Genomic DNA, 72,089 nt, shown 5'->3' with positions numbered 1-72,089 from the left:
ATCTGCTGCAGATGTGCTGAAAAAGGCCCAGACAGCTGAGCTTTGGACAGTGGGCCGGGAAATAACAGCTGCAGAATGTGATCGGATAGGGTGGCTGCTCTCTACTCATCATCATCATCATCTCCATCTCCTCCATCTTCATAATTACCACTGGAGACAATTTGGCAATACGCTGTGGCTTGTGTCATCCTCAACCTCAGAACAAATATCTGAATAGTGTAATGGCTGGGCATCATCAAGGAGCAAGTGGCTGACGCTGTGTTCAAATAACTCAGCTGACTCCTCAATGGCTGATGTTGGGGCTATGGCGGGAATAGATGTGGACGAGGAGGCAGGTTTATCCACTCTGACAACTGCAGAAAAATGCACACTTGTCTCTGCTTGCGTGACAGAGGATGAGGAGGATGAAGAAGGTTTAGTAAGCCAGTCCACCACCTTCTCTGCATGCTGTGGCTGGATAGCATGGGCAAACTCACTAAACAGAGGAAATGATGCACTGCCTGAGGACTGACTACCTCGTCCACCATTGCCTGTGGACACATTTGTTGCTGGCCCCCTTACAGTGCCAAGGGAACATCTGCCTTTCCTTGTTGTCCTCCCAGACATTATTGGGAGGGAGGGGGCAGTGCTTATAAGCAAATGTAAAGAAGAAGATGAAATATGTACATAGATGTACTTTAATCAATGTAAAGAGGTGTTTGGTGCACTTTAATTTGAGTACTCACACTACACAGACACACTCCATGGATACACTATAATATACTACAATATAATGCGCAGAACATACAGTGACACACAGAACTATATGGTGTTAAACTGGCAGTAACGCACACAGAAGTAAATGGCGTTAAACTGGCAGTAACGCACACAGAACTATATGGTGTTAAACTGGCAGTAACGCACGCAAATCTATATGGCGTTAAACTGGCAGTAACGCACGCAAAACTGTATGGCGTTAAACTGGCAGTAATATACAAATGGCGTTAAACTGGCAGTAACGCATGCAAATCTATATGGCGTTAAACTGGCAGTAAGGCACGCAAAACTATATGGCGTTAAACTGGCAGTAACGCACACAGAAGTAAATGGCATTAAACTGGCAGTAACGCATGCAAAACTATATGGTGTTAAACTGGCAGTAACACACACAGAACTATATGGTGTTAAACTGGCAGTAACGCACGCAAATCTATATGGCGTTAAACTGACAGTAAGGCACACAAAACTATATGGCGTTAAACTAGCAGTAACGCACACAGAAGTAAATGGCGTTAAACTGGCAGTAACGCATGCAAAACTATATGGTGTTAAACTGGCAGTAACACACACAAAACTATATGGCATTAAACTGGCAGTAACGCACACAGAAGTAAATGGCGTTAAACTGACAGTAACGCACGCAAAACTATATGGCGTTAAACTGGCAGTACGCACAATGCCGTGTCAGTAATCTTTACATTTGTGTATAGCTAGAGTAGGGACAGTTCAGCTAGCGTCAGTGTAGTGATGGTTGAATGCCGTCTATTTGATTGAGTTACTGCTAGTTTAACAGCAGTAACGCAATCAAATAGACGGCATTCAACCATCACTACACTGACGCTAGCTGAACTGTCCCTACTCTAGCTATACACAAATGTAAAGATTACTGACATGGTCTCACTAAACTATACTGAAACTATCTGAGCTGTCCCTACTCTACACTTATGTATGAATGACACGGTCTCACTACACTACAGTGAAACTATCTGAGCTGTCCTTACTCTAGATGCACACTATGCAAAGCTGAATGATGATCCTCCTCACTACATTCACACTATTCCTAAACTGACACTAAACTAATATTCTACACTGACAATTGAAGCAAAATAGCACACTTACTAACTAATAGCACTGAACAGAGCCCTGTTCTATCTCTCTCCACGCCAAAATCACACTGAAAATGGCTGCTATTGAAAGAATATTTTTACACTGTGGGGCAGGAATGAGCCATGATTGGATAAAGTCATGATGACAGTGTCCAGTCGTAACTCTGACAGTGCTCTGTGCCCTGATTGGCTGAAGCTTTCACTACTTCAGCCAATTAGGGCTTGTAATGCATTGTTCAGCGCCACAATGCATTGTGGTCAGTTCGGAGGGCGATCAAATGGTCGAACGACCCATTTGTTCGGCTGTTTGCCGAACGACCGAACAATGAAAGTTCGGCCTGAACCGTTCGCCCATCCCTAGTAATGAACATGAATTTATCCGAAGTTACAAATTATCCGAAATAACAAATGCCGCAACCAAACCGTATGGAACATAACAAATTAATAATAATTAATAATAATAATAATAATAATAAAAACATTTGATCATTTATCATTTCGGATACATTTGTATTCATTACGTTCACTAACAACCAAATTTGAATGGAAATTCCAATACCTATAATTTAATAGTTAGTTATTATTAGTTAGTTACTATTTTGGATTTTCGAATTTTTGAATTTTCAGATTTTCGCTCTTATTTTTTTGATATTCATTCTTTCGCATTTTCTAATTTTCGGATTTCAAAATGTCGAATGTACGAATTTTCGAATTTCCAAATTTCCAAATTTCCAAATTTCCAAATTTTTGAATTTATTCTAAATAATGTATTTTGATCATAACGAATGACCTGAAAAATGAAAAAAATTAAAACAAACAAATGTTTTGGCAGTGCACATGTCTAGTCTTTTCAGGAAGATGTCTATAGTGAAGGGAGGTCTATACTGGGGGGTGTCTCTACTGAGGAAGTCTATACTTGGCGTGTCTGTTCTAATGAAATATGTATTGGGGATTTGTACTGAGGGAATCTGTACTGAAGGCCTCCAGTGAAGAATGTCTCAACTGAAGGGGTCTGTACTGGTTTTCTGTATTGAAGGGTTATGTATTGTATGGGATTGTGATGATGGGGTTTATACTAATGGGGGCCGTACTCGGGGGTTTGTACTGAGGATGTTGTACTAGGGGGAATCTGTATTGAGAAGGTCTATACTGGGGAGGTCTGTACTGAGGAGGTCTGTAGTATAGAATCTTCAATGAGGGAAGATATACTTGGAGGGTATTTACTGAGAGGGGGGTATGTACTGAGGGATGCCAAATCTGAATACCATTGAACTGAATGGGAGCCAAATGTTAAAAATCTGTTCTGGCTATTTTTCGGCTAATATGGTAGGTATTGTCAAACAAATGCCATGGTTGCTAAATACTGCTCTGAGGGACATGTACAAAAGCAAAAAAAAGAAAAAATTTTAGAGATATTTTTATACATGCATCTAGGCTATTTTAATGTATGCCTATATGTGTTTCTTAGGTGAATAAGAGATGCATTGAGACCATTTTGCTTTCTTTCAAAGAGTTGTTCAGATCCTTTGTAGCAGTTGTACTGTGACAGAATGGCACGGGCAGGCGAATCGCCGTCATGTTACGGCGGCCGCGACGATTGGATTCGATCCAGAACTGATCAATCCCCAGGCCCAGGCCAATGAAATCTGACCTGGACCTGGTGATGGCTCCTGGCGAATGAGATCCTTCCCCTGTCTGTGTAAGTGTAAACACGCAGGGGAAGTGATGTCATCTCCCCTAATGTTGGTCTTTTCCGTTCCAGACTGAGGAAAGAGAACATCTAATAGTAAGTGCACCAACACTACACTGACACCAGTTCACGTAGGTACACTTGCCACCCCCGATCACCCCCCCAGTTAACCCCTTCACCCCCTGTCACTGTGTCACCCAGTGAAGCATTCAGATTTTTTTTTATCGCTGTACTGGTGTCATTAGTGACAAAAAACAGCATTAGGGTAATTAGTATTAGGCCCAGATAGGTCTAGGGACCCCCCTAACCCCCCAATAAAGGTTTAACCCCTTGATCACCCCCTGTCACCAGTGATCACTGTATAAGTGTCATGGGTGATGCTGGTTAGCTAGATTTATTTTATAGCGTAAGGGTACATGTATATTACCCAATAAAGGTTTAACCCCCTGATTGGGTGAGATCGGTTAGGTTTTAGAGTCAGTCAGGGTCTGCGTTATCCCAGGCAGTGTCAGAGTAGTGCCAGTAGCTCTAACACCCACGCATGCACCATACACCTCCCTTAGTAGTATAGTGTCTGAACAGATCAATATCTGATCTGATCAGAACTATATTAGCGTCCCCAGCAGTTTAGGGTTCCCAAAAATGCAGTGTTAGCGGGATCAGCCCAGATACCTGCTAGCACCTGCGTTTAGCCACTCCGCCCAGCCCATCCAAGTGCAGTATCAATCGGTCACTTACAAAAACACAACACACATAACTGCAGCATTCACAGAGTCAGGCCTGATCCCTGAGAATGCTAACAGTTTTTTTGGTTGCGTTTGAATCAGTCGCTGACAGTCAGGTGCTTTTTTTCTTTGAGTCTCACTAGTGTACTAGTAAATTTAGAGAACAAAATGTCAAATCGAAGGTCCAATAGTGAGCATGACAGATAGTAAAGAGGAAGTCACTCATCTGTCAGATTCAGGCTCAGAATATGAACCTGTAGATAACAACAGCACCCTGACAGATAGCTCTGATGACGGAGTTGTGGTCCCTGCCAAGGTCAAGCGTACTAGACCCTGTTCTTCTGCTGTCGTTGAGGTGCAAGAACCACAGGTCCCTCGTATGGAGCAGTGAGCCAGTGCTAGCGCCGCTCATCCTTCTGGTGAACTGGCAAGCACCAACGGCCTAGTACATCCTGGTCATACATCCAGTACTGCAGTAACACGTGGTGATGTGACAAGTCTTCTTATTGCTGCCACCAAGAAGAAGACAAAGACAGGCCCGTCAAGCCCATAGTGCCATTCCTGCTGCATTCGCCAATCCTAATTGGGAGCCCACCACTTCTGCAACACCCATACTTCCCCCATTCACTGGCCAACCCAGAATTCAGGTGGAAACAGTTGATTTTACGTCACTTGATTTTTATTGGCTGTTTTTCACCGAAGAGCTCTATAGATCTATTGTGGACCAAAGCAATTTATATGCTGGGCAATTCATCACCGCTAATCCCCAGCTGACCCTTGCCAGAGATTGGAAACCAATTACGGTTTACGAATTTAAGACCTTCCTGGGCCTATCCCTCCTCATGGGCATAACTAAAAAGAGTGAGTTGCGGTCATATTGGTCCACTGACCCAATTCACCATATGCCCTTGTTCTCTGCCTCCATGACCAGGACACGATTTTAGCAGATCTTGCGGTTCATACACTTCAATGATAATGAACTCTGTGGTCCTAGGGTGACCCTGAATTTGATCTGCTCTATAAAATTCGGCCCCTCGTAAACCACTTCAACCAACGCTTTGCAGCCTTGTTTACTCCCCATCAAGTTGTCTGCGTTGATGAGTCCCTGATTAAGTTTTCTGGCCACTTGTCATTCAAACAGTATCTTCCCAGCAAGCGTGCCAGATATGTGGTCAAGATGTATAAGCTCTGTGACAGGGCCACAGGCTATACATATAGTTTTATGGTTTATGAGGGAAATGATAGTTACGTAGAGCCGGAGAACTGCCCAGACTACATAGGGAGCGCTGGTAAGATTGTGTGGGACTTGGTGTCACCCTTATTGGGAGAGGGGTACCACTTGTATGTGGACAATTATTACACAAGCGTGCCACTTTTTAGTTACTTGTTTTTTTTTTTGTTTCAATAATATTTATTGTTTGTGCTAAAACAGAAGTAAACAATGTGAACATTGCATGTCAAGCTATAGTTTAGTAAATACATATAAAGACAAGATGCGATTAACTATGGGTAAAACAAACAGAAACTTCCTTATGTATTATTCGTATGTCTTAAAGATAGGCATTGCCTGAGATACATGGTCCCTCAGAATGTGAGGTTGCTACTCCTCCAAGAACCCCTAGTGGGACCACTTTTGTTGCTTGGGGGAGATCCAATGTAGGTGTTACTGGTGAACCATGTATTCTCAAACATAAGAAAAAGAAATAACCGCGCTAAAATATATATGAATAAGATATGTGAAATATTCTTATATCGATGTCCCAAAAACCTCTGTGAGAAAATTCATGTATATATGTGAAACATTGCGATAATCAGAAAAATATATATAAGTCCATACATATAACTGTGAATCAAAAGGTGATGTCCATATGTGGTAGATGGAAATCTTTATATATGATAATTGACCAGAATCAGTCACAGAGAGAAGCCGATGAATGGACACAACCAGACTTGGTGGTAAAGATGAAAGAGACACCACACTCAGTGATCCGCCACCGCACAAATATTGCCCTTACCACAAGGCAAGCAAAAAGCAGCCTATGTTCTGTCCTGGTATGGGAAAATCCAGCTGGTGTGACTTGACTGCATACAGCGTGGCTAAGAGGATGTAGCAAGGACCCCACACTCTCGTCTCACAGGCATGTGAATGAAAAGAAACTGACCATAGTGTAATACTGGCAGGACAGTTTAATAAAAAAAGGTAGAAAACTTATATAAGTAGATTAAAAACAGCAAATAGCCGGCCGGCATAGCGAGCACCCGTCCACACCAGGATGGCGATGACGTCAGAGCGTCAACCTCCCGACGTACGTTTCACCACAAATGGCGTCATCAGAGAGGGAGGCGCAGTGATGCCAGGCAGTGTTTGACCCTGATGTAGGTGAATAGTTCTGTGGTTTGAAGCTTAAATTCACGTTGTAGTAGGGGGAAGGGTTTTGGCCAGGGGCCCTGAAGTAAGTCTTGAATGGATGTATTCCCCAGTTGTGTCCAACTGGATAAGGATAAGTCAGGTGAGAGGTGGTGAAGTGTTTCAATCAGTATAGGTATCGGGGTGTGGTGGGTGGGCTATGGATGGGATGGGCAAGAGTTTTCCATGCATGTGCTGCTGATTTCATGGAGGGGGTAGTGATGTCGGTACTCATCGACTTAGTGGGGTGCTCATCAGCTACCACTTCAGATTAAGGCGAAGTAGTGATGATCCTTCAAGTCTGCTCCACAGTTTACGTGGTTCAGAGTGGAATCAGTCAACCAATTGGACCAGTACAGATGCCAAATGGTAATCTTCAAAATCAATGGTCCCTGCTCCCCCTGCTAATTTATGTTTCCTAAGTGTCGTGTGTGTGCATCTAGGCTTGGTTCCTTTCCAAATGCATCTGTTGAGTAGTGTTTGCAGGTATTTGAAGAAGTATTTTGGTATGGGGATGGGTAGAGTTCTGAATAGGTAGAGAATTTGCGGGCGATAAATCATTTTAAATGTTGCTAGTCTGCCAGACCAGGAAAGTTTGTGTTGTGTTAAGGTTTGTGTGTCGGTTTGCAATTTGGTAAGAAGGGGTTTAAAGTTGCCTGAGAAAAGTTGTTTAGTCGATCTGGTGAGTTGGACCCCTAGATAGGATATGCTTTGGTCTGACCATGCAAATGGGTACTGAAGCTGTAGTAAGTTTTTAGTAGTGGCATCGCATTTAAGGTCTAGTATTTGTGATTTGTTTGTATTCAGTCGATGGTAAGATACTCTACTAAACCAATCTAAAGTTTTTTGGACTTCTGCGAGAGAGGAGGTTGGGTTTGTGAGAATCAGGATCACATCATCCGCAAAGAGACTGATTTTGTGTGAAGTTCTGTCTATTTGTAGACCAGAAATTTGAGGGTTTGAACGTATATTTTCCGCCAAGGGTTCCATCAGTAAGTTGAAGATGATTGGTGAGAGAGGACACCCTTGGCGGGTACCGTTTGTGATGTTGAATGATTGGGATAACATGTCTGCGGAGTAAACAGGAGCCGATGGTGTGGAGTAAAGTGCCATAATGGCCCTGTATATATGATCTTTGAAGCCAAATTTTTGGAGAACTTTTTGTAAATAGTTCCAGTGGACCCTGTCGAACGCCTTCTCTGCGTCTAGAGAGAGCAGCAGAGAAGGCGTTCCGCTGGAATCTGCATGGTGGATTACGTTTATCATTCGTCTTGTTGCGTCAGGAGCTTGTCTCCCTTTGGTAAATTCTGATTGGTCCAGATGGATGAGGTCTGGCATTATGTCTAGTAGGCATCTGGCAATGGTCTTGGCATAGATTTTTACATCCAAGTGTAGCAAGGATATGGGGTGAAAATTTTGGGGAGAGGTGGGGTTCTTGCCTTGTTTCTGGAGAGTTATAATTCTAGCATTTAAGGATTCACTAGGGAAACTAGAAAAGGAGGCAGCAGAGTTGAAAAGTTGGGTTAAGTGAGGTGTCAACTGAGTGGCTTAAGTCTTGTAGTATTCCCCGTTAGCCCAACGGGGCCTGGTGCTTTCCCCAAGGGTAGGGATTGTATTGTGGTGAGAATTTCTAGGTCAGTGAAAGTTTTGTTTAGTTATTGTAGTTGTGTTTCCGTCAGAGTCAGAAGTGTGATATGTTGTTAGAGGGTGTGGATATGTTCGTCTGTGGGATGAAATGTGGAAGGGTCATTGTGGATATTATATAAGTCGCTGTAGTAGTCACTAAATGTGTTCGCTATATCTTGTGGGTTAGTCAGGCATGCTTTGGTGTGTGGATGTATTAGGTGGTTTATTTTGGCTTTGGTCCTTTGTCCTTTAAGTCGTTGTGCCAATTTTCTCCCTGCTTTGTTGGAAGTGGAGTATGAGGTGGCCTTAATTTTACGTGTTCAAAGGAGTATAGGAGAAGTGATCTCAGTTCTTGCCTCAACGTTAATAATTGTGATGTGCGTGAAGGGGTCAAGTCAATTTTGTGTTGGGCTTCATAGCTAGCTATTTGTGAGGGGGTTTAGGTTTCTCCTGAGTTGCAGTGTATATTTTGAGAGGTCTGGAAAAATCTGGACTCCCTCATACAGCCGGGAAGCGGTGCCTTGGTCTTAGCTTCTGACATCATTCTCTCCTTGACGTGGAAGAAATGAACTCGCATGAGTACATCTCTTGGGACAGAAGCTGCTAGATGAGATGGTTTAGTTATTCTGTGAATCCTGTCAATGATGATGTCTCTGGGGGATGCATCAGGCAAAATAGTGTGCATGAGGTCCTTTGCATATTTAGGTAGATCTGTTGGAGGGACTGACTCAGGGACCCCCCGCAGCTTCTAAGTTGGCCAGCTTTGCCCGCACCCATTCTTGTTCATCTCTGACTTCATATGTGTCAATTAGATCATTTACCGTAGTAGTGCATTCAGTCATTCCTGCCTCAATTTTAGCGACCCTGCTATCCATACGATGTATGTCAGTGGAGATTTTATGGAATAAAGAGGACAGGTCGGTCATTAGTGATGACTGTAACGACATGAGCATGTCCTTAAGAGTAGCATATATTACTGGTTGCCCCATGGTTGGGAAAGATGCCATTGAGCTGTGCAGGGCCTGGTTGGAGCTGAGTGGATTGAAGGCCTGGGTCTCGAGTAGCGGTAATGGCGGCCATGGATGCGGAGCATCCATCCACATCCAGGCTTTGGCGGGGCTGCTCGTAAGGGGATCTGTCCCTGGATCAAGTGTGGGTGAAAGGGGGATGTGCTGAGAAGCCCATTTTTATCCTGGGATTCATCAGGAAGGTCCGTGTAGGCCTCTTACGGTGCTGCTAGGCCACCACCGCCATCTTGTGGAGTACTGACCTTGTCCTCTGGGGGAAACATGAAAGATGTCAGTTTCTGTGGTTTATAGTCTCCCATCCTCTTGCGGGACATTGCTGCTGGAACTGGGGAAGGCAGCAGAGTGGAGATAGCTAGATTGTGTGGCGTCGGACATGCCTGTGGCGATCCGCTGTTCTCTCTTACAGTGGAGCTACAGGGCTAAGCATCCATCTTCAGCACCGGCTAGACATGCCCCCTTTAGTCACTTGTTTGATCACCAAATTGGCGCATGTGGCACTGTGCAGTCTAGTCACCAGTGCTTACCCCAGCGGCTTGTAGATTCCCGTCTTAGGCTGGGGGAGAGAACCTGCTTGAGATGTAATAATTTGCTTGCTGTGAAGTGGAGGGATAATAAGAATGTTTTCGTTCTGTCCTCCCTTCATGCAGACACGGCAATCCAAATTCCTACGGCGACTGGTGTTGTGGAGAAACCCCTCTGTGTCCACGAATATAACCTTAATATGGGAGGGGTGGACCTCAAGGACCAGTTGTTGGTACCGTACCTAATTGCCTGTAAGGCCAGACGCTGGTACAAAAAAGTGTTTGTATACTTATTTCAATTGGCTCTGCTGAATGCTTTTGTGCTATACAAAGCTTCAGGATGAACTGAATCTTTCCTTATATACCAGGAAGAGATCATCACAGCCCTTCTGTTTCAGAGGGTGCTGTGGCCCAACTTCCCAATCCAAATGCAGTAAGTCGGCTGCATGAGAGGCATGTCCTCTCTGGTGCCCCTACCCAAAGAAACCCCCAAAGAAGATGTTGTGTCTGTAGAAAGCTCAGATATAGGCATGATAGCAGCTTTTATTGTCCCTCCTGTCCTGACCAATCTGGTCTTTGCATTGGTGACTGTTTCGAATGCTGCCACACACTAGTTGAGTATTAGCATAGGGTACAGCACTACACAGTCCTAGGCACACGTACACAGGGTCTCAAAAAATGTGATGGCCATCACATTTTGAGAGACTAATCTGCAACATTCAGTTTACAGTTTTTTTACAGTTTTTATAAAAGTGAAAAAGTGAAAAAAAAACACACACAAAAACACAAAAATAAAAAATAAAAAAGCCAAAAATAGTTGTGGTTTTATTTTTCTTCTCTCTCTCCCTATTGTTCTCTCTCTTATGTTCGCTCTCTACTGTCCACTTTACTGTTCGCTCACTAGTGTTCTATATCTATCGTTCTCTCTCTGTTTTATTTTTACTATGTTTTATTTGACTTGGTTAAATTGATGATAGGCAACTCCTATCCTCATATTGATTAGTGGTTCCAAATTAATAATAACTACTGCAGTAGGGAACAGACACAAAAGATATGCTCAACATCTTTCCAAATAACTGTTCTGCTTTATTATGACGCAATTGAAGGTTTTTATGCACATGATTAAGTAGGTATCACATTAATATTACAATTGTACGTTTATGGTAACAAGGGGCATTACATAGGCAGGCTAATTCTAATCAGGACTCGAAAGAATGTAAACATTTACTGAAAACATTATTAGTGCTGTGTGCACAGTGAGGGCAGTGTGCAATACATACAAAATACAATACAATTATATACAGAACTCACAAATTTCCATTACAGTCTCCCCTCTTTTGATCACTAACCATACCTGCTATAACCTTTAACCTGGAACCTCCACACGCTTAGGTGGAGGTAGTTCTGGTCAAAGAGGCAAAAAAAAACTCCATTGTGGAAAAAATAATAGCTGAGCAACTTTTTTCATTACCAAATGACTTGGTAAAACAAATTATTGATAAGACATATTTACAGAGTACTGTCTGTACACTCCTGTGGCCAGAATGGCCTTCTAGCTGAATTGTGGGCATGCTGACTTATCAGCATATGTAAACACAGACAATTTTACATAAAATGGAAAACATACAAAAGACAAATATGACTTCAACATGGCTAAACTACTTTTCAAATATATATATCCCTTACAATTAATCAATCAAAAAGTACCCTAGACTTTGATCACAAGAGGGAAACAAATCAAAAACAGAGATTTCTTTAATTTAGTCATTTTTGCAGTGTCTGGTGTGGATCCAGGTGACTTTTCCTTCAAGTTTTGCAAAAACTGTACATGAAATAGATGCTGTATTGAGTCTCCAAACATTTCCTTATATATAAATGTCTCTTAACAATCCACAAGTCACCTGGCTTTAGTTTTAGATCCTTCCAAACTTTTAGGATCTGGAATTGGGGAGAAAACACATAAATGAGTTTGTCAAAAAACCTTAAAAGATCAGCAACATTCTCTGCGAGATCTGAATGGAGGACTTCAGCTGCTGAGACAAAATATAAGCAAGTGAGTAACACACTCCCAAACCAAATCCCATAGGGAGAGAGTCCAACATCCCCCTTAGGGGTTTTATAAAATATAAGAAAACATTCAGGCAAAAGTTTTCTAGTTTCTTACTCTACTTTGTCCGCTACATTGTAGACAGTAGGGGGTGTAAAAATAAAACCTCAAAACTTCTAGTAAGGACTCTCCTATAAAAATGATTTCCTCTGTTACTCTCTGTACTTTCTGGCACTCTGTACTTACAAACTACTTCTGATAACACTTTTTACTGTGGCCTTTGCCGTAGCATTTGCCACTGGACATCCAGAAAACATGTCCATACAGACAAAATGCATACTTGTAAGATCCTGACTTGGGCATCTGGATATATCTTTTTGTAATCTCTGGAAGGGATGTTCAGCTTTTGGTAACACCTTTGGTAACAGGTAAAACAAGAAGTGGTATGTTATAAAAACAACTGTGGGGAACTCTGGCTCTATCCCATGCTCATTTACTAAGGCAGCCATCACTGCTTGTGACTGATGACACGGTCCATGTGTCAAACTGGAGGGAAAAGAGTGGTTGGCAGACATAAATGATCACCTTTTTCCAAAGTCCTGTTTCATAAGAAGTTGCCCTCTGTGGACCACTTGTTCTTCTCGTTCTGGGGTCCTTAAAGTTGAATTATTAATCCCAGCTATACTGGGCCAGAACTAGGGTGGAATCTGTGAGTTGCACAGATCCATCAAGTGTCCGGGGCTGTAAATGCAGCATCCTTAGTCACCTGGTCTGCTTCCATGTGTGAATGTTAATATGGCTACCTCAGCAGGAACCTGGAAGGCTGAAAACAGCCAATCAAATTAACTTGGCATGCTTGGTTGGTTTACTTGCCGAAGTAAAAACAAACTTCTGGCCCTTTAAATGGAACCAAAAGCTCTCTATATCTCGACTATCTATATAAATATACATTCTTTTTATAGCTCACAGGCTTTGCTAAAACAAAGATCCAATGACTTTGAATATAGAGTATCATTCTGGGTGATAAACTGCATACTCAAATCTACAAAAAATGTAATATCTGGGTCTTCAGGGAGTGTGTCCTGCATTGGGCTCACAGCAGCTGATTCCTACACCATCAATTTAACACATGTGTCTTCCTTTGTCTCCAGCCTCCTCCAATAGAGGCAATAAGGTGGCTGGATTCAAATGTACGCATCTTTCATTGTTAGATTTGTACATAAGCAAACTTATATTTTAAACCTTTCATTAGACAAACATTTAGTTAGCTGTATATTTGCTGCGCAGAATGTCGGACCATTAAAAATTAAATGTTTGACCAAAACAATATCTAACTTTGTCTAATAGCACCTTGCATAAAAGCTACAGCTCTGATATATCGGGGTGAACCCTTCATTTCTGGGTCCAGCTACATAAATATATTACAATGGCTTGTTTTTTATCAAGCTGTTTGTGTAAGAACTCCAGTTTCATGTTTCAAAAGACAACTTTTTCCTGGCAATATTATAATAAATGATAACAATACCCTGCGGTCATGGAGAGATGCCCACAAATCCAAAATATTCTTCTGCTTATACCACTGTTCTTACAAGGAAAAGGGGCACATCATTTCACAATCCACACATTCTGCTTTGGATTTCAAAAATAAAAATAAATAAAACAAAAGGGTCAACAATCTGTATGATGGACCAGAAAGCATCAAAAACTAAAAAACAACTGGCTGCAGGTGGCATCTATCCTAGCAGGGTCTGTGGACTTGAAGTGATGGATCTGTTATATTTAAATTTTATTTATTATAACTCTCACATCATGGACCGCACATCAAGTTATTACCAAGAACCTTAATATTTCATTTTTGTAGAAAAACTTATGTATCCCATCCATCTTGGCTTCGTTAAATATTATGGCAGCTGTATTCCAAATAACAACCTCATCTTAATCTATTTTTCTCTCAATAAGGGCTTATTGAATAAATGTAAAATTACAAAATTGTTATCTTAATCTAAACTAATCCCATTTTTACAAATTTCCCCAATAACCTGGATTTCATTTCCAACCAAAGGTTGTCTAAACCAGTTTCAATATATCTATATTATTAATAAAATTGTTAAACTCATATTAGAAATGAATACTCATTATTACTTAATTTTACTTAATTTCCCTTTTTTAAATGCAGTTTTCACTATCAAAGGATATTCAATTTGTGTAATACACGGTTAAATGTAACCTTCATTTTACCATGTTTGGAAAACAGATTCAGAATAATTGTGATCACATTGTTTACCATTAGATTCGTTAACCCGGCACATTTTGTTATAAATGTTTTGTCTAAAAAACTGGAATTGGCATGGTGTCCTTCCAGCTTATCACTGATCTCTCATCCCAGCCACATTCGTTCATGAGAGCACAAAGGAGGGGGTCACATCTGTGTACATGACACACACAAGCAATAGTACTAAAGGTCCCAGCATTCGCACACATACACCAATATATCTCTCTTAAATCGCTTACTTTTTCCCATTTGTACACTACACATGCATATCATTCTCTCACTTTCTTTTAACTCTTTAATATTTCCCTGCCTTAAATTCTGCATTCCTTATTTTGTTCAGATATCCTTTATATCTAGCTTCTATGATCAGATGGGGAGCCAGAGTGCTCATGCCATCTTCCCTCTCTGACAACATATACAGTATTCTGTTTTAATTCTCATTTCTCTGTTTCTGATTTTTACTAGTTGTAGTGCCTGACCCCAAATTCATCCCACAACTTAACATGAAAATGTCCCTTTCTGTCTAGTGTTAATGTCACCCTTGATCCTTCCTGCTCACATAGATAGCTGTTTCTCCAGCTGTTTACTCTGCATGATTCTTAGTCCCTGTGGACCTTGGTAACCCAGTTACCCATTGTGGATCCCTGTCCACTTTAACCATTAATCTAGGGGCTCAGTATAGGCGGAACCGTACCTTTGGTTCATATATAGCGCTCTTCTTGCGCTGGGCATTTTTGAGGGTCTCTTACCCTTCATTCCCTTACTTAATTCAATGCCCATAATGACTGGCCAGTCTTCTCTCTTCTCTACATGTGCCTATACCCTCTTGCCTCTAAACTACTTTATCTAGCAGATTTACTACATATACCTGTGAACACCACTATTCTTCCCTTTCTTATCTATAACACTCCGATGGACAATAGACAGGGACAACATAACATATAACCACCAATCAATACAGTTTGGTTAAGGGGAGTAAAATAGGTACCCTTTGTCTCTAAAATGCCTTACCGATCAAGGAAGTCTGATAACTCAAATGTAGGCAAAATACTTACCTCAGCCGGCTGATTATCAGAAATTCCCAGTTCGTCTCAAGCTCCTCGTTTCGGATACTCAGGGTCACCTGGAATCCCCTCCTGGCTGGCTCGCCATGCTGACTTGGTTAAATTGATGATAGGCAACTCCTATCCTCATATTGATTAGTGGTTCCAAATTAATAATAACTACTGCAGTAGGGAACAGACACAAAAGATACACTCAGCATCTTTCCAAGTAACTGTTCTGCTTTATTATGATGCAATTGAAGGTTTTTATGCACATGATTACGTAGGTATCACATTAATATTACAATTGTACGTTTATGGTAACAAGGGGCGTTACATAGGCAGGCTAATTCTAATCAGGACTCGAAAGAATGTAAACATTTACTGAGAACATTATTAGTGCTGTGTGCACAGTGAGGGCAGTGTGCAATACATACAAAATACAATACAATTATATACAGAACTTACAAATTTCCATTACATATTGTATTTGCTTTGCAGGTATGGTAAGTCCTACTGTTATATTGTAATGTTACTTTGTTTTATTATTAACCATCATTTGCTTAGCAGGTACGCCACTCAGCTGCAGCACTGGTTTATTTATCTTGACAGCAATGTCGTTTGATCCCACGATACGTAAATCAGCAACTCCAGCGCTGTAGGAGGTGATTTCACCACCACAGTTAAAAAAAAATGGTGCATGTATGCCCATCATTAGAAGTGGGTGGATGAAGGGTGGTATTCTAATGGTGGGCATAACCACCGATCAGCCTGTGGGCTGCATGAAAAAAGAACATTACAATGTATGCCCAACAAGGACCAGCTTCTTGCTGGACTTTGAGTGGTTATATCAAAATGATGCCTGCAGGTTTAGGTATCATCTTGGTATCTTTCTTTTCAGCCAGCAGTTGGCTTTCATGTAAAAGCAATCCTAGTGGCTAATTAGCCTCTTTACAAGCAGTGGGAGGGAATGTCCCCCCCTCCACCGTCTTCCATGATTTACTCCGGCTCCCCTGTCCCAACAGGGAACCCGAGAATGCAGCCTATGGTTCCGCTAGCTCACCATAGAGCTGATCAGAGACCAGAATAGCTTCAATCATCTCTATGGCCTAAGAAACCAGAAGCGCATTTCATGAGTTAGGTTTCGACGGACATAAACATCGCTTTGGGAAATTGGCAAAGCATTTTATCACACCGATCTTGGTGTGGTCAGATGCTTTGAGGGCAGATGAGAGATCTAGGGTCTAATAGACCCCATTTTTTTAAAAAAACGAGTACCTTTCACTACCTATTGCTGTCATAGGGGATATTTACATTCCCTGGGATAACAATAAAAATGATAAAAAAAAATGAAAGGAATAGTTTAAAAATATAATAAAAAAGCAAAATAAATAATAAAAAAACAAAAAAAGTGCCCCTGTCCCCCCGTGCTCACGCGCAAAGGTGAACACAAGTGTTGGTCTGGTGTCATATGTAAGCAGCAATTGCACCGTGCATTTGTGAGGCATCACTGTGAAGGTCAGATCGAGGGCAGTAATTTTAAGGCTTTTAAAGGCTTTTAAAAATGTATGTAGTTTGTCACCGCTGCATGTTTGTGCGCAATTTTAAAGCATGTTATGTTTGGTATCCATGTACTCGGTATAAGATCATCTTTTTTATGTCATCAAACATTTGGGCAATATAGTGTGTTTTAGTGCATTAAAATAAAAAGAAACTGCGTTTGAAAAATTGCTGCTCAAATACTGTTTAACCACTTCAATACCAGGTACTTAGACACCTTCCCGCCCAGGCCAATTTTCAGCTTTCAGCGCTGTCGCAATTTGAATGACAATTGCGCGGTCATGCTACACTGTACCCAAACAAATTTTTTATCATTTTGTTCCCACAAATAGAGCTTTCTTTTGGTGGTATTTGATCACCTCTGCGTTTTTTATTTTTTGCGCAGCAAATAAAAAAAGACCGAAAATTTAGAAAAAAACAAGTTTTTCTTTGTTTCTGTTAAAATTTTTTGTAAATAAGTATGTTTTCTTCTTCAATGATGGGCACTGATATGGCTGCACTGATGGGCACTGATACGGTGGCACTGATGGGCACCGATGAGGTGGCACCAATGAGGTGGCACTGATGAGGTGGCACTTATGGGCACTGATGATGGGCATTGATAGGCAGCACTGATGGGCACTGATAGGTGGCACTGGTATGCAGCACTGATGGGCACTCATAGGTGGCACTGATGAGCACTCATAGGCGGCACTGATGGGCACAGATGGCCACTGACAGGTGGCACTGATGACACTAATTGGTGGCACTGAATAAACTGATTGGTGGCATTGCTGGGCATAACGGAAACATAATGGTGCCAATCAGTGCCCATTTGTGGGCAATGATTGGCACAGATTGGGCACATTGGGCACATGTGGATGGCCATGGGGTACATACCTGGCCATCCACATGTTGCCCCTTCCCTGGTGGTCCTAGTGGCAATCCCTGGTGGTCCAGTGTGGTGATCTGAGGGGGGGCTGCGCTGATAAACAATCAGCGCAGACCCCCCTGTCAGGAGAGCCGCCGATCGGCTCTCCTCTACTCGCATCTGTCAGACGCGAGTGAGGAAAAGCCGATCAACGGCTCTTCCTATTGACATCGTGATCAGCTGTGATTGAACATGGCTGATCACGTGGTAAAGAGCCTCCGCCGGAGGCTCTTTACCAAGATCGGTGGAGCGGTGTGTCAGGCTAACACACCGCTCCACCGATCGCCGCGATGCGCACCCCGCGGGTGCGCGGTGGCATGTTATCCTGCTGGACGTCATATGACGCCCAGTCAGGATAACGCAACCACTTCCCGGACATCAATCCACTATAGGCCGGGCGGGAAGTGGTTAAAAAAAAATTGCAACACACACCATTTTAATCTGTTGGGCCTTTTTCATGTAAACAAAAAGTGCCAGAAAGGACTTTTTCTTCAAGTGGTTAGAAGAGTGGGTGATGTGTGACATAAGCTTCTAAATGTGTAAAAAATGCCAGGACAGTTCAAAACACCCCCAAATGACCCATTTTTGGAAAGTAGACACCCCAAGCTATTTACTGATAGGCATGTTGAGTGCATGGAATATTTTATATTTTGCAACAAGTTTTGGGAAAATTACACTTTTACTTTATTTTGTTTTTGCACAAAGTTGTCACTAAATGATATATTGTTTAAACATGGTATGGTTATATGTGGAATTACACCCCAAAATACATTCTGCTGCTTCTCCTGAGTATGGGGATACCTCATTTGTGAGACTTTTTGGGAGCCTAACCGTATACAGGACCCCGAAAACCAATCACCACCTTCAGGATTTCTAAGGGTGTAAATTTTTGATTTCACTCCTCACTACCTATTACAGTTTTGAAGGCCATAAAATGCCAAGATAGCACAAACCTGCCCAAATTGCCCCATTTTGAAAAGTAGACACCCAAAGGTATTTGCTAAGAGGCATGGTGAGTATTTTGGAGATCTCATTTATTTTTGCAAATGAAGAAAGAAAAGAAAATTATTTTTTCTTTTTTCAATTTTCAAAACTTTGTGACAAAAAGCGAGATCTGCAAAATACTCAACATGCCTCTCTGCATATAGCTTGGGGTGTCTACTTTCCGAAATGGGGTCATTTCTTTTTTTTAGTTTTTTTACTATCTGGGCATTTTATGGCCTCCGAAACTGTGGTCGGCAGCGAGGAGTGAAATAAAAAATGTACGCCCTTAGAAAGCCTGAAGGTGGTGATTGGTTTTCGGGGCCCTGTACGCGGTTAGACTGTCAAAAAGTCCCAAACGTTTTACACATGAGGTATCCCCATACTCAGGAGAAGCAGCAGAATGGATTTTGGGGTGTAAATCCACATATACCCATGGCATGTGTGCGCAATATATCATTCAGTGACAACTTTGTGTAATTTTTCAATCACTTGTGACAAAAAAATAAAATATTCAATGGGCTCAACATGCCTCTCAGCAATTTCCTTGGGGTGTTTACTTTCCAAAATGGGGTCATTTGGTGGGGTTTGTACTGCCCTGCCATTTTAGCACCTCAAGAAATGAGATAGGTAGTCATAAACTAAAAGCTGCGTAAATTCCAGAAAATGTACCCTAGTTTGTAGACGCTATAACTTTTGCACAAACCAATAATTATACGCTTATTGACTTTTTTTATACCAAAGACGTGTGGCTGAATACATTTTGGCCTAACTGTATGACTAAAATTGAGTTTATTAATTTTTTTTATAACCAAAATTAGAAAATATCATTTTTTTCAAAATTTTCGGTCTTTTTCCATTTATATCGCAAAAAATAAAATCGCAGAGGCAATCAAATACTATCAAAAGAAATCTCTATTTGTGGGAAAAAAAGGACGCAAATTTTGTTTGGGTACAGCATTGCATGACCGCGCAATTACCAGTCAAAGCAGCGCAGTGCCAAATTGTAAAAAGTGCTCCGGTCATTGAGCAGCCAAATCCTCCGGGGCTGAAGTGATACATTTGTAAATACCATGACGATTGTACATGAAATGCAGCTGTAGCTATCCTATTGTTAAAGGTGGCAACAAATGGCAGAGGTATGTACAGTACCTTAACCACTTAGGCTGGATTCGCACCTATGCATTTTTAGTGCTTTTTGCATTTTGCAGATTTGCACCACAGAGCAAGTTCCATAGGAAACCATGTTAAATCGACTGTAGTGCAAATCTGCAAAATGCAAAAAGCACCAAAAATTCATAGGTGTGAATCCAGCCTTAAGCCCCGGACCATTTGGCTGCCCAAAGACCAGAGCACTTTTTGTGATTCAGCACTGTGTCACTTTAACTGACAATTGCGCGGTCATGCAACGTGGCTCCCAAACAAAATTGACGTCCTTTTTTCCCCACAAATAGAGCTTTCCTTTGGTGGTATTTGATCACCTCTGCGGTTGTTATTTTTTGCAATTTTGAAAAAAATGCATTATTTTTTACTTTTTGCTATAATAAATATCCCCCAAAAATATATAAAAAACATTTTTTTCCTCAGTTTAGGCCGATACGTATTCTTCTACACATTTTTCGTAAAAAAAAACGCAATAAGCGTTTATTGATTGGTTTGTACAAAAGTTATAGCATCTACAAAATGGGGGATAGTTTTATGGCATTTTTATCAATAATTTTTACTAGTAATGGCGGCGATTGTGACTGCGACATTATGGCGGACAGATCAGACACTTTTAGCATGATTTTGGGACCATTCACATTTATACAGCGATCAGTGCAATTAAAAATGCATTGATTACTGTGTAAATGTGACTGGCAGTGAAGGGGTTAACCACTAGGTGGCGCTGTAGGGGTTAAGGGGGGCTATGTGTGACATGACACTGATCACCGCTCCCGAATACAGGGAGCAGTGATCAGTGTCACTAGGCAGAACAGAGAAATGCTTGTTTACATCAGCATTTCCCCGTTCTTCCTCTCTGTGAGATGATCGCGGGTATCCCCGTGGACATTCTCACCACTCACGGTAAAGGGCAATGTACAGGTACGTTAATCTGCCTGTACGTGCCCTTCTGTCAACGTGTATTGGCATGAGCCATTCGGCAAGCGGTTAAGCAGGCATGTCATTGTCAATAGGCCTTTGCATGTACTGTAACTGTTGCAGCAACTTGTCTGTTCAGTGGAACTCAAAAATCTAAAGCAACTGGGAGAAAGAAATGAAACAAAACAATATAGAGAATTTGTCAGGAAGGGTTTGCCATAAGACAAGATGATTCCTGCTGGAAAATTCCTGTTCCCCGAACTTCTGTTAGAAGAGCTGCGTTAGCACATGCTAACACGTGTGTGCATCTCCCATGACAGATGGGGATGCCCAATAGGCTATTTAATCTGGGTCAGTACCCAGGATCAGTGCTGTCTTCAGCATTCCCATGATTGTCCTGTTCCCTGTTTATCTGCATCTACTTCCAGTTATCTACCCGGCTTGTTCTGACTACTCCTGCTTTCCACCTGCATCGACCCCGGCTTGTACCTTGACCACTCTCCAGCCCCGCATCTGTACCTTATCTTATCGCACTGTGTATGACCCGGCTTGTCTGACTCTGTTTATGTTCCAGTCTACATATGGAGCTACCTAGTTGAAAACATCTGTCCACCTTCTGTTGGGACCTGCTCTTCTACTGACCATGTCTACAGTCAGGTCCATAAATATTGGGACATCGACACAATTCTAATCTTTTTGGCTCTATACACCACCACAATGGTTTTGAAAAGAAACAAAAAAGATATGCTTTAACTGCAGACTTTCAGCTTTAATTTGAGGGTATTTACATCCAAATCAGGTGAACGGTGTAGGAATTACAACAGTTTGTATATGTGTCTCCCACTTTTTAAGGGACCAAAAGTAATGGGACTATTGGCTGCTCAGCTGTTCCATGGCCAGGTGTGTGTTATTCCCTCATTATCCCATTTACAAGGAGCAGATAAAAGGTACAGAGTTCATTTCAAGTGTGCTATTTGCATTTGGAATCTGTTGCTGTCAACTCTCAATATGAGATCCGAAGAGCTATCACTATCAGTGAAGCAAGCCATCATTAGGCTGAAAAAACAAAACAAACCTATCAGAGAGATAGCAAAAACATTAGGTGTGGCCAAATCAACTGTTTGGAACATCCTTAAAAAGAAAGAACGAGCCGGTGAGCTCAGCAACACCAAAAGACCCGGAAGACCACGGAAAACAACTGTGGTGGATGACCGAAGAATTTTTTCCCTGGTGAAGAAAATACCCTTCACAACATTTGGCCAGATCAAGAACACTCTCCAGGAGGTAGGCGTATGTGTGTCAAAGGCAACAATCAAGAGAAGACTCCACCAGAGTGAATACAGAGGGTTTACCACAAGATGTAAACCATTGGTGAGCCTCAAAAACAGGAAGGCCAGATTAGAGTTTGACAAACAACATCTAAAAAAGCCTTCACAGTTCTGGAACAACATCCTATGGACAGATGAGACCAAAATCAACGTGTACCAGAGTGATGAGAAGAGAAGAGTATGGAGAAGAAAAGGAACTGCTCGTGATCCAAAGCATACCACCTCATCAGTGAAGCATGGTGGTGGTAGTGTCATGGTGTGGGCATGTATGGCTGCCAATGGAACTGGTTCTCTTGTATTTATTGATGATGTGACTGCTGACAAAAGCAGCAGGATGAATTCTGAAGTGTTTCGGGCAATATTATCTGCTCATATTCAGCAAAATGCTTCGGAACTTATTGGACGGCGCTTCACAGTGCAGATGGATAATGACCCGAAGCATACTGCAAAAGCAACCAAAGGGTTTTTTAAGGGAAAGAAGTGGAATGTTATGCAATGGCCAAGTCTATCACCTGACCTGAAACCGATTGAGCATGCATTTCACTTGCTGGAAGCCCAGAAGCTAGCACAACTACCGACACTTGTGCTACTCTGCCCTCCTGTCTACTCTATCAGGGGCCCCAAGTCAGGGCTGTAAGAGAGGCCTTCCTCTGCAAACCTGACTCTTCCTACCAGGTACTGTATATGACATAACTATAGGGGAAAAAAAATCTCATAAAACTTGATGAACAACATTATGCTGCTGATCTGAAATAGGGTAAAAGGCTTCTCAAGCTGGTCATCACAATTGGCTTACCTAAAGGTTTTAAAGCATGTACAGTAATTACAAGGGGTTGACTTAAATAGGCAATTAAGAAAGTGAAAACCTACACCTTGGGCAGAAGGCAGTGCTGTGAATTCAGAATGGGTTAAATTCCCAGGCTGGGGAGATATTGTCTGAAAGAGATGTTGTGTGATCCTGTTCTTCCATATATGAGGGTCAATCCTCACTTTTCATGAGGCAGAATGCTTCCTCAATTGTAGAGACTGTGTAGGTAGCTCCATTCTTAGTCATAATAAGTTTGATAGAATAACTAGTGATGAGCTGAATACACCTAAGTTCTATTTGGGCAGGATTCAGCAAACACGGTGCTGGTGCCAAATCTGAATCCCATTGAACTCAATAGGAGCCAAATGTTGAAAATCAGTTTTGGCTGTTTTCTAGGCTAATATATTAGGTATTTTCAAACAAATGCCACAGTTGCTAAATACTGCCTTGAGGGACATGTACAAAAGTAAAGAAAAACTCCCCGAAAGAACATGCCTGGGGATGTTTTTTCACATGACAGAAGTGAATTCTAGCTGGTACATTCTGACAGTCACCCAGGAATATGTGAGGGCTTAGCCAATCTGCGAGCTCTGTCCACAACCACCTCTTAGGAAAGGGTGGGAGGAAGGAAAGCAGACATAATTTACTTTATACTGTATAACATGATGCCAAGGGCACATTGTCAGATTACAATAATGAAATTGTATATTTCCATCCCTGGATTCCTATTGGCTTTATTGGGGTATTGCAGAAATCTTGAAGTCTGTGACATTGCCAGAAGACATGGAGGAAAATTCCCACACCACCTTAGCAGTGCAAGCACTTGTGGGTATATTTTATTACGTTTTGTAAAGGTTCTGTACCAGCATGTAGGTAGCTTTCTTGATATTTACCTTGTATACAATCTTGCAAAAATGTTTTCTACAAGTCATCCTCCCACCTTCATAAGAATGAGAGATCCTGTTGGTTCCCATCTCTGATAATTATATTGTAGAAGAATAAAAAGAAGTGATGTAGGGGGTCTGGTCTAGGAATAATTGTCTGAATGGGGTGTTGGCCTTTATTTCTTTATAGTTTTTCAAGTGGCACTCAAAGGTAGTAGCTGAGTTGGGAGGGTTGTAGAAAGTTTAGATCTGATGTAAAGGTAGTTTTCAGCTCCACCCTTTCCATAGAAGGATTATGATGATTAAAATTAACAAGCCTAACGATTCCCCTTTTAGGTAGATTCTAGAACTTTGGGCCATTGAGGCTGTGGTTAAAGTTTGAAGATCCCAACATAGAGATAATAGAATCTGGATAGAGAATAGTCTGGAAAAGGGTCATTGCTATTTTTTACTGTAGGGCTGATAAGTGGACGACTATTGACTATCTGAAAGAAAAAAGGAGTTACTTTAGCCAGGGTAAGAAAGGGAGTGGTGGGGGGAGTTGTAACGAGTACTTGTTCCAGTTGGATCTAGGGATTAATGTGTACACTAATCCACTAGTCTAAAGAAGTGGATGATTTGGTACTTGATCTGGGAATCCAATTCCACCTTTCGATTTTAGAAGGCTCGTTATGGATATGTTGAGTGGTTCTTATCTGCCAAATCATATACAGTATGCCACAAGAATTGAGGCAGTAGGTTTCACAAAATCATGAATAGCATTTAACCAATAGGCATATTAATTGCTGTAAGACATAAAATAATGGGTCAGGGATAGAGACTAGGAGTTCCTGTACTACTGGCCTACTTCTTTACACCGGAGAACCCACACAGTGTTCTGACAGCCCGGACATGCATCAGGGCAACAAACCCAAGTCTCAGCACTCCCAATCAGCTGCCTCTCGATCTAGGAAGGAGGCTATAAGAGGTTATTTTCACACTCAGCAGAGTCTATTGTGGTGGCAGGTAGCTCTAAGATGATGTCAGAGCAGGAGGTGATGGAGCCGCCCTCCCTCTTCCTCCCTCTCATGAACATATCACTTCTCTGAGAGAACAGGAGTCACAGAGGTGAAGAAGTGGGCTTTCATAATTTTAAAGGTGTGTTTAAAAAGTACTTTGTTGTGCTCCCCACTAAAAGACATATTGAGGGTATGTTTCTATATATGTAACAACAACATGCTCAGCATGTAGCAGAGTTCCCCATAGATTTACAAGGCTTTCATCAACGTCCTGATGCTGTTGAGCCTGCCCTTACATCTATTGCTTCTTCTATTGTGCAATTACAAGAAACTGTGACTATTTAACATCAGTTATTCAGGATCTGTGGACTCAAATGAATGACATAAACTGGCATAATAATGTCCAACTCATTCAGGCCCATGGCCTTTGCTGCCTCTTGACATGTTGCTTCCATAGTGGAGTTCATAACTAACTCCACTTATAACTCTGTTGTGAATTTAAATATGGAGTAATTATGGGCTTGTAGGCTCTGTTCTTGTTTATTTATTTATTGCTCTGAACTGTTTGTCTCATGTTTTATATATATTTAATAAAGCTTCTTTAAAAAAAAAATGTCCGGCTGCATGACATCCCTGAGGTGACCAGCCAGGTGAATCTTGAAACTGCAGTCCAGGCCATCCTCAATTGCTTTTTGGATGATCCAGACAGCCCTCAACTAAAGCAAGATTGGGTTCATAGAAACCTAGGGACACACTGGGCCTTGGTAACATTGCCCTAAGGGTACCCTTACTGAAGTGTTATGTGCTCTCTTGCCTTAAATACCCCGCAGGGGCATGCATTGCAGAACTCTTAAGTCCATGTGATGTCCTGTGCAGGATTAATTTTTACAAGAAAAAGGAGCATGTTTTATGTAAGGCATGGGAACATGGCTCAGTGGATTTTGATGGTGCCACTATTACTGTAGTGCATGATTTGTTTTTAAGAACACTAGCATGGCATAGAGCCCTACACCCTCTTACAAGATTGCCACAAGAGAAGGACATACCTTATAACTGGGGCTATCCCATTCATCTTGCAGTCTGCATAAATGTCAAGTGAAATATCATGGTATAAACAATCATAATGTGTACAAAAAAAAAAAAAAAAAAATCCTGATCACTTCCCCAGAGTAGTACAGTGTTACTATGGTATTGCTCTGGCCACTGTGTGTTAATAACAAAATCATAAATAACAAAAAAACAAATACAAAAAAAAACATTAACTTCTTTTTTTTTTTACATACTGTCACCAATCAGTGTCCCTGATCACTGTCATGCCCATCATATGATAATGCTGTACTGCACTGGTGACAGTATGTAAAAAAACAATTGTAAAATTTGTTTTTATTTCTTCACCTTACAAAATATTGTGACAAAAAATGACAACTTCAAAAAACTCACACTGCCTCTTACTATAATACCTTGGACTGCGTACTTTTCAAAAGGGGTCATTTGGGAGATATTTGTACTGTTCTGGTGTTTTCAGGTCTCAAGAAATGAGATAGGCTGTCAGTACATCAGGATTGATTCATTTTCAGAGATATACCATAGTATATGGACTCTATAACTTTACTACAGACTAAATGAAGAAAGATTATTTATGTGCAAAATGTTATAACAGAAACCAAGAAAAACACTTTTTTTAAATTCTTGGTCTTTTTTTAGTTTACAAAAAATTAAAAAAACAGCAGTGATTAAATACAACCAAAAGAAAGCTCTATTTGTGTGAAAAAATGATAAAAATGTTATATGGATACAGTGATGCATGACTGCGCAATTGTCATTCAAAGTGCGACAGTGCTGAAAGCTGAAAATTGGCCTGGGCAGAAAAGGGGGTAAAAGTGCCAGTATTAAAGTGGTTAATATTATAAAAGTGGACCCAACATAGTGCATCTCTTGGGAGTGCTTGAGATAGGTTTCTCAATCCTATTCCCTGCCCAGTTCTATAGTTGTGGTCACTGTGGGGTTGACCTAGAACACTATTAAAAAAAGCAGTGACCGATCTTGAATAGCCAGATACTTTCAACACAGTGGATGCGGTGGATGGCAGAAGGCATTCCATACTGATTGGTGATAACACACAGTTTGATTATTCCACTAAATGCCTGTCACAATTTATGCAAGTGTGGTTTTATGGAGGTGGTCATCTTGAATAAACTTTTAAAACGGTATCACACTATGTGGAGCCTTTTTTTACATGACTAAACCACCTTTGGAGATGAGCTGTTTGAGATAACCAGACCAAACGGGAGACACCTGGTGTGTTCAAGGCTTTTGAATTACAGTACATCTCTTTGGTGTGTAAACCCCTAGGGTAGTGTGCTTCACGTGGTGTGGACTCTGATGGATGGTATATGCCTATCAATCATTAAGTAGAATCCTTCACCTATCATTTGAACTGTCTCATTATCTATCAACATGCTACCGATTTCTCATATGTTTTTATATGTGAATGCTGGTCATATTTCATTTATTTGATTGGAGCGCTGCTTTAAGTATTGGAATTTTGTCTTTATGAACTAATGATTTCTTTTTTACTTACGTGTATATATACCACCATGGTTGAGCCACAACCCCCATCTTAAATTCTTCACTTTGGCTTAATTTTTTCCATGTTTGGTTTAGCTTTATAAATGTGAATAAATATTTGCATATAAATATGACTGATTTTATTCAGGGTGTACATTATTCCTTTTAAACAGACTTCTCTACAAATCAAGTCACACTGGATAACTGCTATGTATCATTGTTTAGCAAAAAAGCTTTTAGATTCTCAAATATTAGCTTAGTTTATCAGCGTTACGTCGGAAACAGCAAGAGCCAATATTATTTCAACTAACTGCACATTACTTTCACTGACTTAACAAACCTTAATAATTTTTCCCTAGAGAGGGAAACAGAAGAAAATGACTCTCATTATTCAGTTTCTGGATTAATTTAATATATATATTGTTAAATCGATGATTTGTGTTACCCAATGCACAACATTAAATGGCTGCCTGAATGTTAAATTACACTTTTTCTCTTTTTAATTGTATGTATTTTGTCTATTTCACACACAGTACACTTGAACTGAAAGTATTCCTTGGTTCCCCGTAAACCATGACGAAAAACTGCAACTATTATTTTCTCCATAATTGATCTACACTACTGTATGCCTTTCAAAGGCCCTTTATTATTTGTGTGCTCCTTTCCTAGCACTCTGAAAGTCCATCAGGTCCCTCTATTGCAATTCAGAATTAGCTTTTTCAAATCTAGCCATTCAGATGTTATATTAGCAAATAGCAATCATTATCTTAAATGACTTAAAAATTACTGCTGAAAATACAATGCATTATAAGCAAATATTTTATGCAGTTTTTCCACATAAAATATTTAAATCATTGTATATTGATCCAGAGATGCATGTACAATATATATACAATTTATATATACAGTATATAAATGTATGTGTGTATATATATATATATATATATATATATATATATATATATATATATATATACACCCCTCACATTTTTGTAAATATTTTATTATATCTTTTCATGTGACACTGAAGAAATTACACTTTGCTACAATGTAAAGTAGTGAGTGTACAGCTTGTATAACAGTGTAAAGTTGCTGTCCCCTCAGAATAACTCAACACACAGCCATTAATGTCTAAATTGGCAACAAAAGTGAATACACCCCTAAGTGAAAATGTCCAAATTGGGCCCAATTAGCCATTTTCCCTCCCCTTGTAATGTGACTCATTAGTGTTACAAGGTCTCATGTGTGAATGGGGAGCAGATGTGTTAAAATTGGTGTTATCGCCCTCACTCTCTCATACTGGTCACTGAAAGTTCAACATGGCACCTCATGGCAAAGAACTCTCTAAGGATCTGAAAAAAAGAATTGTTGCTCTACATAAAGATGGCCTAGGCTATAAGAAGTTTGCCAAGACCCTGAAACTGAGCTGCAGCACGGTGGACAAGATCATACAGTGGTTTAACAGGACAGGTTCTACTCAGAACAGGCCTCGCCATGGTTGACCAAAGCAGTTGAGTGCATGTGCTCAGCATCATATCCAGAGGTTGTCTTTGGGAAATAGATGTATGAGTGCTACCAGCATTACTGCAGAGGTTGAAGGGGTGCGGGGTCAGCCTGTCATTGCTCAGACCATACGCCGCACACTGCAACAAATTGGTCTGCATGGTTGTCATCCCAGAAAGAAGGATCTTTCTGAAGACAAGCAGACTAAAGACATGGATTACTGGAACCATTTCCTGTGGTCTGATGAGACCAAGATAAACTTATTTTGTTCAGATGGTGTCAAGTGTGTTGTGGCGGCAACCAGGTGAGGAGTACAAAGACAAGTGTGTCTTGCCAACAGTCAAGCCCAGTGGTGGGAGTGCCATGATCTGGGGCTGCAGGAGTGCTGCTGACACTGGGGAGCTACAGTTCATTGAGGGAACCATGAATGCCAACATGTACTGTGACATACTGAAGTAGAGCATAACCCCTCCCTCCCGAGACTGGGCCGCAGGGCAGTATTACAACATGATAACAAGCCCAAACACACCTCCAAGACAACCACTGCCTTGCTAAAGAAGCTGAGGGTAAAGGTGATGGACTGGCCAAGCATGTCTCCAGAACTAAACCCTATTGAGCATCTGTGGGGCATCCTCAAATGGAAGGTGGAGGAGCGCAAGGTCTCTAACATCCACCAGCTCCGTGATGTCATCATGGAGGAGTGGAAGAGGAATCCAGTGCAACCTGTGAAGCTCTGGTGAACTCCATACCCAAGAGGGTTAAGGCAGTGTTGGAAAATAATGGTGGCCACATAAAATATTGACACTTTGGGCCCAATTTGTACATTTTCACTTAAGGGGTGTATTCCTTTTTGTTGCCAGCAGTTTAGACATTAATGGCTGTATGTTGAGTTATTTTGAGGGGACAGCAAATTTACACTGTTATACAAGCTGTACACTCGCTACTTTACATTGTATCAAAGTATAATTTCTTCAGTGTTTTCACATGAAATGATATAATAAAATATTTACAAAAATGTGAGGGGTGTAATCACTTTTGTGAGATACTGTATATGTAGATTGCAGGCATCCAGTATTAGTAAAATATGCCAACCTTGACAGACAGTAGGGATGAGCCGAACACCCCCTAGTTCAGTTCACAGTAGAGCATGCGAACAGGCAAAACATTTGTGTGAATGTGCAAACACTGTTAAAGTCTATGGGATGCGAACATGAAAAATCAAAAGTGCTCATTTTAAAGGCTTAACGAAGTTATTTCCATAAAAAGTGTTTGGGGGCCCAGGTCCTGCCCCAGGCGACATGTATCAATGCAAAAAAAAGTTTTAAAAAAAGTTGCTTTTGGTGCAATGATTTTAATAATGCTTAAAGTGAAATAATAAAAATGAAATAAATATAAATATCATGCCTGGGGGGTGTCCTTAGTATGCCTGTAAAGTAGCGCATCTTTCCCATGTTTATAACAGTGCCATAGCAAAATGACATTTCTAAAGGAAAAAATGTCATTCAAAACTGCTCACGGCTGTAATGTATTGTCGGATCCTGGCAATATAGATAAAAATACCCAAAATACCACAAAAAAATGGCGTGGAAGTTCCCCCCAAAATCCATACCAGGCCCTTCAGGTCTGGTATGGATATTAAGGTGAACCCCACACCATTTAAAATAAAAATGGCGTGGGGGGCCCCCAGGCACTATATACTCTGAACAGCAGTATATATACTATACGACCTGCCCTATATACTCTGCGGAAAATTGGGCCTTAGGTGTTGGTGGTACCAGAACACTGTAACCCCTCACAGTTACACTTGTTGGGCGCAGGAACAGGCCCTGCTAGGAAATATTATATCAAAAAGGTTCTTGCACTACTTTGTTCCATCTTCGGTGCGACTTGTTCTCCATAGAAAGGAATTAAGTCACAATGCAGTTGCATGTACATGTCTGACACCGCAACTTTGTTGCAACTTCCACTGAAGTCTACAGAAGCACATGATATCTTTGTTCCATCTTCGGTGCGACTTGTTCTCCATAGAAAGGAATTAAGTCACAATGCAGTTGCATGTACATGTCTGACACCGCAACTTTGTTGCAACTTCCACTGAAGTCTACAGAAGCACATGATATCTGCTCCTCCCAAATAAATCACTTCCTATATTGATGTACGTGAGTGTGGAAGACAGCAGGAAGCATGCCTAGGGCTAGAAAGAACAAGCAACAAGTTCATGACAATGAAGAAATTATTCGGCTTGTCAGACAACGTCCAGAAATATATGACCTCCATGTTACAAAGATAATGTAAAGAAGGAGAGAGCATGGTTGGAAGTGGCTCGCATATATTATGATACCTGGGACTCTTTATCAGCTACAGAACGGTCTTCAAAAGTAAGTGGTTGATATATGCTGCTTAGCACTTTGCGGCTTGCACCTATTTAAATATTCAGCAACCAGTGGGTGTTAACAATGTGCACTGTGTTTTCTTGGTGGGGAGAATGGTTTGGCAGGAGGGAATCCCCTGTCAACACTATCTGTGTTGATGGTGGAATTTAGCTAGTTTCTTTCCTGCAACCTGGGTCTGCAGGAAAGTAAATCTGTGTGTGTGTGTGTGTGTGTGTGTGTGTGTGTGTGTGTGCCAGCAAATAATATTTGCCCATCGTCCAAACAATATTAAAGATGGCCCTGTCGACATCCTTCAGCACATGACAAATTATGCAGGTGTCATGGATAATATATCTAGTGGTTGTTTTCCCACAATCAACATCAATTATGCAGCCTAGCAAATGAATGACCTATGGGCAGTTAATAAAGAATGATTTTTTGAACTTGGTATTGTCTTTATATTTTGCAGTGCACTCATTACAAACTCGATGGAGTCTCTAGCAATGTCTCTAGGCCTTTGCGAAGATCTTCAAGGGAAGTGCCAGGGCTGGGAAACCCATGGATACAATCTTAGATGTAGTCAGTTAGATATCCACTAAAATGGCTGAAAACCAGTGTGAAGACACAGCATTTCTCACTGTAATTTTAGGCATATGTAAACAGGTACCCCCAGAGAAAAAATATACACTCAGGATGGCTTTGATGTCAAATGCTCAATCCTTTGTGGGTGAGGAATCAACAACATCCTCAGCATATATGCAACCCCCCAATATCCCCCTTATCAACAATACCCTCACTTTCAAAGTACACAGTATGCTCCACCAATAAACCGACCATACTGTGACCAGTATGGTAATATGCTGAATCCCTCAAGGCCAGGCCTGTTGCATCCAATTCCTGCCCCCACTACCTCTACCCTTGGCCCCCCCGACCACTCACCAACTTAGGCAGCCTACACCCAGTCAGGTTCCACCTTTTCTTGAAAGGAAATACTACCATTAGTGGATTTCCCTGTACCAACCAATAGTTCAGTTTCTGCGACCACTGAAACCAAAACATACCAGCAATTGTAAGTTTATATTATTTTTTCTGTTGTTTTGAGACTTGTTATTTTTTTTTGTTGTGGTTGCCAAAACAACAACCCAAAATTGTTTGAGTTCATGTAAATTATTTTTATTTTTTTGCCTTCTTGCAAAAAGATTTTGCTGTAAAAAAAGATAATGATTATATATTTTATTTTTTGTATGACTTTTATTTTGGTGTTGTTCAAATTGATATGTTTTTTTTTTTATTATTTGTTGTGGTTGTTTAAAATAAAAAAAAACAACAAATGGTGTAGTTCACCCAAGAAAAACCTTTATTTTTGGTGCATTCTTGCACAAAATTCTGGAAAATAAAAATTATTCTGGTTACATTATGCGTTTTATACTTACCCATTTTTATAATTTGTGTTAAAGAACTGTTTTTCTGCATTTGGATGCAATTAAACATAACAGACATCTAAATAATAATAAAATAAAAAATGCATGACATACATTATGCAATGGCATCCTGCTGTCATGGGACAGAACCAGCAGCAGACATAAAAAAAGACATGAATCCCTCATGCACAGTGGCACCATTGGTGGTGCCCCTACTGGCACTTCATTGTGCACCTTTCAGATTGTGCATGAGGGAATCTTCAATAAGATAACCATCAGGATTTTTTACAAAATTTTGAAGCACACATGCTGCTTTTACTGCAGATATTGCATTCTCTAGTTTTAAATTCATAGGTATATGTAGCAAACGCCACTTGTTCGCTAAAATTCCAAGTGAACATTCTACCACTCGTCTTGCCCTTGTTAACCAGTAATTGAAGATTCACTTCTCTTCACTCAGACACCTATTGGAATAAGGCCTTAATAGATGCTCACTGAGAGCAAAGGCTTCATCCCCAACATATACAAATGGCATTGGCGGCCCATTTGTTCCTGGCAATGGACAGTCCTCTGGCAGGTCCAGGCCATTTTCCCTCAACATTCTTCTAAAAGATGATCTTTGGAAAATACTGGAGTCTGAGCTGCTGCCATATGATCCTATGTCTATATAGCTAAAACAATAATTGGCATCAGCCACTGTAGTTAAAGTATTTTGTTCCACTGCACTACCCTCATATGTTTTCCGTCAATTGCCCCAACACAATTCGGGAAATTGCATCGGTCCCAGAAAAGTTCCGCTATATTGCACCGATCTTCGCGAGTGGGCTTCTTCAGGACCAAATCCTTAAGGACATTCCAGATGTCTCTGCAGGTAGCGTGGACAATATTGCTGACAGTAGTTTTGCCAATCAAAAATTCAAAATGCAAACTGCAATGCAAAGGAATGTCCAGTTGCCAGGTACCTAAAATGGAACAGTAAATACAATTTATTAGAATGATACATATTAACAATAAGCTACTTCTATATTAGATCAAAAAATGAGCTTGCAAGGAGGTGCCTGGGGAAGTGAAGGAAGAAGAGGAACAGGAGAAAGACACTGGTGATGTAGAGGGAAAATTAGTATTGGAAAAACAATCTCACCTACAATAACATGCTAGTTTTTATTATTTCACTTCATGTAAAGAGGATGAAAGAATGATGTGGATATCCCAATGCCACATATGAGGTAAGAAGAAGAAAAAGTAGGTATGAAAAGTTACCTCAATGTTATAATGAGTCTTTCAACAGCTGGAATACTCCTTCGGAAACTGGTGTTTTGTCACTCTAGATGGCTAGAGAGCAAAGCCAACAATTCATCAAAACTGTAAATAGAAAATGTATGGCTATTATCTACATTGACCATGTAAAAATAAATCATTTAAAAATCTAGTTCCATTTTTTTTAACAATTTGATCAGGTTATAGTTAAAACTTCTAGCTATCCAAAGCTAAAAATTAGAAAAAGAGTCATACTGACCAGGCATATACACGTTTTCATAAATATATCTTGGAAAATTTGCAAGTTGACATCAAAAAATTTTCTCACCTTCTAATTGACATCCGTGTGTAGTTGAAGAATTTGTCTTCATGAGCACAGAGGTCGTTGTAAAGGACCCCAAACTGGAAACTCCCTTCCCTTTGGGCAATGATGGGATGGATCCAAAATCTATGCCTTCTCCTCCTCAGGTTATCCTCTTCTTCTTCATCTATTAATGCTGCTACAGCAGCCATAATGACTGCTGACCCAACATATTGCATAGCCAGCATGTTTGCTAACAAACATACAACACGTGACAATGAAAGACGAAGGGGAAATAACTAAGCAGGATAAGGAATTACATCACTATGACTAAATCGCAGAACATCAGTCGCACAAAGTCATTTTTAAAGTCACATCAAATCGCATAGCAAAGTCGCAGTGTAAATCGCATGACTTTGGGGATGCAATAGTGGAAACATACCCTTACTGTACTAATGAAACTGGCAGGGAAGGGGTCAACACCAGGGGTGAACAAAGGGTTAAGTGTGTCCCTAGGGGGTGCTTTCTAACTGTGGGGATGTGTTTTGACTAAAGGAAAACAGAGAATTGTGTTTATGCTTAGCAGAAACACAAGATCTCAATGTTCCCATCTGGTAGAACGGCCACCTGCCTTGTTTACATAGGCAGACCACCATTCTCCTCCCCTCAGAATGATCGGCGGGTCCCGGTGTACATCCACTAGATCTGCTGATTGACTCCTGCTGTGTCCAGTCACAACAGGAGAGGGGCTACTGTGGCACTCGCGTGCGACCCCGAGCTGAAGAAAAGAATCATATACAGGTATGTGATTTTGCACTTAAGGGCCACCCTGCCGCATTATATGTATTTGGGGCAGTCCTTAAGTGGTTAAGGTATACAGAATACTGAGGCAGTACATTACATGTAAACCATTTGTGATTGTAAACCATTTGTGATTGTAGTTCCATGGAAAAACCTCAACTGTTTTTATACTTTGTTTTAGCCTAATGGTTAAACTAATGGTTCGCCAAGAGAGCCAATACTGACCACGGTGGGCCTCCCTCGGACAAGAACATCCTATTTGTGCACCTTAGGGATGTGGTGAAAAAAGGGGGTGACTGGGTAAGGAGGGACTAACTTTCTAGCTTCCTTATCATTAAGGACTCCCAAGACAACAGTTTCCCTCAAGATGTTTTCTAGAATGTTTTTGTATTCTGGAGTCAGATTGGATTGAAGACATCTATACGTGTCTGAATCCAACAGTTGCCAGAGTGCCTCTTTTTAATAGTCACTGGTATTTAAGATGACAATGGCCACTCCCTTATCTGCCTCTTTAATTATGATGTAGGAATTCTCTTTCACAGACTTCAGAGTTTCTCTTTTTTACATGTTCAAATTGGAATTGTTGCAATTGGAAGATGTACATATCAACTTCCTTGGACAGAGTGATGAGGTCAGAGGTCCTTTTTCAAAAATTCTTTCAAAATCAGATTTGTGTTGAGAAGATGTGAATGTATTGATGGATCCAGGGATGGTAGCCTAGCAGGAAATCTGTTTTAAGTTAAATGCGAATATTCATGGTGTTTGTAATAAAATATCTGTTAGATAAGTACAGCTTAATGGTATAATCATAATTGGCAGGATAAACTATACAATCCTGCATGAGTGTTAGGGTGAATCAAATTCAATGTAAAAAAATTATAAGTGTCACTGATAGAACTGCCTTGACCTACATGGGCAATATTTTAAACATGTATGCTAGTGAAAACCTTTTAATAAATACATTGGTTTCTAAAAGGGTGCCTTGGGTGAGTAACAATCTACTGGATCCAAGAAAACCTCTCAAAAATATGTATACCCCAATCGAAATGTCCAATACAAGTGGGCAACCAACTATGAGAAAGTTCCCTCAAAAAAACTCTGCAAATATTTACAAAAAATGAAGAGTGACATGAACTAATAATATGAGAAATATTAAATCCCTTCCTGTCTGCTTTATTCAGGGAAAACTGTGACTTGTAAAAATAATACTTATAATACTGCTCACACACATTAGAGTAATATAAGTGAAGGTGCTTACTGCTTAGAGATGAGCTAAATCAAGAACTGAAATTGAAGTGCTAGACTAACATGCAACTGAAGTAGTAAACGTGTCATCTAGATTTCCCCAGTGAAACCATGTGTGATCATAAAACACTTCAGATGATAACTCATTATGAACACTGTTGGTACAGTATATGTTTTAGTCACTGTGTTTGAACTACTATATACAATATTGACAGATAGATATTTTATATAAACAATATACAAACAGTTTAAATTGTTCATCACAATGCTAATTGACATAAGCCCAATGAGTAGTCTAATGCCTCGTACACACAATCGGAATTTCCGACGGGAAATGTTCGATGTGAGCTTGTTGTCGGAAAGTCAAACTCCTGAAGAATCTTTGTTTTTGTTTGCTTTTTTTTCGCAAGATCTCCAGAATAATCTTTTTTTTTTATAGTGATCTCCATAATATTTTTTGTCATTTTGTGTGTCAAGTTACCACAACATCATTATTATCTTGTATTTATTAACCTCAAAGAGGTTGGTTGGTGTTGGTGTCCCAACAGACATCAATTATTTGACAGGAAAAATTGGTAGCCTGAGGAGTCCATTTAATAGGGAGCACAATCTGGTCCAGGACTCTGAGAGATTGGAAGCAGCAGCAGATGACATGTATGTGCCGAGGCTGTGGTCTTACAACAGCCTGCGTCTTTTGCCAGATCAAACCAAACCCAGGACATCACTCTCAAGACTTCTTTGCACGCTTCCTTCCAGGCTGTGGCTGTGGTGTTGGAGGTGTTGCTGGAGGTGGTGGAGGAGTCATATGGTCCAAATCACAGATGTGGCTTTTATTGGTGAGTTCACCCCTCACCCCCTTATTTAGGGCCTGAAATATGACCTCCTCACAGATGAGGCATTGGCCCTCCTCCATTATTTGCATGTCACTAGCCATCATACAAGCAAAGAACTCCTGGACACTAGGGGTGGTCGTGAGTACTGCAGTAGCCTGCCAAATAAAATTAGTTGCTGACTCCTCCAGGTTCTTCGCCTTCCTGGTACTTTTTGCTGGAAGGTGGAGGGGAGGAACCTGGGATTCGGTCAGGCTGTTGGGCACGGGCACACCTCCTGGCTGCCACTTTATACGGCCACCTCCTGGCTGCCACTTTCCACGGCCACCTCCTGGCTGCCACTTTCCACGGCCTCCACTTGGCTGAGACTTTCCTGTGTATGAAAATGGGACATAGTTTTAGTTTTTTGGTCATCAATCACACACAATTTTAAGCTCATGACTGTTGCAAATTGACTGTTAACAAATAGAAAAGACTATCATTCTGACCTCAGCATTTTTCATTCTTGTCCCAATCATTTTTGGCTACTATTGTCTATTGATATGTAAACCACTTTGTTAAATCAGTAATAAGTGATCAATAATCACATCTAGTTAACATCATTAATTTTTTGACAGGAAATATGTTGAACAATGCTATACCTGGCTCAAGCTGGGCTCCTCCACATCTTGTTTCTGGGTGGAAGGCCCAGGTTGGACATCGGAAGCCTCATCTGATGTGGAAGGAAATGTGGAAGGAAGTGTAGATAGCGATGGCCTGGGTTCACTCTGGTCTGACAAAAAACGCAGTCTGTCATAGTACCGGAGCCTAGGGACATAAACATCATCTGTTGCTGCTCCTGATCTCATGGAATCTCTGACCTTTTTGCGCTCCCTATTATACATGCTCCTCAGGCCACCAATTTTGCACTTCAAATAGGTGATGTCTGCTGTGGGAATCACCGGCTTCACCAATTCCACCAGTTGAAGAAATTATTGAATACATTTGCCTTCTCTTTGTCCTCAGTCACCCACTGCAGATTATTTTGTAAAGGGCCTACATGCTCAGACCTGGCCTTTTTACCATTAATATATTTGAAGAATATTTGGGGGTTTGTCCTATTATCTTTTGCAATCTGTCGATCATTTTAAATTTTTTTATCTTTCATTTCCTTTTTAGATATTCTGTTATATTCTTTGTAATATTTAAATGATGATAGTGTTCTTTCATTTTTGTATTTTTTCAAAGCTCTTTTCTTATTATTTTCAGCTTTTTTAAATTTGGCCGTGAGCCACATAGGTTTTATTTTTAGCCCATGGTTATATACTTTGCAATGAGTTTTCTTTTTGAAAAATTCACATTTATGTTCTGTTTTCACTGATGCCAATATTCCCTCCCAGTCTAAGTTTTGGAGAGCAGCCCTTGTAAAATTTGCTCTGTTAAAGTTAAATATTTTCATATTTCCTGTACGTGTTTGTTGCTTACAGCTAATATTAAATCAAATCATGTTATGGTCACTGCTTCTCAGATGTCCTTTTATATGAATACTGGTAAAAAGCTCTGTATGGTTTGAGATTACCAGGTCCAGCAGAGTGTCATTCCTAGTTGCATCCTCAATAAACTGGGCCATAAAATTGTCTTGCAATAGGCTTAAAAATTGTTGCCCTTTAACTATTCCAGCAGTGCCATTACTCCAGTAAATTCCTGGGTAGTTAAAATCCCCCATTATAATCATGGTCCCAGCCCTTGCAGCCCTTTCTATCTGTACGAGGAGCTGAGACTCCACCTCCCCATTTACACCACTCCACCTCCCCATTATAACAAATTCCAATGATAACCTTTGTAGTATGCACACCCATGTACAGTTCCACCCATAATGCTTCTGACTCATCACACTCTCCATCAACTAGGTACTCTTTCACAATTGATATGTATTACTTTAGATAAGGTATATGCGAATATCTGATCCAGTAAGAAGGACCCTAGGTCATTTTTACATTCTTTATATAAACTGTTGAAGACCGCACACTTTAAATATATTTTTTTGTGTTTTTGTAGTAGAGTATTCAGCTACTTTTTGTGCAGCAGTCTTAATTTTGGCAGCTAAGTGTGAGTTCCAGCTATTTAGAATGAATACTAGGACAATGTTTCTGTCATATTACCCACTTCCCCCCGGTAGGGCATAATATTATGTCATTAGGTTGAAGTGGTGATATCTTAATGAGGCCTGCAGCTACAGTCTATTGCAATGACATCACTTCCATTCATTTGTGCGGGAGCCCTCGGTTCGGGCACGGTGCTCTGAAGGTCTGGCACGGTATGCCAGGCCCTTTAGGGGGCATGCTCCGGTGATGTCATTGGCTGCATCAAGTGTGAATATCGCCTAAACGGTGCTCATTTAGGAGATATTCATTTTACCTACAAGTAAGCTTTGTATTATAGCCTTACCTGTAGGTAAAAATTACAAAGCAGACTTTACTACCACTTTAATGGAATTCTGAAAAATAGAGTAGCTAAGTTGATTTCAGAAACTAGAAAACTATGACCCTGAATGTCTCCTAAAATTTTGTATGTATAATGTATGACCAGAAGACTAATGTAACCACTTAAGAACCAGAAGGATTTGCCCCCTTAATGACCAGGCCATTTTTTGCGATACGGCCCTAGAGCTCTTAAAGTGGCCGACGTACAATGATGGCGATTAACCCAGGAGAGCCAACCTGCTGCAGTACAACTGGTTTTAAAGTGGTTAATGGTACTAGCACTGGTTTCATAGTCTTGCAGTGCTAGAATGCAGTTGGTATAGTCAGTTCACTCCTTTCAACCTTTAAATTCATGAAGAAGGTGCAAAGCCTATCAAATGGGCTGGGTTTCTTGACAATAAGAGAACAATTCAACTTGAAATGAACTGGAATGCAGAAGAACTAGAAAAACTGATTTTGGGGAGGGCAGGAGGCGGAGCCTAGCAGAGCAGACATGCATTGTTAGAGCTCCACACCGCTGAGGAGAGAAGAGAAGGACAAAGCGGAGCCTGCAGGCTCAAAAGGTATCCATTTGAACCTTTTTGCCCCAGGGAACAAACTGTGAAAGTTTGGGCAGGAAATATGGTACTGGGAGGAAACCGTGGCAGAAATAAAAATCACCTCACAAAGAGCTCACAGGCACTCACTGCAGCTGAAGCAGCTCCAGTCACCTCACAATATACAGCATCGGGGCGCTCTCACAGACAGAAAATGTCACAGCAAGACTCTCCATTTGAGTCAGATACAGAACAAATCCTCTCACAAACTTCTCCACAAGCCTCCTCAGTAGGGATGAGCTTCGAGTTCGAGTCGAACTCATGTTGGACTCGAACATCGGCTGTTCGCAAGTTCACCGAACAGCGAACAATTTGGGGTGTTCGCGGCAAATTCGAATGCCGCGGAACACCCTTTAAAAGTCTATGGGAGAAATCAAAAGTGCTAATTTTAAAGGCTAATATGCAAGTTATTGTCATAAAAAGTGTTTGGGGACCTGGGTCCTGCCCCAGGGGACATGGATCAATGCAAAAAAAAGTTTTAAAAACGGCCGTTTTTTCAGGAGCAGTGATTTTAATAATGCTTAAAGTCAATCAATAAAAGTGTAATATCCCTTTAAATTTCGTACCTGGGGGGTGTCTATAGTGTGCCTGTAAAGGGGCGCATGTTTCCTGTGTTTAGAACAGTCTGACAGCAAAATGACATTTTGAAGGAAAAAACTCATTTAAAACTACCCGCGGCTATTGCATTGCCGACAATACACATAGAAGTTCATTGATAAAAACGGCATGGGAATTCCCCAAAGGGGAACCCCGAACCAAAGTTAAAAAAAAAAAATGACGTGGGGGTCCCCCTAAATTCCATACCAGGCCCTTCAGGTCTGGTATGGATATTAAGGGGAACCCCGGCCAAAATTTAAAAAAAAAAATGACATGGGGTTCCCCCTAAATTCCATACCAGACCCTTCAGGTCTGGTATGGATTTTAAGGGGAACCCCGCGCCAAAAAAAAAAAAAAAAAACGGCATGGGGTCCCCCCAAAAATCCATACCAGACCCTTATCCGAGCACGCAACCTGGCAGGCCGCAGGAAAAGAGGGGGGGACGAGAGTGCGGCCCCCCCTCCCTCCTGAACCGTACCAGGCCACATGCCCTCAACATTGGGAGGCTGCTTTGGGGTAGCCCCCCAAAACACCTTGTCCCCATGTTGATGAGGACAAGGGCCTCATCCCCACAACCCTGGCCGGTGGTTGTGGGGGTCTGCGGGCGGGGGGCTTATCGGAATCTGGAAGCCCCCTTTAACAAGGTGACCCCCAGATCCCGGCCCCCCCCCTGTGTGAAATGGTAAGGGGGTACATAAGTACCCCTACCATTTCACGAAAAAAGTGTCAAAAATGTTAAAAATGACAAGAGACAGTTTTTGACAATTCCTTTATTTAAATGCTTCTTCTATCTTCCTTCATCTTCTGGTTCTTCTGGTTCTTCTGGCTCTTCTGGCTCTTCTGGCTCTTCTGGTTCTTCCTCCGGCGTTCTCGTCCAGCATCTCCTCCGCGGCGTCTTCTATCTTCTTCTCCTCGGGCCGCTCCGCACCCATGGCATGGGGGGGAGGCTCCCGCTCTTCTCTTCTTCTCTTCTTCTCTTCTTCTTTTCTTCTCTTCTTCTCTTCTTCATTTTCTTCTCCGGGCCGCTCCGCAATCCATGCTGGCATGGAGGGAGCCTCCCGCTGTGTGACGGCGCTCCTCGTCTGACAGTTCTTAAATAACGGGGGGGGGCGGGGCCACCCGGTGACCCCGCCCCCCTCTGACGCACGGTGACTTGACGGGACTTCCCTGTGACGTCACGGGGAATGCCACAGGGAAGTCCCGTCAAGTCACCGTGCGTCAGAGGGGGCGGGGTCACCGGGTGGCCCCACCCCCCGTTATTTAAGAACTGTCAGACGAGGAGCGCCGTCACACAGCGGGAGCCTCCCTCCATGCCAGCATGGATTGCGGAGCGGCCCGGAGAAGAAAATGAAGAAGAGAAGAAGAGAAGAAAAGAAGAAGAGAAGAAGAGAAGAAGAGAAGAAGAGAAGAAGAGAAGAGCGGGAGCCTCCCCCCCATGCCATGGGTGCGGAGCGGCCCGAGGAGAAGAAGACAGAAGACGCCGCGGAGGAGATGCTGGACGAGAACGCCGGAGGAAGAACCAGAAGAACCAGAAGAGCCAGAAGAACCAGAAGAATCAGAAGATGAAGGAAGATAGAAGAAAGAAGAAGCATTTAAATAAAGGAATTGTCAAAAACTGTCTCTTGTCATTTTTAACATTTTTGACACTTTTTTCGTGAAATGGTAGGGGTACTTATGTACCCCCTTACCATTTCACACAGGGGGGGGCCGGGATCTGGGGGTCACCTTGTTAAAGGGGGCTTCCAGATTCCGATAAGCCCCCCGCCCGCAGACCCCCACAACCACCGGCCAGGGTTGTGGGGATGAGGCCCTTGTCCTCATCAACATGGGGACAAGGTGTTTTGGGGGGCTACCCCAAAGCACCCTCCCAATGTTGAGGGCATGTGGCCTGGTACGGTTCAGGAGGGAGGGGGGGCTGCACTCTCACCCCCCCCTCTTTTCCTGCGGCCTGCCAGGTTGCGTGCTCGGATAAGGGTCTGGTATGGATTTTTGGGGGGACCCCACGCCGGTTTTTTTTTTTTTTTTGGCGCGGGGTTCCCCTTAAAATCCATACCAGACCTGAAGGGTCTGGTATGGAATTTAGGGGGAACCCCACGTCATTTTTTTTTTAAATTTTGGCCGGGGTTCCCCTTAATATCCATACCAGACCTGAAGGGCCTGGTATGGAATTTAGGAGGACTCCCACGTCATTTTTTTTTTTTAATTTTGGTTCGGGGTTCCCCTTTGGGGAATTCCCATGCCGTTTTTATCAATGAACTTCTATGTGTATTGTCGGCAATGCAATAGCCGCGGGTAGTTTTAAATGAGTTTTTTCCTTCAAAATGTCATTTTGCTGTCAGACTGTTCTAAACACAGGAAACATGCGCCCCTTTACAGGCATACTATAGACACCCCCCAGGTACGAAATTTAAAGGGATATTACACTTTTATTGTTTGACTTTAAGCATTATTAAAATCACTGCTCCTGAAAAAACGGCCGTTTTTAAAACTTTTTTTTGCATTGATCCATGTCCCCTGGGGCAGGACCCAGGTCCCCAAACACTTTTTATGACAATAACTTGCATATAAGCCTTTAAAATTAGCACTTTTGATTATTCATGTTCGTGTCCCATAGACTTTAACGGTGTTCGCATGTTCGAACGAACTTTTTTCCTGTTCGCATGTTCTGGTGCGAACCGAACAGGGGGGTGTTCGGCTCATCCCTACTCCTCAGTATCCCCAGTAATATTATTACAATTTGAAAAGATGCTTCATAAGGCTTTAAAACAAACCTCAGACCAAATAACAAAAAGCCTAACCAAAGAAATAAGAGAGCTGGGAAACCGCACCGCAGCCTTAGAAATAAAAATGGATGAAATTGAAATTACAACCCAAGAAAATATAACAGAATTGGAACAATTAAAAAAAGAGAATTTAATACTTCAAACTAAGCTCGAAGATTACGAAAATAGAGCCAGACGTTCAAACTTGCGCATAAGGGGAATACCTGAAACTGTGACAGACCTGCAATCTACTATTACTGCTCTATTACAAGAACTAAAGCCAGATATCCCTATTGAACGTTTAGAACTGGACAGAGTACACAGAGCCCTCACAGCCAAAAAGAAAGATGGACCCCCACGTGATATAATCACAAAATTTCATTATTACAGAACGAAAGAACAAATACTAATTGCTGCAAGAGAAAAAAAGGAACTTAATTTTCAAGGACACAATTATCAAATTTTTGCTGACCTATCCCAACTTACTATTACTAAAAGACGATCCATGAAACCTCAACTAATGAAACTGCAACGCCACAACATTATGTATCAATGGGGCTTCCCCTTTTCAGTCAGATTTAACTACCAAGGTACAATTTACAGAAGCAGATCAGCAGATGAACTACAACAAACCCTTTTAAAATTAAATCTGACAGAACCCACAAGCAGCAACACTCCCACACGCAGAAGAATAGCGTCATCTTCACCTTCAGGCAGCACCCAGAAAATTTCAGAACAAAATGGGAATCATCATTCTCACAAAAGAGGCCGTTATGCCACATCATCCATGGACCAAGAAGATTCAATGGACTGACATCCCAATTCCTGATATCTCTTCATTTATTATACTAAGAGATGGTTCTCTATAAAAAACCTATATTTATAACTGAATGTAACTGCATTCTGATAGTCACACACTGTGTGGGATCATGTTACATTGCAGTTATATTTCTTATTACTTCTGATTCATATAGCCTTAGAATATATAAGTGAAATAAGGAAATTCTTGTTCAGTTATATATTATCAGGTAATAACAATAGATTTATTACTTTTTAGGACAAATATGTTCAATAATCCAGAAGTAATGGAAGCTTTTTCTTTCTTTTCTTAAAACAAATATATTATTACCTAACTAGTTCCTAGAATTATGTTTTTGTTTATTCTAATCTGAAGCAATACAACCTCAATTTTATGAGTTAACATATTTAAACAGTTACATATGAATAAAATATGTAATTGTTTACTCTAAAAGGGTTAAAATCCCAAAATAATTCAAACTATCTTCATCAATACCAAAGTTTATTAACAGTACCTTTCTAACTGAATTATTTAGCCTAGGGCAAGACTAACCATATACAACCACCCTGGAATAAATAATTTCAACAAAAACTATATTCTGCACTCCAATTAATGAAACATCATTTTGATGTCTTTTGACATAGCGCTTCTGTAAGCGGAAGATCCGTGTACCCCCATTAGCCCTCCTCATTCTCCCAACCATATTATGTGGGAGTGTGACGAAGGCACTTATTCCCCTGAGAGAGATATTTATTCTCTTTCACGGGTAAATTGTGATTACTTGCAAAAAATAATTTATACAATGTATCATCTAATCTCATATGTTTTTTGTTTACTCTTAACTCCAGAATTCACTGGTTTCTTTTCTATCTATTCATCTCTTCAGTCCACACAGGTTGATCTGCGCAGTCAGCTCTGCATAACAAAAAGTAAGTCAAAACTATTTGATCTATTGCCATGGCACCACTGAATATACTTTCCCTGAATGTTCAGGGAATAAATGTCCCTCAAAAAAGGACCAAAGCCTTCCGTACTTTCCATAACAAGAAGGCTCACATAGTATGCCTCCAAGAAACACACTTCACCAAAGATTCTACTCCAAAATATATTTCTCCTTTTTATCAACAAATTTACACGGCTTCTGCCTGTACTAAGCAAAGGGGAACTCTAATTGCATTTCACCGATCCACACCATTCACCTTATCATCAGAAATTAAAGACCCAGAAGGTAGATACCTGATACTCATGGGTTATATAATGGATACAGCAATCACAGTGATTTCCTACTACGCTCCTAACAAACAACCTACACCATTCCTCTCACATATATTACAAGTGATTAATACACACAAAATAGGAACAGTGATAATGTGTGGGGATTCGAACCAGGTCCTCCTCCCATTTCTAGATAAATCACCTTTTACACCATCCAAAATAACCTCTAGATTACCTTTTTCTCAACTTCTTTCCAAATACAATCTGGTAGATTCATGGAGAGAAAGTAACCCAATGAAAAAGAAATTCACTTATTTCTCGCACCCTCATCAAACCTTCACCAGAATAGATCATATTTTTCTAACAATAGGAATGATACCAGAAATTATTGCATCAGATATAATTCCGATTCCGTGGTCTGACCATAATGCAGTATACACTACTATAGCCTCAGCCATACCAAAAGCGCATGACCCAACGTGGTACTTACCGGACATAATGCTCAAACACCCACTACATCAGATGGCCATTGAACAAGCTTTAAAGGAATACATATCAATTAATAATACAACAGACATCTCCCCAATAACACTGTGGGAAGCTCATAAGCCTGTCTTGCGTGGTACAATACAAAGACAAATGGCACTATTTAAACGGGAACGCAAAAATCTAGCAAAAAAACTAGAACTCAATTTTAATGCAGCCTACATATCATTTCAAGATAATCCACTCTCACTGAGTCAGTTGATAAATCCCTCAAACGCTCCAAACACAATTTCTACATGAATACAAACAAACCAGGTACATATTTGGCTCGGGCATTAAATTCAACTAACAAATCTTTCAAACCAATACGTTTGAAATTATCAAAAAATGTTTACACTTGTAATCCAGTTAAAATAGTCCATAAATTTCACTCACATCTCGCAACTTTATACAAGACAAACAATGAATTTAATCCTACAGAAGCTGAATCCTTCTTCTCAAAAATAACCTTACCTGAGTTATCTCAGAATCAAAAAAGCAGTTTGGATGAGCCTATAACTATAGATGAAGTTGCTAACGCCATAAAAGACCTAAAACTTAACAAAAGACCAGGCACAGACGGCTACTCGGCTTTATACTATAAAACATTCTCAGAAATACTCTCTCCCATTCTCACTGAAACTTTTAACAAACTTCTAGATGGACATTCTTTTCGGCAAGAAACACTAATGGCAATTGTTTGTATGATCCCAAAACCCCTTTCTGATGATACTTCCTGTGTGAATTATCGGCCTATCTCTCTGTTAAACCTCGATATTAAATTATTAGCAAAAATAATAGCAAAACGCCTCAATAGCATTATAGGAAAATTAATACATAGAGATCAAGTAGGCTTCATGCCAAATAGACAGGCAGGCGATAATATACGCAGGGCAGTGTTATTGGCACATATTGCTAAAAAACGGAAAATCCCTTTATGTTTTCTATCTCTCGATATTAAGAGGGCATTTGACACAGTATCCTGGCAATATATGCAATATTCATTACAAAAATGGGGTTTTGGACCCCACTTTTTAACATGGATCAAAGCATTATATAATAAACCCAAAGCCTATATAAAATATGCTGGATACAAATCTGAAGCCTTTAATATCGAAAGAGGTACCCGACAGGGTTGCCCATTATCTCCCTTATTATTTGCCCTTATACTCGAACCCATGGCCCAATACATCAGAACAAACCAAACTATAACTGGCATTGAAGTAGGAGGTATTACACACAAATTATGTATATTTGCAGATGATATATTACTTTTTCTATCATCACCACAGGTCTCTGGTCCTAACTTAATACCAGCTCTTGATGGATTTGCAGCCCTATCCGGCCTTATGATTAATCCTAAGAAATGCCTAGTGCTTAATATTTCACTCACAAACATGGAATTGATCCCGGCTAGGGCTGCACTCCCATTCACATGGGCAGAAAAATCAATCCCATATCTTGGAATTCATTTAACAGCATCTCATTCTGACTTATTCTCAACCAATTATCCTCCTGTATTAAGACAGATCACAAATCTAATAAAACAATGGTCGCAACTTCCTTTATCCTGGATAGGGAAGATTAATGCAATCAAAATGACTATTCTACCCAAATTGCTTTATCTATTCAGAGTCCTCCCTATTCCAATTCCTTCCTATTTTTTGAGAATAGTACAAAAAAGAGCAACTTCGTTTATATGGGGATCTTCTAAACCACGTATACCTATACACACACTACATCTTCCCAAAAATAAAGGAGGCCTGGGATACCCTAATTTTACTAACTACTACAGAGCAGCACATTTGGCCAGTCTGTCCAAATACCATGCAAAACAGGAAATCCCATTATGGGTATTTATAGAGGCTTCAGAAAATGACCCTCTATTAATATCAAATTTATTATGGCTTGATCCTAAAGACCGCTTTAAAATTCATAATCCCATAACTAAACACTTCTTATCTCTCTGGGATAAACTAAAAACCAAATATCAGTTACAATCTCCACACAATCCTCTCCTTTCTTTTATCAGAAATCTGGCCTTTTATCCGGCATGGATCTACCCAAATTCTTTTAAAGCTTGGACAACATCAGGCATTCAGACACTAAATGACTTCATAGCATCTAAATCATTCCTTTCATTCCCATCGCTTAGAGAAAAATATGATCTACCAAACTCTGAGATATTTAGATATCTCCAAATCAAAAATTTCTATACACCATTCCTAAAGGGGGATACACCATTATCCCAATTATCCATTTTTGAATCAATCTGTACAAAAGATCCATTTGCTAAAGGTACAATTTCATCACTTTATAATCAATTATATGGAGTAGCAAATCTTAATAGACCCTCTTACGTTCAGAGGTGGGAGGAGGACCTGGGACGAACTTTAGAAGACACGGACTGGTCTAATATATGGCTCACGTCTAAGTCATCTTCACCCAACATCTTGGCACTGGAGACAAATTATAAAGTCCTAACTCGCTGGTACCTTGTACCCGCTAGAGTGGCAAAATATTCACCTAATACCTCAACTCTTTGTTTTCGAGGATGCCCAGAAATAGGCACATATTTACACATATGGTGGACGTGCCCAGTAATCCAAACCTTCTGGAAGGAAGTCTTCGTGATTGCATCTAAAATATTTAAAAAAATAATACAACCAGATCCATATTTAACTTTACTTAATCTAAAACCGGAATGGTTAACACTCTCTCAATTCAAACTTATGATCCAACTAATAACGGCTGCAAAACAAACAGTGGCCAAGGCATGGAAATCTCCTACATTGGTACTAGCAGAAACAATTCACAGAATGAATAATACAATGTCCCATGCTAAGATGGTAGCCATCGATCAAAATCAAATTCCAAAATTTGAAAAACTTTGGCATCCTTGGATAAAACAACAGTTCCTGTCAAATTTCAATGACTCTGTCCTGTTGCCATGGTAACAGATTAAATGACTTACAGAGACACCCATTCTAAGGCTTCAAAGAGAACTAAAAAGAATAATAAACTGACGAGCGGGACAACCTTGTGGACCATACCTCTAACTTTCAACCCTTTTTCTTCTTTCTCTTTCCTTTTCTCCACCTTACGATTAAAGCTCATTATCAGAATTTATTTGACCTATATACACTCTACTTGTAAACAATATGTATAGTAGGTATAAATCATTTAAATACCTACAAAACTAACTAAGGAAATGATATATATCTTTAATTTAGGTTTACGTGAACCCAATGTTTAATATTTGAAATTTCATGATATTTACCTATATAAACCCTACTGTAAAACAATGAGCTTACTTTATAGATCCTTGTAAACTTACTTTATGTATCTTTATGTATCTTTATAACATTGTATACTCAATAAACTTCTTTTGACAAGGAAAAACTGATTTTGAATGTTATGGGTATAACCTTCCATCTAAATTTACATTATTATTAGTGAAGTCTTAACACTTTACTACAACTTACTTATTCAACACTTTTGCTGTGGTTTTAAACCCTTACATATACACAGTGAAGTGACTAGCCACAGGTGATACACAGAGATGGAACAAATCCTCTTACATAAGCTGAACCTGTTGGTCTGCAGCCCTCTATCGTCCAGAGTCTTCCAAAACACACATTTTTACACAGCATCTCTCAGCAGCAGAAAGCAGGAGGTGGGAATCTGTTGTAACACACACAAAAGGGGGAGGGAGGTTGTGACAGAAATCTAAAGTTTGTATGAACTGTACCCCATTTTGTATGCTTTGTTTATGATTTGCACACTGTACTCATTAGGCTTGATTTTTTAAAGGCAAATAGACTGTGTGCCCTTTGCATTCTGCAAGTGGAGTTGCTCCAGAGCTTAGTAAATGAGGCAAAGCTTCATTTTGCAAAGAATATACAATTACATGCAAGAAAAAAAAAATTGCACATGATTGGATGATGAAAGTCAGCAGTACTTCCCTTCATTTACTAAGATCTGGATCAACCGCACTTGCAGAGTGCACAGTCTATTTGCCTTTAGTCAATCAGCACATGTACACAGCACTAATGTTGTTTTGATTACAGATTTGCATTCTTTTAGACTCTTATAAGAAACCTGCCTGCCTATGTAATGCCCCTTTTTACTTTAAAAGTACAAATGTAATATCAATGTGATACTTACAAAATTAGGTATATAAAAACTTCAATTTTGCCAAATAAACTTTTGTTTGGAAAGTTGCTAAGTATATCTTTTTGTGTCTTTTCCCTACTGCAGTAGTCATTGTTAAATTGGAACTACTGATCAGTGTAAGGATAGGAGTTCTATACAATTTTCAAAACACAACCAATGTTATACAGTAGCTCCTTTAGTGGTAGATGAGGATAGTTACCTAATATACAGTTAAATCGATTCACTGCAGCCCATTCATCAGAGATGGAATTTGAAATAGGACTTACATATGTGCTATTTCTTTGTTTCCATTTTCAACACAAGAATGTTCAATGTTGCAAGTAATAGGACAAAATTAATTCAGCAAATTGAACCTGGCAATTTCCATTATCTCTTAGGAAGATTTTTGTTAATTTTGTATTCTATGTCCATTTTACTACTGAAAAAAAAAATATTGTTTGAAAGCCTTACTACGGATGGAATATTTAGTTTCTCCCATTAATCCAATCTATGCCACTTTTTATAGTTGCTTTACATGCATGAAATAGTTCAATATCAGTAGAAAATTGTCTGATTATGATAAATATGGCCTATTGCCCACTGTTAAAATTAACCACTTCAGCCCCCGAAGGATTTACCCACTTTATGACCAGGCCATCTTTTGCAACATGGCACTGCATCCCTTTAACTGACAATTGCGCAGTCATGTAACATTGTACACTAACAAAATTTATGTCCTTTTTTTTCCCACAAATAGAGATTTCTTTTGGTGGTATTTGATCACTTCTGCATTTTTTATTTTTTGAGCTATAAACAAAAAAAAAACCTACAATTTTGAAAAAAAAAACAATATTTTTTACTTTTTGCTTTAATAAATATCCCCCAAAAAATGACAAAAAATTAATTTCTTCATCAGTTTAGGCCAATATGTATACTTCTACATATTTTTGGTAAAAAAATCGCAATAAGCGATTGGTTTGTGCAAAAGTTATAGCGTCTACAAAATAGGGGATATTATGGCATTTTTACTATTACTTTTCTTTTAACTAGTAATTGCGGTGATCAGCGATTTTTAGTGGGACTGCAACATTGCAACGGACAGATTGGATGCTTTTGACACTTTTTTGGAACCACTGACATTTATACAGTGATCAGTGCTAAAAAATGCACTGATTACTGTGTAAATGTCACTGGCAGGGAAATGATTAACACTAGGGGGTGATCAAGGGGTTAAATGTGTTCCCTGGAAAGTGTTTCTAACTGTGGGGGGGATGGGACTGACTGGAGGAGGAGAGAGATCGTGGTTTCTGTTTGCATTGACAGAACCCCGTTCTGGCTCTCTGAGGAGTGATCACGGGTGACTGGCAGACATCGCAGCCACGCGCATCAGCGCATCAGCTCACAGCTCTTAAAGGGGCCGATGTACACCTATGGTGGTTTGCGCAGCCTTGCCAACCTCACGCTATATAATGACGACGACGGCTGGTTGGCAACAGGTTAATATGCATCAATGTAATTTCATCAGGGGATAACATTAATTTTATTTATATAATGTGTAGCATCAGTGAAGCAAAGTCCATGGAAGATAATATCTCTCATTGATCACTGCTGAAAGAACACAATATAACTTTATTAGTAGACCGCATTTTCAGTTTATTTTTTTATTAGAATAGTAGCATTGTTTCACATAAAGATTAAATTTAGTAAGCGTGTCCTATTGTACACTACTGAAAATTCCAGTACACCAATCTACTGTCACTAGGAGCCAATCATTTAAAGGCCACTATTTGTTTTATTTGAGTGAACATTCTTACATTCTGGTCTACCAGTGCAGATTTTATAATGACCTCAAATGTGAAGTTACTAAATGCTGTAAAGATATTCTGAAAGTTTCAGTTGAAAAAAATGCTTGAGGCCCATATAGCAACATTTAGTGGCCTAAGGCAATATATCTGCATGTTTTAGTCATGAACCACATTTGAAATATATTTTAGGCGTTTCCATTATAATTTCCATTATAATTTAATCTATATGACAAAAATTTAATTATTATAAATAAAGTGTGAATGAAGGGATGTGTCTGATTTGCACTATACAATGACAATGATTGAAGCAGTTTTTAAAAGACTTGAATTTTTCCACATTGAAATTAACAGCAGCAGCACCATGAGTTTTCAATTTTATAGTGAACTTCAAATTCATCTTATTTCAGATCACAAAGGCTGTAATTTCAATAAATAGGTTACATCCATTACAAATATGGAAGGTATGATTAAGCCAGGTTTCAAGCAAATTAGCTTTTAGATGCAGCAGGGGTTGCAGCCATTAACTCCAATAATAGAATACCTTCAGAAAAATTATGGGCTTTCAAGTTCCTTTTATAGTGCTACAAAGAAGGTTTTAAAGAATTTCTCTTGAGTGTTATTAGTCTATTCAAATTCACTAACTTGCTTGTTTACTATTGTTTAAATCCCCTTTCTTTCTTTTTTGCTTGACCAAATCTCTTTCCTCAAGCCATCTAAACTATGCAAACAGAAATATAATTACTGTTTTAAAACTAACTTTAAAATAATTAAAATAACTGTAAAATCATACACAGCCTTTATGTATTAAAACTCATTTAGAGCTACAAGCTAACAAAACACACATCATGTTGCTTTGTAAATCAGTTATTCATTAGTGCACTGCTTACAAATGTACAGCTATCTGTAAATGCAATAATAATAATAATGAATATGAACCATTTCATTTTAGAACAAATGCTTTATTATTCTGTAATTAAATATTTGCTTTCCATAGTTTTATTTGGGTTTTTCTTTTATTTACAATAAGGGATTGTAGAGAAACACAAATCATAGTCAAATATGAAAAAGGCTATATACGGTATAATAATAAGCATTTTATAGATAGAGAATGATTTAAAGAAGAATTCCAGGCAAACATCTAAAGGCAGACTCAGCTGGGTATCCTTCAAATGAGTGATGGTGGGATGCCCTCATCAAAAAGCAATCAGAGCCAAACTCTTCAAATGGAATACCAGTTGCCCTCACAAGAACAATATAAATACTTCCAGATAGTTCATCTCCTTAAAAAGAATTCTCAATTATCTACAAGGCTCCCAGAAAGAATAACCCAATTTTACCAACAAAACCCACCTGTGAACAAAGGGATATCAATAATATAATCAGGCCTTTAGGAAAAAAACATATGCACTAAATCTCAATCAATGATAGACTGGGAACAGGAATTAGGGATAGAATACCCAACCCAACATGGGGAAACAACACTTTGTATCATCTACAATTCTACCTGACCCTATACCTATTTCAAAAATATTCCCTGAAGCCTCTCCTAATTGCTGGAGGATATGTGGGTACAAGGGAACACTATTAAATATCATGTGGTCTTGTCGAAAACTATGGCCACTTTGGCACTGAATAGAAGGGCTAATACTCAAAATCACAGGTCTTCCTATGACACTTAGTGCAGGAATGGCAATACTCTCACTAGATCTAAATAATATCCCCCCACAATATAGGACAGTGGTATCACATATACTATTGACTGGCCGTTTAACTAGTTTAAGACATTGGAGAGATCCACAAATTCCAAACATTGCTGAAATAATACAAACTATACACACACACGGCACATATGAAAAATTACATTCTTCATCTACAGGAAACTATGAGAAGATGAGTCAAAAGTGGAAATCTTGGTTTGACTGGTACACAAAAGAAGCAAACTTTTAAAAATAATATGTCCAACATTAAAAGAGGCATTCTGACTGAACAACAATGTTTTAGCAGATTTATGTTAAGACAGGTTGTGTTACATATTTTAAATGGTTCTTTTTGATTATTCCTATGTACATCTTGAATGAATAGAATACAGGGGACAATTTAAGTTAAAGTCCGGCTCAGTGACCAAGCAGAGAGAACATGCAGCTATAATCCCATCCCAGGTAAATTCCCTGGTTAAATGGCGTTATGTAGTCAGATAACAATTGCAAATGAAAACTATTATAGATGACACATGAATATGATATGAGATGCAATACAACCAGGTTGTTTTCTTTGTTTTCTTCTTTGTGTTTTCTTTTTGTTATTGTTTTTGTCATGTAAAATATAAAAAAAAAAAAAAATTCAATAAAAATTTATTGGAAAAAAAAAAAAAAAGTGCAATCGGAGCCTGACAGTGCTGGCAGCCATTCATAACCATTTGCATGTAACTGTACATGTATCAATTACCTGCAGATAATTGGCTTTGAGTGCAGACTTTTTTTGCCTCCAGAGCCGATCATCTGCAGGTAATCACTGCATGTTCACTTACAAGTATACACCAACAAATGGCTGTGGGTGCTGGCAACATCCCATTTCTTCACAGGAAACCTTGTTGAGTCTCCCACATGTAATTGAATTGGGCCCACAAACAATTGTGGATGGGGTCCATGAGAGCTGTTTTACTTGGAAAAGGAGTTCAGTCTTGGGATTTATAGAGCTCATTGCATTTAAAAATAAATTTACTGACTAAGTAATGAATACATAAATTAGCTAGGAGATATAGGGACAGGGGATTATTGCGGTGCTTGGATTGGGTATACAAAAAAAGAAAAAAGAAAAATGTTTTAAAAATAACAAAGTAGCAAACTTTATTTGTTGATAACAATATAAATATACAATAAACATTCAGATTGTTTACACTTAAAATCAACTTGTATAATACGTGCGACCCAGAAGTATAATCAAGTAGGCCGGATGGAGATGACTATTGAAATATGGGCTCGATTTCCTACATGTTTCGCCAAGACATTGGCTTCCTCAGGGAACATGAGCTCAAACTGGGTACATAGAAGTCTGAAAACACGACACCCGAGGGGGGGGCACAGCAAGCGTCACCTCAGGGAGACGGGGTAAACCGCGCCGTATAAAGTGCCTGCAGGGGGCATGTAGTAAACACTATTACTTAAAAACGGTCAATTGCAGAAGGCTGGAAGTGCCTGTAAGTAGATACCACCACACAACAAGCCCATTTACAGGGTTGACCATCAGTCAATGAGTAACTTGATGAAGTATACTGCAGCGCAGATGGCTAATTGGGATGTTTGCAACCTCAAATACACAAGGCAAAGTCTTTTTGAAAAAGCACTGAATGCAAAGTATCCTGATAAGACATAAAGTTAAGCAGGTAGCGCATGGAAGGTTAATGATGCAAATTGCCAAAAAGAGGATGGATGGTATTTCCCAAATGTTCGCTTCTGGTTGTTGTGTGTGGGAGTATAAACAGGCACGTCCCTCATCCAGCATCATACATTTTTAAGTAATAGTGTTTACTACATGCCCCCTGCAGGCACTTTATACGGCGCGGTTTACCCCGTCTCCCTGAGGTGACGCTTGCCGTGCCCCCCCTCGGGTGTCGTGTTTTCAGACTTCTATGTACCCAGTTTGAGCTCATGTTCCCTGAGGAAGCCAATGTCTTGGCGAAACATGTAGGAAATCGAGCCCATATTTCAATAGCCATCTCCATCCGGCCTACTTGATTATACTTCTGGGTCGCACGTATTATACAAGTTGATTTTAAGTGTAAACAATCTGAATGTTTATTGTATATTTATATTGTTATCAACAAATAAAGTTTGCTACTTTGTTATTTTTAAAAAAATTTTCTTTTTTCTTTTTTTGTATACCCAATCCAAGCACCGCAATAATCCCCTGTCCCTATATCTCCTAGCTAATTTATTATCTTTTTGGGATGATGTGCCGTATCTAATTGTACCTTCTAGCCACAACCATATTTTCTAATGAATACATACTTTACTTTATTTGTATTTTTTCATCTGCTTAGAGTTTAGCTTTTAACAAAATGTAGTAATCTTAAAAACCCCATAAAATGAAAATGGAGTAGATTTTTTTGAAAATGTCATCCTTCATATACATTTTTGCCATAAGATGCTATCAGTGTCTATTCAAAGATTTGCTTCTTCCAAATTATTTGTTACAGAGTGGGGAGGTTTTAGGAAAGCATTGTCTGTCCAATTGTAACAAAAGAAACTTGTGAGCTGCTATGATATCTATAAATCCTAACCTGCAGCTGATGAAACCTCTCACACTCAACACAATTCAATAGTTTTACACTTATTATACTATATGAGATAAACAAGCCTTTAAAATTTCTTTAGTGCCACAAATATAGTACTCTCCACCATTACATGTGTTAAAGCACCCTTTTTAGATGTACTCTCACCTGGGATCAATGAACAAACTATTTAATGCATGGTCAATTGGAGCCTGTGTCCCTTTTAAATGTACAGTCAGGTCCATAAGTGTTGGAACATCGACACAATTCTAATCTTTTTGGCTCTATACACCACCACAATGGATTTGAAATGAAACGAGCAAGATGTGCTTTAACTGCAGACTTTCAGCTTTAATTTGAGGGTGTTTACATCCAAATCAGGTGAACAGTGTAGGAATTACAAAAGTTTGTATATGTGCCTCCCACTTTTTAAGGGACCAAAAGTAATGGGACAGATTAACGATTATCCATCAAACTTTCACTTTTTAATACTTGGTTGCAAATCCTTTGCAGTCAATTACAGCCTGAAATCTGGAACACATAGACATCAACAGACGCTGGGTTTCATCCCTGGTGATGCTCTGCCAGGCCTCTACTGCAACTGTCTTCAGTTCCTGCTTATTCTTAAGGTATTTTCCCTTCAGTTTTGTCTTCAGCAAGTGAAATGCATGCTCAATCGGATTCAGGTCAGGTGATTGACTTGGCCATTGCATAACATTCCACTTATTTCCCTTAAAAAACTCTTTGGTTGCTTTTGCAGTATGCTTTGGGTCATTGTCCACCTGCAATGTGAAGCGCCGTCCAATGAGTTCCGAAGCATTTTGCTGAATATGAGCAGATAATATTGCCCGAAACACTTCAGAATTAATCCTGCTGCTTTTGTCAGCAGTTACATCATCAATAAATATGAGAGAATCAGTTCCATTGGCAGCCATACATGCCCACGCCATGACACTACCACCACCATGCTTCACTGATGAGGTGGTATGCTTTGGATCATGAGCAGTTACTTTCCTTCTCCATACTCTTCTCTTTCCATCGCTCTGGTACAAGTTGATCTTGGTCTCATCTGTCCATAGGATGTTGTTCCAGAACTGTGAAGGCTTTTTTAGGTGTTGTTTGTCAAACTCTAATCTGGCCTTCCTGTTTTTGAGGCTCACCAATGGTTTACATCTTGTGGTGAACCCTCTGTATTCACTCTAGTGAAGTCTTCTCTTGATTGTTGCCTTTGACACACATACACGTACCTCCTGGAGAGTGTTTTTGTTCTGGCCAAATGTTGTGAAGGGTGTTTCCTTCACCAGGGAAAGAATTCTTCGGTCATCCGCCACAGTTGTTTTCCATGGTCTTCCGGGTCTTTTGGTGTTGCTCAGCTCACCGGTGCATTCTTTTTTAAGGATGTTCCAAACAGTTTATTTGGCCACACCTAATGTTTTTGCCATCTCTCTGATGGGTTTGTTGTGTTTTTTCAGCCTAATGATGGCTTGCTTAACTGATAATGACAGCTTTTTTGGATCTCATTGAAAGTTGACCGCAAGAGATTCCAAATGCAAATAGCACACTTGAAATGAACTCTGGACCTTTTATCTGCTCCTTGTAAATGGGATAATGAGGGAATAACACACACCTGGCCATGGAACAGCTAAGCAGCCAATTGTCCCATTACTTTTGGTCCCTTAAAAAGTGGGAGGCACATATACAAACTGTTGTAATTCCTACACCGTTCACCTGATTTGGATGTAAATACCCTCAAATTAAAGCTGAAAGTCTGTAGTTAAAGCACATCTTGTTTGTTTCATTTCAAATCCATTGTGGTAGTGTATAGAGTCAAAAAGATCAGAATCATGTTGACGTCCCAATATTTAAGGACCTGACTGTACATATATATATCCTTCAAGATCCATCCTTCAATCTTCCTTAACCATCAGGCTCCCATTGATATGCAAGATATTACTCAAAAGTGTTATTTTAAAATTGGGGTTGCCCTCCCTTTAAGAATGCATTCTCCAGTCTCTCCTCCTTTACTCCACTCAGCCACACATAAAGGATAAACTTCAGATAGTGCTTTATTCTTTAGTACAATTTTATTAAAATCCCCCTACCCCTAAAAACATTACTCCCATTGTGCATGTAAAAAGCACCACAAATATCCATTTGTATGTAATGAAATCACATCAGTAATCCATAGCTCTCTTTCTTTTAGAAATATCAGTAAATAAGATCCTCCGTGTATGATGACCATATCATCCAATGTAGCCCCACCCCTATGCCAGACTGTATGGGGTCAAGAAGGTTGTTGTCAGTGAGGTAGGAGCTCAGAAAGTTGTAGACTAATGCCCCATACACAGGATCGGACTTTCCGACAACAAAACCGTGGAATTTTGTTTGAAGGTTGTTAGCTCCAACTTGTCTTGCATACACACGGTCATACAAATGTTGACCAACAATTATGAATGTAGTGATGTACAAGACGTACGGCGAGACGATAAAAAGGAAGTTCAATAGTCATGCGCCACCCTTTGGGCTCCTTCTGCTAATGTTGTGTTTGGTGAGCATTGATTCTGAGCATGAGTGTTTGTACTTTGAATTTTTGTCCGACGGACTTGTGTACACATGATTTGTTGGCGGAAAATTTGAGAACCTTTGTCGGTGGAAAGTCCGACAACAAATGTCCAATGGAGCATACACACGGTTGGACTTTCCGCCAACAAGCTCACATCCAACATTTGTTGTCGGAAAATCCAACAATGTGTATGGGGCATAAGATTTCTAAAAGTTTAGAGGTAAACAGGAGCAAGGAGATGGGTTTTAAAGTGGTTGTAAAGGCTGAAGGTGTGCACCAGAGCCTGGGCTGTCCCGGGACTCCCTCTTCTAATTGGCTAATCACAGCCAGTCAATCACAGCCAGTGAGCCAATAAGGAGAGAGTGGGGACGGGGCTGAGCTGCAGCTATAATTGTCTAATGGACGCACAGAGCAGGGCTCGGGAGCAAGCGCACACTAGTGCCTCTATAGCAAGCAGCTTTCTATTGGGGCACTGGTCAAGGGGGAGGAGCCAGGATCAGCTGGGGACCCTAAAAGAGGAGGATCAGGGCTGATCTGTGCAAAACCATTGCACAGAGCAGTTAAGTATAACATGTTTGTTTTTTTAAAAAAAGCTAAACCTTTAATACCACTTTAAGTTGTTCAGGCTGGTGGGGTCCAATGAGGTCTTTTTAAGTATGGGGGTGATCAGTGCATGTTTTAGAGGGTAAGGGAAAGCGCCAGTAGAGATGGAGAGGTTAAAGATGTGAGTGAGGGAGCATAGGATAGAGGAAGAGGGTGACCGTATTAGTTGTGAGGGAACAGGGTCCAGTGGACCAGTGTCAAGAGAAAACTTTAGTGACCTCGTCGGTAGTATCATGGTCAAAAGAGGCAAGTATTGAATGTGGTTTTGTTAAGTGGGATAGATATCTGTGCAGTGGAGATGCCCCAGTGAATATGTTAAGTGGGATAGATATCTGTGCAGTGGAGATGCCCCAGTGAATATGTTAAGTGGGATAGATATCTGTGCAGTGGAGATGCCCCAGTGAATTGCATCAATCTTGTTTTTGAAATTATTGACAATCTCATAAGCAGTGAGTGAGTTATTGGGTGGAGGTGGTGATGGAGAAAGTAGAGCATTAAAACTAGAGAAGAGACAATGAGGACTGGATGACAGAGTATTAATGTATTAATGTATAATTAATTACAAAGTAGGCTTGTTTGGCAGCATGGAGGGAGGAAATGCATTTTAGGAAGGCAGATTTATATTGGGTAAATGTTTGCTGGGATTTGGTTTTATGTCACAATCACTCCAATGCACGGCCATGTCTCTTAAGAGTTTTGGTGTCGTCAGTCTGCAAAGGTTGTAATGGTTGGGGCCTCATGTGTAGTGAGAAGCGCAAGTGAGTCTAGTGTGGATGAGAGTGAACTGTTGTAGACAGAAGTGGAAAGGTCAAGGCAGAGCAAAGGTGAGATTTTGTCACAGAGGTGGTCAGTTGCAGAGTAGAAAAGAGAAGGATTAAAGTGGCAAAGGTTTCTGTGGGTAATTGATGCTGCTTCAAGAGATGAGGTGATTGAAATCAGGGACACCGTGAAAGTGATGAGGTTGTGATCAAAGCGAGGAAAGAGGGTGTTGGTGAGGTTGCCAGGAGTGCAAAGATGGGGGAAAACAGTGATCAGTGGATATTTTTAGCTCTGATCATTGTAATAATGTCAATGGTCCCAAAATAGTGTCCGATCTGTCCACCGCAATGTTGCAGTCCCGCTACCAACCGCTGATCACCTCCATTACTAGTAAAAAAATACTAATAATAAAAATGCCATAAATCTATCTCCTATTTTGTAGACGCTATAACTTTTGCGCAAGCCAATCATATAAATTTATTGTGATTTTTTTTTTTTACCAAAAATATGTAGCAGAATACATATTGGCCTAAACTAATGAGTACATTTGTTTTTTTATATATATATTTTTTTGGATATGTATTATAGCAGAAAGTAAAAAATATATTTTTTTTTTCAAAATTGTCAGTCTTTTTTTGTTTATAGCCCAAAAAATAAAAACTGCAGAGGTGATCAAATACCACCAAAAGAAAGATCTATTTGTGGGGAAAAAAAGAACATCAATTTTGTTTTGTTGTTTTGTTGTGCACAGGATCATTTATATATACGTGATCCTGCACTTTCAGGTAGGGGGTGTGAATGCCTGCTGTCGCCGGCTCCCTCATGCTGTGATTACAGGCAATGTAAGCCAATTGGTAGGGTACCACAAACTCGATGTCCGGCGGCACCTGCAGATCATCAGTCGGAATGGCAGAATGTCGCTCTGACAGGAGGGGAGGCATGGATCCTGTGTCTTTGCACGTAGGAACTAGGATCCATGTCTTCCCCTAGTAAAAGCACCTCCCACAGTTTAGTAAAACACTTGCTAGGCACACAGTTAACCCTCTGAACACCCCTGATGTTAAACTCCTCCCAGCCAGTGTCATGAGTACAGTGACAGTGCATATTTTTAGTGTCACTGGTTCAGAAAAAGTGTCAGTTAGTGTCAGAATGTTCATAGCAATATTGCAGTCCCACTATAAGTTGCTGATCGCTGCCATTACTAGTAAAATAAATAAATATATATCCTATTGTAGCTATTGCTTTGCGCAAACCAATCAAGAAAATGCTTATTGGGATTTTTTACCAAAAATATATAGCAGAATACATATTGGCCTAAATTGATGAAGAACTTAGATTTTTTCAAATTTTTTATTGGGTATGGTTTATAACAGAAAATAAAAAAATTCTTTTTTTTTTCAAAATTGTCTGTCATTTTTTAATTTATAGTGTAAAAAATAAAAAACACAGGGGTGAACAAATACCATCAAAAGAAAGTTCTATTTGTGTGAAAAAAATGACATACATTTTATTTTGGTACAGTGTTGCACGACCATGCAATTGTCAGTTAAAGTAACGCAGTGCTGTATCACAAAAAATGGCCTGGTCGTGAAGGGGGATAAATCGTCTGGAGGTCAAGTGGTTAAAGCTAGAAAATTATATCATGCTGGAATACATGATATGCTGACTTATGATTTGATTAGAAGGGATAATTGCTAAAAAAAGATGTATTTATTGGTTTATAACCATGGATTTTTTGTAAATTTTAGTTTAATGCATTATATAGAGTACTCTCTGTCAAATTTAGAATGCTTTGACTTTGGTAACCAACCAATTATTGCATGATATGTTTTAATGCGCTAAAATTATAAAAGTAAAATGGAAGTTACACACTGGCTTAGGATAAAGCACTTTTTTCAACTTCACTGTGTGTACCCAGGAAACATTTTGGACACTTGCACATATCTGGCCTAAAGGCAGGTGTCAAATAGTAAAAAGGAACTAAAAAACAATGATGTAGTGTATGTCTTATAATGAGAATAAAGGACAAAATATAGTGTCAGAAAGTTAAAAATTCTTAAAAAAATAAAGTTGTACAAAAGAATAAGAGGACAGCTATTGCATGATTGATGATCTCAAACCACCTGCTGGCCATGTTATATCACACAGTAACTTGTTAAAATTTGAGTATATTTTGTCATTACTTTAATTTATATCTGCCTGTTTTGTTGTATTGCAGAGAAACTTGTCAAACATTGGAGTGGATTTTGTCATTGCTTTGATTTATATCTACTTGCCTTATAAAAAATAAGCAGGTTAGCTGAGGTACAGTCCTTCAGTTGCTTGGAACGAAACTCATGAAGTTAATAATACCTTCAAATATTAAAGTGATGATAAGAGATCTAAGGTATATACAATTGTTAAAACATTGGGGAGCACTGTAATCCAAAAACCATTCTCTATGAGAGGTATATGTTGTTTAAGTCTAGGTTCACATCTATGCAGTTGCGGTTGATGCGTTTTTCATGCACATTTTGTGTTTTTAAACCTGCATTTTTGATGCATTTTTTGCATGCAATTTTCATGCATTTTGCATCTTGTGTTTTTTTCCCTTTAAAAACACTGTATATAGCTGGTTGCTAAGCTGCGTCCTTAACAACCGATGAGTCATGAGCTGTCAATGGGGTTCTCCCCTGACAGCTAAATATAAAAAAAAAAGAATTGCTGGCTAAAAAGTTGTGTGGTCCCCCCCATCTATACCAGGCCCTTCGGGTCTCATATGGATTGGGGGGTCTCCTACAATAAAACAAAAATCGTGTGGGGTCCCCCCAAATCCGTACCAGACACTTACACGAGCATGCAGTCCGGCAGGTCAGGAAAGGGAGCTTCCCCTCTCCTGATTCATGCCAGGCCACATGCCGTCAACATGGGAGGGTGCTCTGCCTCCCCACCACAAAGCACCTTGTCCCTATGTTGATATGTGGGGTGACTCATCGGTTGTTAATGACTCGTCGGTTGTTAAAGAAGCGGCAGCTGGTTTCCCATCCCACTCCTTAGCAACCAGCTACACACAGTGTTTTTAAGAGGGGGAAAAAAATGCAAAATGCATTAAAAAAGCATCAAAAACACTTGCATTTCTGGTGCAATGCCATTAAAGCCTATTACACGCAAAATGCAATCTGCAGCGGGAAAAAGTCCCTGACCCTTTCCGAAAATGCACCGGCTGAAAAACTCATACATGTGAACGCATACCATAGGAAACCATGTTAAATGGACTCTGTAGTACATTTCTGCAAAATGGAAAAAGCACAACAAAGTGCATAGGGGTGAACGTAGGGTAAAACTGTATTATACAACTTTGTGATATATTAGGGTAATCCATGCTTCTGTGCCTCCTTCTCCTTTCCAGTTTTTTTGTGTGGCAAGGAAAGGCTTTTAAAGCTCCCCCAAGGGGTGTGGAAGCCTGTGTTTCAGCACACTGATATGTGAGTGATGTAATGGAAATTAGACAGTTGTAACATGGGCGCATATACTGTTCTTATTGTTTACCACTTGTGTGCTTTCAATGAGCACATTAGAAGACACAGCCAAAAGTCTTATTGTGGTCAAAATTATTCATATCTGAGAACTCGGGTGACCTTTTGGGAGAGCCTTATGCCCCGTACATACGATCAGACTTTCCGCCAACAAAACCTTGGGTTTTTTTTCTGAAGGATGTTGGCTCAGACTTGTCTTGCATACACATGGTCACACAAATGTTGGCCCAAGATTACGAATGTGAGAATGCGGTGATGTACAAGACGTACAACAAGCCAAGAAAAAGGAAGCTCAATAGCCAGTGGGGCTCCTTCTGCTTGATTCCAAGCAAACTTTTGTGCGACTGACTTGTGTACACACAATCGGAATTTCGGACAACAAAGTGAAGTTGGTGGAAAATTTGAGAACCTGCTCTCAAATATTTGTGTGCGGAAATTCCGACAGCAAATGTTCGATGGAGCATACATGGTCGGACTTTCCGACAACAAGCTCATATCCAACATTTCCTGTCGGAATGTCCGACTGTGTGTACACGGCATATGATACAATATATAATGAAACATCCCACACTCCACTTCAGTGCTTTCATCATATACCGCTTCCTTTTAGTCTGAATATAGATATCATATATTCCAACCGCTGACAACCAATAACTAGGCAGTACTCATTTTGGCTGCTCAACATGAACTGTTTATTTGAACACAGGCACACAGAGATATTCAAACTTCTCATCAGTAGACTGTCCAATCATCAGGGAGAGCTGTTGACGGGAGTCGATTTGGGTGGGGGGTTTGGGGAACCCAGGTTATCTTGGAGAGCATTGGAAGCTTTTTGTCATGCTCCCCCAGCCCCTCCTATGTGTAAGTCTCCATGTGTCTATTAGGGGCACAGGGTGATCGAGAACCCCAGTCTGACCTCAAGAATATATGAAGATAAAGTCCGCCGTTCATCAGAGACCATTGCTAGATGGTTTTTGGTGGGGTGGAAATTACTAGGTGTTTGTTAGGTGTGGCTGTATCCCATTGTTCTTTTGTGCCTGTCTGCCTTGGGAGTAACCTGTTATGGGATGTACAGTATATGTCTATGTGTATTTGCTGTGAGGAGGGAGGAGGAAATTCCTCCAACAGCTCTCCCTGCTGAGAGTACCAGAGACATGACCCAAGAGCCAGATGGGGGTAAGGGAGGTGAAGCAGCCGGCTTCCCTTCCCAGCAGCAGAGGGCACCCCAGAATGATACCAGCAACCCAGCAGAAGGGCTGGCAACAGGGCAGAGTGCTTCTGGCCTCTGCCCTTAACTAACAAAAGATGCAATATCTACCTGTATACTCCAGGGATGCTGGGCAGTCAGCCCAGATCCCCAACAGCTTGATGCAGTAAGCCCAAACACCCTGTCTTCTTTCCAGCAGCTGAAAGGACTCCAGGGAGAAGGGCTAGTACGCACTTCTCCCCAGCAGTGGATATGTTCTCTGAGAGAGGCAGAAGTTGGCTGGGTGAGTAATGCTATGTTTAGGACAATTTATTTGGGGTACTGTGTGGATACTGGCATTGGGGGACTGGAACTACTGACTAACTTCGAAGTCAACTCGTTTGGTGTCTCTTCTGTGTTAGTCTTCTGCTGAAAGGGGAGTCACATTTGGCAGGGGGATTGGGGAACCCGGGTTACCTTGGAGAGCACTGGAGGCTCCTTGTCCAGTTTCCCAAGCCACTCCTATGTCTAAGTGACCCTGTGTCTATTAAAGGCACAGGGTGACAGAAAACCCAAGTCTAACCTTAAGTATATATGAAGATAAAGTCCACCATTCATCAGAGACCATTGCTAGATAGTTTGAGGTGGGGTGGGGGTTGCTATGTGCTTGTTAGGTATGACTGTATCCCATTGTTCTATTGTGTCTGTCTGCCTTGGGAGCAACCTATTATGCAATGTATATGTCTATGTGTATTTGCTGTGAGGAGGGAAGGGGAAATTCCTCCAACAGCTCTCTCTGATGATTGGACAGTCTACTGATGAGACGATTTGAATATCCCTGTGTGCCTGTGTTCAAATAAACAGTTCATGTTGAGCAGTCAATATAAGTACTGACTAGTTATTAAATAAGAATTGTAGATCCCCAAGACGTCACTGACTACAAACACTAAGCGCTCCTGGGTGCAGTTAAATGAATAAAGATATATAGAGAAATTGTGTATAACAATATAATCGGGTCACTGACAACTGATAAATAAACCAAATATCATACACCAGATCTAATGACAGATCTATAATAAACAGCTGCTGCCGTAAACGCTTCCTAAAGGAAAGCTCAATAATGGTATTAAAATAATCACAAAATGAATTCTGCAAATAGCAGTGCTATTAGTGTTCTTGAATAATCAACTAGATAGTGTTCTTCTGTTGAATCAGTAAAAAAGTTCAAAATGGGATACGTGTCATCCAAGAAAACTTAATAACACAGTTACAAAATATCCAGTCTATGATGCGTGGGATCTCTGTGAGTAGGTGGAAGTAAATGAAGTGATGGAACGGCACGTATAAGCTCCCTCAGCTTTCAATATACATGTAGATCACAAGTGAATTCATTTATAGATTCAAACCTTGCCAGACCATGGTGGGTAAGACAGCATGCGGACAAAATAGGCTCAAAAATAGTTGTCATCCAAAGGAATTACTGGCGGTCGGTCAATGAAGGTCGATAGCTGACAGGTGGGATGGTCTTTCTCTCGGAGCAGCTGTACTTTGGGAAGTCGTGTATGGTGTGGTCATGGACGTACCTGTGGACAGTGTGGTTCTTCTTCATGCTCTTCCTGGTCTACATCCTGAGGGTCCTGCTGAAAATCAATGACAATCTGAGTACAGCTGCTCCGTATAAGCCGTATAAGCTGATAGCTCTGTCAGCTGACTGAGGAATATCCAGCACATCCAGCGAGATCCTGCACCCAAAGAGACCGAACACAGCTCCACACTATTACTGGAGCCTGATCCAGTGATGTCACGCAAAAGGAAGGACGAGCGATACTATAAAAAGCTCACAGCCTTCTTTCTGCAGCCAGCACCAGGCAAAGGGAAACCTCAAGATGGCGCCAGCGGCGCACCCTCACAGACCTCATCGTCCTACACTGATCTCCCAGATGAAGATCAGGGAGACTGGGATACCACACCACAACCTGCATCTATCCTTGGATCATCCCCTAGCAGCCCAATCCTGAATAGCTCAGCCAAAGTGAGCATGCGAATGGCTCCTTCTCCCCAGGCCTCAGGCACAGTCAGTACAACCCAGCACTTACATCACATAGGCCTCAACCTACAATCATCTATTAAAAATGAGAGCAAGTGGTGGGACTTTATATGAAGCACACAGCAGCACAAAAGGAAGTCAAGTGACTGGGAAATACTTTTTTTTCATGTTGTATAATCTAACATACAACTAAATGGGTATATAACCTCCAAAAGCATTTGATCATTTACAACATAAGTTACATAGTAGTCCACAATCATTGAAACAGTTGTAGAACAGACAATGGATACGTATTACAAACAGGTAAGTTAAAACCAAAACAAAACTAAATTTATCAAAAAAATATGAAAAGGGGGAGAAAAAATAAACAAAGTTAAAAAATAAAAAATACAAAGAAATAAACATAATTCATATACTTAATAATTTTAAACATGAATAAAACCGTTGGTAGAATAATAATAAAGTGTAAGGCTTGAAGCATCTCGCGGCCTTATAGCCGCACATCAGAAGCATAAACCATGGACAATATCTAAAAACAAAAAATATTAGTTCAAAATGGTCAAAAGGATAATGGATTGAATTAGGCAAATAAAAGAAAAAATTGTATATAAAGTTTTGTTACCAGGTTGCATTTAAAACTTACATCTGCGCAGTGGCAGTGCAGCATCGAAAGTCGCCAAAAAATCACAAGGTCTCATCTCCGGGCACCGCAGTCGCCAAAGGGGCGATAGCAACCAGCACAGACAAGACAATTTGTGGGTCGTGTGTGTGAATGGACAACCCTTGTGAGGGGGAGAAGCAATGAGCCTGATGGAAAACCTAAGATGCAAGAAAAATGCATGAAAAAAAAAAAGTGACTAATGTAGAATGTAAATTGGTTATAAAGGTGAAAATAATGAGTGAGGTGAACGGTGAGTGATAAAAGGTGTAAAGAGAAAAAATAGAAAAGAAAACAAAAAAAAATGCTAACTTATAAAAAAATAAAACAGAAACACAGGGGGTGATAGTGAATAAATACCTATGAATTACAGATGAAAAAATTGATCGATGTGGATGGAAGTGATCCAGGATGTATGGAGTGAGAGATGTGCCTGTGAACTGACCCAACGAAGGTGCCTAAGTAGCTGCATCTACCACAGCCCCGTCCAAAGCGTCAATTGTGCAGACACCAAACGAGAGAAGAACGCTTTCACCTGGGCGGCTCAGCCATTGGGCGATTAGCGCCTGTTGACCCCTCTTGTGTGTCTGCCATTTAGTTGTATGTTAGATTATACAACATGAATAAATAGTATTTCCCAGTCACTTGACTTCCTTTTGTGCTGCTGTGTGCTTTATATAAAGTCCCACCACTTGCTCTCATTTTTAATCAATGATAGGGATGGAGGCAGTTACCCCTTTGGTTTCTGCCTCATTGAAAGTCCCAAAATTCCTTTTCTTCTCTTTATAAACCAATTAGGGATGGAAGCACACAGCAGCAGTCTATTATAAAGCCTTCTTAAAATTGCACACGGCCAGGGATTTCCATGGCCGTCATCTTTTTTTTATTCAAAATCTATTTTTGTTTAATATTTAGAAAATGTTTCTTTTTTTTCCCCAATATTATAGAGAATCACGTATTCCCATAAATCCCTTTAATTTTTAATTTATTTTATCCAGGTTGGCATGTCCTATATTGGCATAGGCGCATCTGTGTGTGTGTTATTGGTGTTGCTGATTCTTTTGTCTCGGTTTCTGATCCCAACATTGTGATGTACAGCACGTCCTTCCCCTCCCCCTCACCACCCCTTCAGAGGTGGGATAGGTGGGCGCACCATCTCCACATGTTGACATCATGCTGCATTCACGTGGCACGCCATCCCCATCTGAGTGTCTCATTGACAGACACACAAGAGGGGTTAACAGGCGCTAATCGCCCGACGGCTGAGCCGCCCATGTGAAAGCATTCCTCTCTCATTTGGTGTCTGCCCAATTGATGCTTTGGGTGGGGCTGTGGTAGATGCAGCTACTTATGCACCTTCGTTGGGTCAGTTCACAGGCACATCTCTCACTCCACACATCCTGGATCACTTCCACCCACATCAATCAATTTTTTCATCTGTAATTCATAGGTATTTATTCACTATCACCCCCTGTGTTTCTGTTTTATTTTTTCTAAGTTAGCATTTTTTATTTTTTTTATTTTCTCTTTTTTTCTCTTTACACCCTTTATCACTCATCGTTCACCTCACTCATTAGTTTCATCTTTATAACCAATTTACACTCTATATTAGTGACTTTTTTTTCATGCATTTTTTTTGCATCTTAGGTTTTCCATCAGGCTCATTGCTTTTCCCCTTCACAAGGGTTGTCCATTCACACACATGGCCCACAAATTGTCTGTGCTGGGTGCTATCGCCCCTATGGCGACCGCGGTGCCCGGAGATGAGACCTTGTGATTTTTTGGTGACTTTGCTGCACTGCCGCTGCACAGATGTAAGTTTTATATGCAACCTGGTAACAAACCTTTATATACAATTTCTTCTTTTATTTGCCTAATTCAATCCATTATCCTTTTGACCATTTTGAACTAATATTTTTTGTTCTTAGATATTGTCCATGGTTTATGCTTCTGATGAGCGGCTATAAGGCCGCAAAATGCATCAGGCCTTACACTTTATTATTATTCTACCATGGACCAATCTATATTGTCCACGGTTTTATTCATGTTTATAATCATTCAGTATATGAATTATGTTTATTTCTTTGTATTTTTTATTTTTTAACTTTGTTTATTTTTTCTCCCCCCTTTTCATATTTTTTTGATAAATTTAGTTTTGTTTTGGTTTTAACTTTCCTATGTTTATAATACGTATCCATTGTCTGTTCTACAACTGTTTCAATGATTACCGATTACTATGTAACTTATGTTGTAAATGATCAAATGCTTTTGGAGGTTATATACCCATTTAGTTGTATGTTAGATTATACAACATGAATAAACAGTATTTCCCAGTCACTTGACTTCCTTTTGTGCTGCTGTGTGCTTCATATAAAGTCCCACCACTTGCTCTCATTTTTAATCATTGATAGGGATGGAGGCAGTTACCCCTTTGGTTCCTACCTCATTTAAAGTCCCAAAATTCCTTTTCTTCTCATTATAATACAATCATCTATTGTGGAATTCCCTACCTCAGGACAGCCAGTCCTTGATACAGCAATGAAAGACATGCTGCTTTACTTACAATCATCATGGCAAACTTCCCCTCCCTTATACACAAATTTACATCTGAAATGCAAGGTATGGGAGAGAGGGTGCAGCAAATTGAGAATAGAATGGATGAATGCACCACTAGAGTAAACAATTTAATCAATGCATACAAATACCAAAATGATGACAACAATTGGATAAAAGTGAAGCTCGCAGATCTCGAAGGTCGCTCGCATCGCAATAATGTCAAAATGTGCAGGGTTTCCGAATCCACCCCTCCATTAGACCTGCATAAATACACCAGTGATATGATTTCCAATTTACCCCCTGAGGTGTCACTAATCGAACGCACTATTGATCGTAGTTACCGCATTCCCAAGCCCAAACACCTGGATGCATCAATCCCCAGGGATATTCTAATGAAGACTCATTTCTTCCCAATTAAAGAGAAACTGCTTGCTAAAGCGAGATCAGTCCCTGATCTTCCAGCTCCATGTAACGGTGTACAACTATAATCTGATCTTTCTCAATATACCCTTAACCCGAGAAGACAAATGAAAACGATTACCAAAGCCCTCAATAACCAAAAAATTCAGTACAAATGGTGCCATCCAGCTACCATAATGATCACTCACAATGGAACATCCTATACAGTTTCAAAGCCCAAAGATGGCCTAAGGCTCTTACACTCCTGGGATATAATCCCAGAGCTGCCCAGGGGTGACTTTGCCTCCTCCTCAGGTCCTCAGCAACATGGATACCAATGACGGGAGAACCAAAACTCCAAATATAAATTAACCCCCCTGCTGCATCATTTTCTAGCTATGGCCTATATCTAATGTCAGGCTTCCAGCTAGACAACACCTATTACTGAACTCAACCCTCACATATGGTCAGCTTCTTGCAAAATAACTGCTGACCTTCGGGTTTTTTTATATTTTTGTTCCTCATTTTCACCTTTTTTGTTTTTCTGTTTACGGTTTGTTTCATCAAGATGGATAGGACTGCTACCTAAAACTGAGTTATTGTTTGAGTTTACAAAGGTTAATACTGTTATTTTTTTTCCCTTCATCACAGACTGCTTCACTATAGAAGCACAAAATTAAATTTTTCACTTCTAGGACTCCCTAGAACAAAGTGACGAGCATCCTCATCTGAGGAATTATCCAAGAATTACCACCTGAACATATAAACGTGAGTCTATACTATCAACCAGCACCAATAGCCTTCACTTCACTATGTCCATCAAAGTCCTATCCATAAATGCGAAAGGCTTGAATCACCCAGCAAAAAGAGCATCCTGTAAAATACTACGCGTTCAAGAAATGCACTTGGCTCAAGAAGCCACACACTTCTGCCAACATAAATCCTTTCCACACATCTACAAATCTTGCTACTCATGAAAACAATGTGGAGTACTAATAGCTGTTCGGAACACTATCTCTTTCCAGCTACAGAAATGCACCCTTGACTCAGAAGGCAGATACATCATTCTAAACTGCACCATAGAAAATACCCAATATACCATAGTAACTCTGTATGCCCCTAAACAAAGACAGATGCTCTTTCTCAAGTCCACCTTTAAAAAAATGTAAGAAGCACAATAAGGAAACCTACTTATATGTGGGGACTTCAACTTTGTGCCTGACTATGAGTTGGATACATCTTTTGGACCCAAGAGATTTGCTTCACCTTTGAACAAATTCATCACAGCTAATGATTTATATAATGTCTGGAGGTGTTGTCAGGCAGATGAGAGGGACTACACGTACCTATCCCGACGTAATAACACAAATTCTTGTATAGACCTATTTCTCTTTGATAAATGGCTACTGCAAAATATTCACGCTTCTCAAATCCACACCATCACCTGGTCAGACTACGCATCTGTAAGCATCAAAATCACAAATAAACCATCACAAACACGCTTCTACGTGTGGCAAGTGAACAATTTTCTTCTTCAAAACCCA

The sequence above is a fragment of the Aquarana catesbeiana genome, linkage group LG05 (assembly GCF_042186555.1).
Source record: "Aquarana catesbeiana isolate 2022-GZ linkage group LG05, ASM4218655v1, whole genome shotgun sequence".
Classification (NCBI taxonomy): Eukaryota; Metazoa; Chordata; class Amphibia; order Anura; family Ranidae; genus Aquarana; species Aquarana catesbeiana.
The sequence above is the reverse complement of the archived record's forward strand: the minus strand, read 5'-3'. Positions refer to the sequence as shown.